This window comes from Nycticebus coucang, chromosome 2 (assembly GCF_027406575.1).
Source record: "Nycticebus coucang isolate mNycCou1 chromosome 2, mNycCou1.pri, whole genome shotgun sequence".
Lineage (NCBI taxonomy): Eukaryota > Metazoa > Chordata > Mammalia > Primates > Lorisidae > Nycticebus > Nycticebus coucang.
Window position 1 is genome coordinate 177,721,179 of NC_069781.1, and position 71,093 is coordinate 177,792,271.

Here is a 71,093-nt window from a genome sequence, read left to right on the forward strand (position 1 = left end):
GGAGAAGAATCTCAGAGCTTGAAGACAAGGCTCTCAAATTAGCCCAGTCATTTAAAGAGCCAGAAAAGAAGAGATTAAAGGAAAGAAGAGAAATCTCTTAGAAAATATACATGTACAAATATAGGAATCCTAGGTATCTCTGAAGGAGAAGAAGAGAGTCCTAATGGCATGGAAGCCCAAGTTGAGGATATTTTAACTGAAAATTTTACAAGCATTGCCAAAGACTCAGATATACACTTACTAGATGGATATAGAACCTGAGTCCATTCCATTCAAACACAGCATCACCTAGACACATTGTAATTAAGCTAGTCCAAGTCAAAATGAAAGAAGAAATTCTGCAAGCAGCCAAGCATGAGCAGCAGGTGACCTACAAAGGCAAACCCATCAGGTTAGCAGCAGACTTTTCAACAGGAGCTTTACAAGCCAAAAGAGAGTGGGTTTCCACTTTAAATGTTCTCGATGAAACAACTGCCAGCCTAGGATCCTGCATCCTGCAAAACAAAGTTTCATATTCAATGGAGAAATCAAATCTTTTACTGACAAAGAAACATTGAGGAAATTGGCCACTACACCACTTGCTCTGCAGAAAGTACCCAGACCAGTACTACATACAGACCAACAAAATGGACCACCAGCAAAATAAAAACATTCAGAAACTAAAGGACAAAGCCTAGTTTCCATAATGGTCCAAGTGATAAAACAAGGTAGCAAACTTCTACACAACAAGATGAACAGAATTCCTCCCTACTTATTAATTCGCTCAATAAATGTGAGTGGCTTGAATTCCCCACTGAAAAGGCACAAGCTGGCAAGCTGGTTAAAAAAGTGTAAGCCATGTATTTGCTATCTTCAGGAAACACGTCTAACACCCAAGGACAAATCAAGACTCAGGGTCAAGGGTTGGAAAACAATATTTCAGGCAAATGGAAAACAAAAGAAAGCAGAAGTTACAATCCTTTTCCTAGACACAATTGTCTCTAAAACAACAAAAGTAAAGACAAGATGGACACTATATACTGGTCAAGAAAACAATATACCAAGAAGACATTTCAATCATAAATATTTATGCACCCAACATTAATGCCCACCCAATTAATAAAACAAAATTAAAAAATAAAATGAACCTACTTGATTTGAACAATATGATAACCTACAACACCATAATAGTTAGGGACTTCCACACCCCACTCTCAGAACTGGAAAGATCCTCCAAGCACAAAGTAAACAAATGATAAACTTAAACGCAACTCTAGAATAAGTAGGCTTAAGAAGCATATACCGAACAATTCCCCCAATACTAGTGAATACATGCTTTTCTCCTCAGTTCATGGATCATTCTCCAAGACTTATCATATCTTAGGGTACAAATCAAACTCAATACATTTGAAAAAATGGAAATTATACCTTGTATCTTTATAAACCACAGAGGGTCACTCTGTCACCCACAGTAACAGGGCTTAGAATGCCATGACCTCAGGCTAGTTCACAGATGACCTCAAACTCCCAGACTCAAGTGATCCTCCTGCCTCAGCCTCCCAAGTAGTTGGGACTACAGATGCCTGCCAAAATGCCCAGCTGGTTTTTCTATTTTTAGTAGAGGCAGGGTCTCACTTTTGCTCAGGCTAGTCTTAAACTACTGAATTCTCATGATCTTTCCCCCTGGGCCAGAGGAGTGCTAGGATTATAGGTGTGAGCCACCATGTCCAGCCAGTGCATTCATTTTTAATTCAATAAAAGATGAAAATTAAAAGATAGGTCATTTTACATTTCCTTTTGTGTACATTATTTCTTTTTTTTTTATTAAATCATAGCTGCGTACATTGATATATTCATGGGTGTTTACATTATTTCTTTTAAATAATGGTAGCAAGATTGCAATAGACATAAAAACTCATACATACCATATGCAATGCAATTTAGCAACACAGTGTAGTTACATTTATGTGGTTTTGAATTAAGTAAATTAAACTGTGGGATATAAACATATTAAGGAAATGTTACTTTATGTGCAAAATTTAAAATAATGCGAAGCTCAGCACTTTTAAAAAGAAAAAACAGCAAAACTATAGAGGTTTCTAGCCAAGTGGATTTTAAGCAGTGGAGAGAGAGCATAGCATGGTATTTAGGAGTTTGGACAACAGGGTTAAACCCTAGGTTTAAATTCTATCTCTGCCATTTGCAAGCTGTGTGACCTTGCATAAGGTCTCTGTGCCTTGGTTTCTTCCACAACTAATAATTACGACCATGCCATATGATGTTACAAATATTAAAAGAGTTAATATATTTAAAGCACTTGGTATATAGCCTGGCATATATAAATATTGCCTAGTGTTTGTTATAATGATGACGACGGTGATGGTAATGATGATGGTATCACATTAGCAGAAAACAAATATACATACAGTCCTTTGTCCCTATCCTAAGACTCATATTGCTGTTAAATCCCAGAACTTCTGCCAATGATTTTGAAATGTGCAGAAAACTATACATTTCAGTGTCTCTGATTTGGGGGGGGGGGGCATTTTTATTTTACTATAGCATGTAGTAAAAATAATAGTTTACAGTAAAAGGTAATTTATAATTTAAAGTACTTATATAGTTATAAGAATTTTTAATAAATAATAATACAATTACTGTTGCTGAAATGATACTCCTAAATCACTAACTTTAAAACAGAACTTAGAAATGATATAAGAAGGTAAAAAGTCGCCATGATATATTATGCCTCTTGAAAAAAAATATCAGAATAATGCTGAAAAATAAAGAATCATTAAAGCAAAAATAAACTATAGTGGTTGAAGATTTATGTACCCCCAGAATACCCTCTCACACATACTTTACATTTATTGCAATGAGAAAATTAGTCTTGAATTTGCAGTCTTCAGAAATACTTTCCTCACATAAAATGCAACTACCTAGTAAAGGCAGATCAATAAACATAACAGTCAAGACCCTTTAGGAACTAACATCAAAATACTTAAAGCAATTACTACAAAAATTTCAAGGAGGAACTGACAAAAAAGTTGAGTAACAAATTTGATTTTTATTTTAAAAATATATGTAGATATCATCTGTTAGTCTACAAAAAAGTCTCAATTTTCTTTTTCTTTTTTAGAGACAGGGTCTCATTCTATCGGCCTCAGTAGAGTGCCCTGGCGTCACAGCTCACAGCAACCTCCAACACCTGGGCCCAGGCAATTGTCTTGCCTCAGCCTCCCGAGTAGCTGGGACTACAGGCTCCCACCACGACACGTGGCTATTTTTTGTTGCAGTTTGGCCAGGCCCGGGTATGAACCTGCCACCCTCAGTATATGGGACTGGCGCTCTACCCACTGAGCCACAGGCGCCTCCCAAGTCTCAAATTTTTTTCAAAAACAAGAATTTGTAAAGACCGTACGTTCTCACCATTCTATCACTCAGTGAAACGATAAATAGCACATTTCAAAGAATAGAGTCAAGGCTATGTTCAGAGGAATAGTCAGACTCTTAAATGTTTTTATTATTAAATAAAAAGTAATAAAAATAAAGATTAAACACAGGAAGCTATAAAACTATAGAAAATGAAGTAATGATTACAAGATAAGAGAAACTAATACAGTAGAAGAAATATTTAACAGTAGAAGTGATGTATCTGAGAACTGTTTCTTTGAAATGCAATTAAGCAAAGAATAAATTTCAGCAAATTTCATAAGAACAGACAGAAATGAGAGAGAAAATACAAACAGAAAACTTTTAAGAATGAAAGCGGAAACCTATATGTTTCTCATAAATCTCACTTTTAAGTATAGCCACAAAAATCCAAATAAAGCAATAAACCCAATTTAAGCAAGCCTAACTAAGCAACATCCTACACGACCCATGGCTACCACAAAACAAAGTTTAAGAATGCAAAGATGGTTATATATTAATAGAACAAAATAGGAAAAACTATACATTGCAGTAAAAGTAGAAAAGCATTTTATAAAATATAGCATCCATCCCTAATTATTAAAAAGGCTCTCCCAAGGGCTGGGTGTGGTGGCTAACCCCTATAATTGCAGCAGTTAGGGAGGTCAAGATGAAAGGATTGCTTGAACCTAGGAGTTTAAGATTAACTTGGGCAACATAGCAAGACCCCATCTTTAAAAAAAAGCTTTGAAAATTAGCTGAGTGGGAGAGATTTAAAAAAAAAAAAAAAACTTTGGGTGTGAAGTCTATAAAAACTCTGTGTTCCCAAAGATCCGTCCTATTTGGTAGCAGCTGCCTCAGCCACAGCTTCTGATATCTAAGAAGACTCTTCTCTCCCAAACAACTTGCCACCATGGCCCACCAATTCCCAGCTCTCACCATAGCTCAGAAGAAGGAGCTCTCTGAGATTGCCCAGCGCATTGTGGCCAATGGAAAGGGGATCCTGGCTGCAGATGAATCTGTAGGCACCATGGGAAACCGCCTGCAGAGGATCAAGGTGGAAAATACGGAGGAGAACCGCCGGCAGTTCCGAGAAATACTCTTCACCGTGGACAATTCCATCAACCAGAGCATTGGGGGCGTGATCCTCTTCCATGAGACCCTCTACCAGAAGGATAGCCAGGGAAAGCTGTTCAGGAACATCCTCAAAGAGAAGGGGATCGTGGTGGGCATCAAGTTAGACCAAGGAGCTGCTCCCCTTGCAGGAACAAACAAAGAAAGCACTATTCAAGGGCTCGATGGCCTCTCAGAGCGCTGTGCTCAGTACAAGAAAGAAGGTGTCGACTTTGGGAAGTGGCATGCTGTGCTGAGGATTGCTGACCAGTGTCCCTCCAGCCTCGCCATCCAGGAAAATGCCAACGCCCTGGCCCGCTACGCCAGCATCTGTCAGCAGAATGGGCTAGTACCCATTGTTGAACCAGAGGTGATTCCGGATGGAGACCATGACCTGGAACACTGCCAGTATGTTACTGAGAAAGTCCTGGCTGCTGTCTATAAGGCCCTGAATGACCATCATGTTTACCTGGAGGGCACCTTGCTAAAGCCCAACATGGTGACTGCTGGACATGCCTGCACCAAGAAGTATACTCCAGAGCAAGTGGCTATGGCCACCGTCACAGCTCTCCACCGCACTGTTCCTGCAGCTGTTCCTGGCATCTGCTTTTTGTCTGGCGGCATGAGTGAAGAAGATGCTACTCTCAACCTCAATGCTATCAACCTTTGCCCCCTGCCAAAGCCCTGGAAACTAAGTTTCTCCTATGGAAGGGCCCTGCAGGCCAGAGCACTGGCAGCCTGGGGTGCAAGGCTGCAAACAAGAAGGCGACCCAGGAGGCTTTTATGAAGCAGGCCCTGGCTAACTGCCAGGCAGCCAAAGGACAGTATGTTCACACAGGCTCTTCCGGGGCCGCGTCCACTCAGTCACTCTTCACTAATCACCGCCAGCCTGGCTCCAGCGCTTCTAGGAGTCTCAGCAGGAGGGCTGAAAAGGAACCACCTTTCCATCCAATACTGGAAATAAGACAAAATTAAATTGGAACTGCTGGAAACACAACTCATGTTAAATCTTACACATAAGGTGAAAAAACCCAAATCGGTTAGGGAAACATAACTATGAACATCAAGGATACAACCATTTGTTTGCACCACTTTCAGCTCCCTGTGCTTCTTCCACCCAAAAAGTTAACAGGCTTTAAGACAAAAATCAGCTCTTCATCTAAATAACAACTACCAAACAAAACACCTCAAAAGCTGAGTGCAGAGAAGTTGAGAAGTGCATCTTAGTGAACAATCTTAGTGGTGGTGGATTGGGAAGGAGAAAGCTGCAACCTAAAGAAGAAATAAAATGTTCTATAACCTTCAAAAAAAAAAAAAAATTAGCTGAGTGAGGTGGCTTTCACCTGTAGTCCTGGCTACTTAGTAGGGTGAGGCAGGAGAATCATTTGAGCTCAGGAGTTGGAGGTTGCAATGAGCTATGATTTTGCCTCTACCCTCCAGCCAGAGTAACAACAGAGGGAGACTCTGCCCTGCCCCCCACCAAAAAAAAAAAAAAAAACTCCCAATAAAATGGGAATTGAAGTACACTTATTTAATTTAGTTAAAAAAGAAATCAATATCAAACAAGCCAGCAAGTAACAACATACTTTTTTTTAATACTGAAAGCATTTTCATTAAAATACGATAGCAAAACAAAAATGCCCGTAACTGCTCTGTTATTTCAGATGATGGGGGAAGTTCTCTGCACCACTGCAATAATGTAAGAAAAGAGAGGCAGCTATTGGAAAACACACTTATCTTTATTCACATACAACACAAGTATATATCCATAAAACACAGAACTCCATTGTAAACTACAGAAATTAGTAGGAGAGTTTTCTAAAGTATTTTATCACACTGATTACTCAAAAGTCAATGGCTTGGGACTGAGTTTCAGTTGGAATAACTAAAAGGTTCCAGAGATGGATAGTAGCGATGGTTTCACAACAATGTGAATGTACTCAATTACACTAAACTGTACACGTAAAAATAGGTAAAAGGGTAAATTTTTAATTATTAAATCATAGCTGTGTACATTAAAGCAATCATGGGGCACCATACACTGGTTTTATAAACAGTTTGACACATTTTCATCACACTGGTTAACATAGCCTTCCTGGCATTTTCTTAGTTATTGCGAAAAAGGGTAAAGTTTATGTTATATTTCACCACAATAAAAAGGTCAATATAGCTGGGCACCTGTAGTCCCAGCTACTCGGGAGGCTGAGGCAAGAGAATCGCCTTAGCCCAAGAGCTGGAGGTTGCTGTGAGCTGTGATGATAAAGTGAGACTCTGTCTCTAAAAAAAAAAAAAAAAGTTGATAACTTGAATTACCTAGAGTAAGACTGGCACTATGTATGTGTTCAATAATTATTTTTTAAGTGAATTTAGTTTTATTTTATTTTTGAGAAAGAATCTCACTCTGTCACCCTGAGTAGAGTGCCTTGGCATCATAGCTCACAGCAACCTCAAACTCCAGGGCTCAAGAGAACCTCCTGCCTCAGCCTCCCAAGTAGCTGGGGCTACAGGTCTCTGCCACAATGCCCAGCTAGCTTTTCTATTTTTTAGTAAAGGTGGGATTTTGCTCCTGCTGGGGCTGGTCTCAAACTCATGAGCTCAGGCAGTCCCACCCATGACGGCCTCTCAGAGTGCTAGGATTATAGGCATGAGCCACCATGCCTAGTCAACAATTATTTTTTAAATGGATGACTGGTTTTGAAAAGTTAGTGGGCAAAAATATTAATTTATAGTAGAGATGAAGAAAGGAAGGAAGAGAGAAAAAGTGGGGAAAGAGAGGGAGGGAAGGGCGTAGAGGCAGGGATGAAAGAGAGACACATGATTTCCAGGAAGCTAAAAATGGTGATTAAGGGACATCGAAGACAATTTGATTTTTTAAAAAAGTCATATCATGTTTCTGGATGAAAATACTCAATATTCCAGAGAACTAAAATTTCCCCCAAATGAATCTTTAAATGTAATTCAATTCTAGTCAAAATATCAGCAGGATTTCTCTTTCAGAATTTGACACAATAATTGTAAGGTTTATCTGGAATAATAAATGACTGAGAACAGCCAAGAAGATTTTTGAAAATTCACAACCAAGAAGGGGGAGCAAGTGCATAATGTGCTATACGACAACTTTTATTTCCTTCCAGAAGACTAGAAGTTTGGATTCTTCCAGCTTATTCACAGTTGTTCAGAGAAAGAAAAGAATATGACTGCAAAGCTGCCATTTATGTCTCTCCATGGCCAACAGGAAAGTTACTTTTTTTTTTTTAATAGAAAGATCTTGCTTTCATAAATTGCACAAGAATACATGAATATCTTTAAAACGCATGTCCCAAATCACAGATGATCAAAATTTTGAGTTCTGTTCACAAGCTTCAGGTAATGTATGCCACAATTTTCATTTCCTATGGTGGTGTTCTGTCTTTAAAAATAAAAATACAGGATATATTAAAAGTATGTTTAAAAACTTTTTTCATTAAAAAAACATGAAAAGGGCAGCATCTGTGGCTCAAAGGAGTGAGGCGTTGGCCCCATATGCCAGAGGTGGCGGGTTCAAGCCCAGCCCCGGCCAAAAAAAATGTCCTGGCCCTGTCCAAAAACTGCAAAAAAAAACACACCAAAAAAACATGAAAAAACATAAATCAAGGACAATTTTTAAAACGGTAGTGTTAATAATTTTTAATCTATTTACAATAGATTGATAAACAGCATAGAAAGTTAAAAAATACCACCAAGTCTGTTGACTCCAGTGGGACTGGGAAAATGTTCTATTATAAATATCAGGTGTCTAATAACAGTGACTCCAAGATTAGGTGGTGTTTTGCTTTCTACCCCACATTGCTTTTATCTGGTGAACCAGAGCCACCAGGTAATGACCTTTGACTTTTTATCTTGCCCTTGGTAATAGTAAACCTTCAATGGTTTCCTGCATTCCTTTAAAAACAATTGGGTGGAAAGGTAATCAAGCAGGAGGATGTTTAAAATCTTAGCTTCTTTGGCATTCGTGGGCAAATTCTGAAGACCAAGACCCAAAAGCTCACAAGAAAGTAGAGGGGAGCTCCCAGAACAAAGGGCAAAGTTAGCGATAACAAGATCATTTATCCTGCCACCCTGATATCATTTTCTCCAATGAGAGGAAAGAAGAGAAATTCAGCTTAAAAATAAATGAAAGCATATATCAATTTCTCTGTGTTTGGACTAGGCTGCTACCTGACAGGTGTGGTGTGAGGTGTGGCAAGTGGCCAATAAAACTGCCTCCAATTCTGTCTCCAATTGTTCCAACCTTAATTGACATGGCAACCGTAACTTAGACATCAAAGGTTGCATTGCACAACCTGTTATTTAATTATAGTACAACCTCTGTAAGTTGACCACCCAAGGGACTGTAACAAACTGGTCAACATATGGAACTAAGCCTACTGTACTGATATGTACATGTGGTGTATGTCTGGTCTATGAAAATTAGGTCAATGTCAGGAAGTGGTCAGTGTAGGGAAGTGGTCAACTACCGGGGTTCTATTATATTATTGTGGTTATGCCAGAGAAGTCCAGAGCCAGGGAATTCATTGAACAGGGGCCTGACCTAACACTAGGGGTCAGATTAGGCTTCTCTGAGGACATTTGAGAGTTCTGAGTAGGGAGCAGGAATTCACTGGCAGAGGGACTCAGGCAGAGGGTGAGAGCATGCTAAAAAGACTTTGTTGCTGGAAGGGACAGGCAGGTTGGGGAATTGGAGCATGGTCAGTGGAGCTGGAGTACGGAGACTGGGTGGGCAAATGGGATTGGGGGACATTGCCAAATGTGGGAGGGCAGTGATTATAAAGGGACTCTAAGGTCATACTAAGAATGTTCATCTTTATCATCACAGCAATGAGAAGACACTGCAAGATGAAGCAAGAGGTCATGGGACTAGACTCACATTTTTTAAAACATCACTCTGGCTGCAGAATGGGAGGGGAAAAAATTTGGAATCAGGGAGACCAGTAAAAAAAGTCCACTGAACCAAGATAAAGAATGGTGGCATAGGAGATTGCACAGGTCAAGAGAGACAGAATGAACACACAAAGAGGTCAAGGATATTTTGGAGGTAGGCCAATAGGACTTGGAAGTCGATCTTTGGTGGGTAGGAGGCAGTGGGCAGTATTAGAGTAGACCTGAGGTCCCTGGTGCAGACTTTCCATATCACAAACATGGGAGAGTGGCCAGCTTTGGTGGAAGCAGGCAAGACCAGAGATGAGGCATGAGTTTATTTTTGGACTCAGGTTTACTTGAAGGTGTTTATGAGATAGCAATGGGGAGATAAAAAGAAAGTAGTTGGGTATTTAGTCTTTAGTTCAAAGAAGAGTCTGGAATGGAAATGTAAACTTGGAAACCATCAGCTCAAAATGGTCATTGAAGCCACAGAAGATGGGGTATCCTAGAGAGAGGATGGAATGAGAAGATTAAAGAAATAAGAACCGAGTCTTGAGAAGCAGCAAAATCTAAAGATTGGGTTAAAGAAAGATGTACATGCAAAGGAGACTAAGATGAAGGAGTATGCCAAAGAGGTAAGAATAACATCTACATGGCATGGAGTCAGAGAAGCCAAGGAAAGAAGCAAAGAAGGTCACCTGTGCTCAGTGCCACAGGTGGCATGACTTAAACAATAAAAATTTATTTTTTCACAGTTCTGGAGACTGAGAAGTCCAAGGTCAAGGTTCTATAGAGTTTGATTTCTTGAAAGGGCTCTCTTCCTGACTTGCACATGGCTGCTTTGTCCTCATGTGCCCTTTCCTCTGGGCAAGAGTGAAAAGACAGAGAAAACTCTGTGGTGCCTCTTCTTGTAAGGGCGCTAATTCAATAGATCAGGGCCCCACCTTTATGATTTCGCCTAACCTCCCTATGGGAGCTAACTCCAAATACAGTCACATTGAGGGTTTGGGATTGAACATATAAATTTTAGGCAAACATAATTCAGTCCATAACAGACGTAAAAGTTCCTTCTAATCATGAGGGGAGGGTAAGAGGTAAAAAATATTAAAAATTAAAATATGTGATCACTTAAAAATGTAAAATGTCTATGTCAACCACCTTAAAACCGAATCACAGTGTGTTCTGGTTATAGTGTTCTACTGTGTAACAAATTATCCCCACAACTCAGTAGCTCTCAACAATTATATTGTGGTCACAGATTCTGTGGGTGAGGATTTTGAACTGGGCACAGAGTACTGGCTCATTTCTGCTCCATTATAGCTAGACCTTCAGGTGAGAAAACTCAAAGGCTGCACATGAAATGATGCTGGCTGTCACTGAGATCTCAGCTGGGTCTGAAAAACTTGAATTCACCAATAAAAAAAAAATAGGAAAAGGATATAAACTAGCAACTCACACATAGAAAAAGAAAATAAATGACCAATTGGATGTTCATTCTGTGAATTTATCCAATGGAAATAATTATTTTCATGAAGACTTAGATACATCCATATTTATTACAACAAGGTAATTAACAGCCAAAAGAATTTTAAGAATAAATTTCCAACAATAATGGATTAAATAAACTTTTCCCATTCCTACAACAGAAATACTCTCCAGCCCTTAAAATAACAGAAAAAAATACTCAATGATATGGAAAAATATTCACAATACACTAAGTGAGGACAAAATCAGAATATAAAATAATATGCATAATATTATTTCATAGAAGCTATGTATAGAAAAATGAGAATGATATAAACCAAAATATATGTGGTGGCATAAGTTGATTTTTATTCTTCTTGTTTGTTTATCTTAACTTCAAATTTTTCCACAGTAAAAGGGTATTGCTTTTATTTTCACAAGAAATAACAAAATTCTTCTAAAACATTTTAACAAAACTGGCCAGGAACGGTGATTCACACCTGTAATCCTAGAACTCTGGGAGGCTGATGTGGTGGACTGACCTGAGCTCACAGGTTTGAGACCAGCCTGAGCAAGAGCAAGACCCCGTCTCTAAAAATAGCCAAGCATTGCAGCAGGCACCTGTAGTCCCAGCTACTCGGGAGGCTGAGGCAAGAGAATTGCCTGAGCCCAAAAGTTTGAGGTTGCTGTGGCATCATAGCCATAGCACTCTACAAAGGGCGACAAAGTAAAACTTTGTCTCAAAAAAAAAAAAAAAATAAATAATTTTTTTTTTTTGGAAATACCAATCTCTTTATTATGGAAAACAATCAACTGGGAGAAGGGGAAATAGATTTTGGGGGGGGGGTTGGTGAAACCCCAATCCAGTCCAGGGGCTTTCTCCTCCAGGTAACGACACACAAATGAACATCTCAAACCTCTACTCCCCTTCCTCTAAATCCCCACAAGATAGGGGGGTTCTCTAATACTAACTTCAATGATGAAACCTCTGTGGTGAAAGGTTTGTCCTTGAGACCTGTGGCAAAGTTAGGGTTATACTTTTAATGAAGGCCATAAACCAACCAAGTAGGGCCTAAGGAAGTAAGGTTCCTTGAAGAAAAATTGTTAGCATTCTATACCTCAGCATCTTACCTTACAGTTCAATCTAGGTCTAACTAGGCTATGTGGGTCCACTATAAAGAATAATGAAACCACAGAGATGTCTCAGTGATTGATAGCAGTTAACACACTGACCCAAACTGGAAGGGAAACCATTTCCTCCTCCATCATCCTCTGGTGAAACAGTTGGCCACAGCAGGGAAGACCTTCCTGTAGGGTGCCTAACAATTCCCTGGAAGCCTCTTTAAAATCAAGCAGTCCCTTGCCTCACCCAGGTACAGCAAAACAGGGGAAAATATAAATAAAAGGCTGAGGCTTCAGGCTTGCTGTTTTACAAGGAGCAGGGCCTCAAAGTAGCCTGGAACTGATAGGAGAGGAAACACTGACGGTCAGGATCCTATTTGTCCTTCTTGTTTTCCCCATCCAGCACTGTGGTAGGAGTTGAAGCCATAGGCTGCTCCTCAGGGATTCCATCTTCAGCCTTCAATAGCTTCTTGGCCCGCTGGTATAGCTCATTCAAGTTGAATTCTCAGATCACATTCTCCTCAGGGAAGGCCCAGGAGACAGCTCGTCCCTTCTTGTCAATCTGTGGTCGCCACATTACTTCTTTGCCACCTTGGAACAGGATCAGGGTAGGGAGTTGTTTGGTGAGGGGTGATGTACTCACTTTGTATGGTATACTAACATCAGTGTAGCGTCCAATGTCCACCTTTCCAAGATTTAGCCCTGTACAGTTGTACTTGAGGGAGAGGTCAGCGTAGATAGGAGCAAATGATTGGCAATCATTAGACCAGTTGGCAAAGAACTCCACAATCCAAGTGACCCTCTTGCCCCGCTCTAGTTCCTCATCAATAGTTTTATCATTGAAGTACTTGATGTATGCAAGGCCCCTATACAGAGGGGGGTTTGCAGGTCATCAGGAACACTACGCAGAGTGTGATGCAAAGCAGGCCCATGCGAATGTCCAGGTGGAAATAAAGAATTGCGTTGGCCACTTTACTAAACATGAAGAAGTTGCCTGTATGTTGCTCCACCGTGATGGATCTGCGATTCTTCGTCATCACAATGGCACTGAGAAACATCAGGATCTCCACTTCTCTCCAAAGTCACAAGGGTTGCCATCCTCGCGTTGGGTGGGAAGACCGTGGCAGAGCGGTGGCAGTTTCCTTACAAGGAGGAAAAGCAGCAGAGAGCAGGGCAGACAGAAGGTAGGAAGGTTGAGCTAACCATCGTGAAAGTCCAAAATATTTTCATAAAACACAATAAAAAGTTTTATCGTAAATAAGCAATCCAAAATATTGTTTAAGACTGCAAAAAGATCATACAATGGTAATTAATACATATTTTAAAATAACACCACCAAAAAGTATTAGTGTGGGTTGCCAGTTTATTAATATGTTATTAGTGTGGTGGGAGCATGGGGATGCAGGAGAGAGGAGGGGGTAGATAAAGCAAGATTGATAAGATGTGCTAATTGTTGAAGATGAATAAAGAATTTATTCATGTGAATTTATTATTTCTTTACCTTTATGGACATATTTTTGAAAAATTCCATAACAATCAAAAGAAAATCTAAGAGACGAGAAAAAATCCAATATAAATATTCAAAGGAAGGAATATTTCCTTTGATAATCAAGTCAACCTTTAAAGAAAATGTTCCTTTACAATTAAAAAAATAAAAATTAAAACTGCTAGGTGCAAAATTACTGGAAGCAAACCATGCATGTTTCAAAACAAGAAAGTCATTAAATACAGAGGGAACAAAAAAAAAAAAAGTATATGCAGTTTAAGAAAGAAAAAAACTGCATTAAAAGTATAATACTCAATATACACCACTAATAAAAGATGAATACAAGTCACATTTGAGCACCTCTTATAATTGCACAAGTCAAATGTGACTTAAGTATTATAACTTTAATTCAGTTTTTCCTTTCTTAAAATGTGTATACTTTTTTAGTACCATCTGTGTATCTTCATATACTGGATAGAATTATTGTCTGTGGGTAAATATTTTGCTTATGAAGAATTTGTCATATGGAAATGTGATTAAAGTGATTAAACTACCCAGATTTTTTTCTCTCACCAATTCCCACAGGTCATACCATGACAGTTAATTTTATGTGTTAATTTGACTGGGCCTTGGGTTACCCAGACGGCTGGTTAAACATTATTTCTGGGCATTATTTATATTTATAATATTTGTATTATATTATATTTATTTGTATTATTTATATTTATAATATTTGTATTATAAGTAATACAAATATTATTTCTGTGAAGGCATTTTTGGAAGAGATGCACATTTAAATCAGTAGACAGAGTAAAGAAGATGGCTTCTCTCCACCCAACATGGGTGGGCATCAACTAATTTATTGAGGGCCTGATGAAAACAAAATATCAGAGAAAGGCTGAATTTGCCTGCCTAATGTTGATGCTTGAGCTGGACATCAATCTTCTCCTGCCCTGCTGCACTCTTTGTTCTCTGGCCTTCAGACCAATGCTGGGATCTACACCATGAGCTTTCTCCTCCTCAAGCCTTTGAATGACACCACCAGTTTTCCTGTTTCTCTTGAGAACCCAACTAATACATATTTCTTAGTTCAGGCTACTAACAACAAAGTACCATAGACTGGGAACAACAGAAATTTTTTCTCACAGTTCTAGAAGCTAGAAGTCTAAGGCAGATCCAGTGTCTGGGAGGGCTCTTTTCCTGTTTCCAGATGGCTATCTTCTGGAGGTGGAGAGTGCTCATCTCTCTCATGTCTTCTTATAAGAGCACTAATCCCATTCCTAGGGGCCCCACCCTCATGACCTAATTACCTCCAAAGCCCCCACCTCCAAATACTATCACATGAGAGTTTGGGCATCAGCATGTGAATTTTGGGAGGACTCAAACATTCAGTCTATGGTACATGCCTAGTATTGTCACCTCACATCCAGTTTCATTTTTTCCCGCCTGCTGAGCAATGTCCTCATGTTTCTCTCTCTTACTTAGATCTTACTTTTAAAAATGTTTTTAAACACTTGAAAAAATAATATTATGTTATCAAAATTAAGAATAGTGATGTGTCCAGAATAAAACACAGCCTTCACTACCCAGGAGAGTTCTACAGAATTCTTCTCTTCTTGACCATAACCACATTCTAACACAAAGCCTGGTATCTAGGGAGACAAAAAAAACCTGATTCATTAATCTCTTTTCAAAAGTCTGTTTAAATTATGCTCAAAATGTCCTATTCTTGTCAATTCAGAAGAAAAAATGCAAATGACTATTAAATATGAAGAAATGTTCAGCACTCAACTAATCAAAGAAATGCAAATTAAAATAAGGTAATACATATTTTTCATCTATCAAACTTGCTTTTTAAATGCCAATACCAGATGTTGGCAAAGGTGAGATACAATTCACATCATAGTGCTCACAGTGGCACAAATGGAAAAAAATGTTCTCAAGAGAGAACAAGAGCCTTAAAAATAGTCACACACTTTGACCCCGTAAATTTTCTGCTTGAAATCTACTGTAAGAAAGTGATGTGATCAAAGATTTACATACAAAAAATTCAAAGCAGTGGCATTATGACAAAAAACTGTCAACAACCTACAGCTGACAGTTGGGTCATAGTTTGCAAGCTCTGATCAGGAGAGCCCTAGATTTAAATGCAGGGGGAATCAGCGGGGCCAGAAAGTAGGCAAGTTCTTAGGATTCTGAGTCAAGTAGTTCTGCTTTTATCTGTTTTACATATTGAGTTCCAGTTAAGATTCACATTGGATTGGTTTTTTTGTTTGTTTTTTGGTAACTGTCGGTCTACCCTGACTAGATTGTAAGACCCATGAAGAGCCTATTTATCAATGATGTACCCCCAAGCTTCTCAAAACCAAGCACAGTGTCTGGCTCATAGTAGGTATTCAATAAATAGGTGATGTTTCTTGTAGATTTAAGGGTATATTCCTGATTAAAACTATGTTTGAACTCCCTTCCCCATCCCTCCCTTCCCCCTAACACCTGGCAATAACTGATTGGGTCTGACCCCCAGAGGTTCTTTCAGGTAGTGAAACTGCTCCATATAATACTATAATGGTAGATATTTGTTCAAACCCATGGAATGTACAACACTGAAACTGAACCCTAAATTACGTTAACCCTAATTATTACACTATGAACTTGGGGGGACAGGGATATATTCATGTAGGTTCACCAACTGTAACAAATGCACCACTCTGGTAGGGGATGTTGATAGTGGGGTGAGCTATACATGTGTGGGACAGGGAGAATATGAGAAGTCCCTGTATCTTCCACTCAATGGAAACTCCTCTACAAATAATAATAATAAAGTCATTTCAAAAAAATGTTTGAAATGTATCATAATTAGGAATTTAAATAAAGACCAGGGGTTGGCAAATTACAGCCTGTGGGTCAAACCTGGCCCACAGCCTGTTTTTATAAATAAAGTTTTATTGGGGCACAGACAGGCCCATTAATCATGTACTACAGTCCATGGCTGCCTTTGCGTTACAATGTCAGAACTGAGTAGTCACAACAGAGAACGTGTGGCTCACAAAGTTGTAAACCAGCAAATCTCTGTCCAACTCCACGTTTAAGGACATCTCATTGGTAACTAGAAATCAGCAATAGGAGTATGTATGTATATATGTATGTATGTATGTATTTTGAGACAGAGTCTCACTCTGTCACCCTGGGTAGAGTGCCATGGCATCATAGTCACAGCAAACTCAAACTCCTGGGCTCAAACAATCGATCTTCTTGCCTCAGAACTCCCAAGCAGCTGGGACTACAGGCATGCACCACCATGCCTGGCTAGTTTTTTCTATTTTTAGTAGAGATGGGGGTCTCACTCTTACTCAGGAACTCTTGAGCTCAAGCAGTCCACCTGCCTTGGCCTCCCAGAGTGCAAGGATTACAGGCAGGGCCACCACGAGCCACCTCAATAGGAGTATTTACACTACAGAAATTGACAAATGCTACTTATCAGAGGTTGATTTCTTGCTTTGTCGGCCATCAGGCTTATGAAAGTGATGGAGAAGAATGTTAATAATGCAGATTAAAATTAAATGTGTCTTGTGTCCACAGTCATAATAGCACAAAAAAAAAAATAAGGAAATACTTACCTAGTGTTCAGAAACTATTATCCAATTCAACAAAGAAGGCACTCCCATTATTGACAAAGTATTCACTTTCATCTTACTAGTTAAAATAAAGGAAAATATCCCCCAACAGTTATGTTGGAATTACATCTGCTGGCTAATTGCAATCACAGGTTGGCTATAGATACAAGAACTGGATAAAAGCATCCTCCGAAAATCAATTGGCCCTATGGAATTTACAGTGAGTAACGCATATTTTATCATTACCTGTAAATTGTGCCTTATACGTCCTTTATATTGGTAATATTGATAATAAGCATACAGGTAAACATATGCAGACATTTTCCCAGAAATTTGGTTGTTTAGCTGGCCCAGGCCAGGTTCAAACCCACCAGCCTGGATGTATGTGGTCAGGGGCCAGCGCCCTCCCCACTGAGCTACAGGTACCACCATCAGAAAGCTGGTTGTCAAACATCTACCATCACGCTGCTGCCTAAAACCATTTTTTTCCTCAGTAGAAAGAGGTTACCAAACTAAACATGATTTGCAAATGTAGCCACAGCTACAGATGTCAAAGAGCTAATGGGGAGGGAGACACGATAAAAAAGTGAAGGTAAAGTGAAAAAGCCCCCCTTTCTAACAAGGGCTAAGAGGGAGCGAACAAGTGATGTTTTTCGCCCTACGTGGAGCAATTCTATGCGGTCAGTTCTTCATCTTTCAGATTCTGCCACAAGTAGAGAAAGAAAGACATTTGAGAGCAAGAAGGTCAAAAGACTCTCTATAATTAGCTTAACAAGTAAATTAAGGTGCATAGGCTTCTAGAGGCTTAAGACAGAAAGGAGTCCCATAGCCGCCACCTGATTCTCTGAACTTGCTGCTATTCACTAATAAATTGCACTTTCTCCCCTAATTAGATTGCAACTTAATGTGGTAAACCTGATTTTCCTTGCATGTAAACTGTGTTTAATAATTTTTGCATACAATTAGATTATTTCCTCACTTGATGCCACAACAATTTTATGTAGCAGGAATGACTATGTTTTTAAAGGGGAAAAAAATTCTCAGGGAAAACTCAGTGCGGGGGAGGGGTGGTGTGTTTAATTTAACCCTGGCTCTCAAAGCGGGCTCAAGAAAAACACTTCTTTCAAATCACCTGGATTTCTTTTGGGTACACTCATCTCTGGTTCCTTCCACATTTCAGTATGGCTTTGTTTTTTGCCCTTTATCCTTCTTCCTGGGAAGGAAGACAAAATCAACTGATAATAATTAACTAAAGGGCAGTCACTAGTTTTTTCAACTTTGGCCTCCACCTTTCTTCTGAAAACTTCTGAGAGGCAGAGAGACAGTCTCTTTTCTGCTCCTTGATCTTAATTTTCTTCCTTGGTACAGAAACTTGCGCACAGTAGGTACTCAAGCAAATTAGGTAAGAATGGTTTTCCCATCTACTTTAGGGTTATATCAGAAATACGACCTTGGAAGAGAAACACTATCTTGCACATTGCTATAAATTCCCCAGTGGTCTAGGGCGGCGCCTGTGGCTCAGTGAGTAGGGCGTCAGCCCCATATATGGAGGGTGGTGGGTTCAAACCTGGCCCCAGCCAAACTGCGACAACAAAAGTAATAGCTGGGCATTGTGGTGGGCGCCTGTGGTCCCAGCTACTCGGGAGGCTGAGGAAGAGAATAGCCTAAGCCCAAGAGCTGGAGGTTGCTGTGAGCTGCGACATCATAGCACTCTATGGAGGGCAACAAAGTGAGACTCTGTCTCTAAAAAAAAAAATCCCCACCGGTCTAACAAAGTAGAGTGATTCTCAGCTACTGACAACACAAAGTTATCTACAGTTCCTTCTTAGAGGAGAAGGATATGGAGAGAGAGAAAGTTCATTGAATCTCTATCCGTGTTTCAGGAACTTTCACAGGCTTTATCTACTGAATCTTCAAACAATCTGACAAGATTGGCATTAGTCCCATTTTACAGATGACAATACAGAGATTCAGAGACGTCAGTTGCTTGATTAATAACTAGCTCAAGATGCACTGTGACCCTTACCTCTGAACCAGTGATTGTCAAAGTGGGGGGTCCCAACAAAGAGCGGCAACATTCCCTGGGAAATGGCTAGTCATATAAATTCTCAGGGTCTACCCCAGACTTTCTGAATCAGAAACTAGAGGGGGAAGGGCCAGCAACTTGGTTTAAAGAGCCCCCCAGGTTATCCTGATAACCATTGCAATGTGAAAATTCCCGCTCTACTGCACAAGTCAACAAATGCTTTCTGTAAAGGGCCAGATAGAAAACATTTTAGCCTTTGTGGGCCACGTGGTCTGTGTTGCAACTACTGAATGCCCTTCTTATGAGAAAACAGCCACAGACGGTACATAAGCAAGTGTTTATGGCTATGTGCCAACATAACTTTGACAATGAAATCTAAATTTCATATTATTTTCATGTATCATGAAATATGACTCTTCTTTGGGGGTTTTGTTCTCCCAAGCACTTAAGAATGTGAAAAAACATTTTTATCCCAAGGGCTCTGCTAAACCAGGCAGCAGGATGAATTTTATCTGTAGGCTAGAATTTGGCAGCTACTGCCCCAGAGCTGGACTATGCTGCCTACTGAATGGGAGTTTGAAGCGTGGCAACGACACAAAGATGGGTGCATCTGATACAAGGTAAAATGTGAGTTCCAAATCTTCCCGTGGTGCAATGGAGGCAGATGGCCCATCTGGTTCTTAGGAAGACTTCCAGGAAGAGGTGCTGATCTGTGTGGGCTTCACCTGATGAGTAGGAGTTGGACAAACAGAGATGATGACTTTGGCAACAGGGTGAAGATGGGTGTGTAAGCAGAGCGCCCACTCCAAAATGCCTGTTTCTGCCCCAAATATTCCAATCTCTTGAGCTAAAAATTCTTTGGAAAATTGTATTATATAAAAAAATGTTCCAATGCTCCTTTGAGTACTAACTAAACTAAAGCATTGGGAAAGGAACAAATTGCAACTACCAAAATAACAGCCTTACCTGTGAAAATCATAATCAGTGATCCAGTCTTCTTTCCCTACCATGACAAGGGTTGGAGGAAGGGTGTCTTATTTCCAACAACAAATTATTTCCGGTTGCAAATTCGACTATATGAACTATGCTCCCAAGTATAATACAAGAAACAGTTCTCTTGAGCTATTTGCTAATTAATACAAATTAGATCCCTTGAGAATTGCTTTGTTTCCCTAATTCTTTACGTACCATCCAATGGAGTTGTTGGTTATTTTCAAACACAAGGAGTCCCTTTACAATCATAAATTACTGCCATGCCAGAGAAATTTTTTTTCAAGTTACACGTTTTCATTAAAGTTGCTTTGATACCAGCTATTAAAAAGGAAATGCAAATAGCCGGGCGTTGTGGCGGGCGCCTGTGGTCCCAGCTACTCGGGAGGCTGAGGCAAGAGAATCGCTTAAGCCCAGGAGTTGGAGGTTGCTGTGAGCTGTGTGAGGCCACAGCACTCTACCGAGGGCCATAAAGTGAGACTCTGTCTCTACAAAAAATAAATAAATAAATAAAATAAAAATAAAATAAAAATAAAAATGAAAAAAAAGGAAATGCAATTCGGTCTGTCAATACAAGTATGTATTCTCTGACTTACACAGCAGAGCTATAAAGAGGTCAAGTTGTAAAGTCAAAGTCACTGGGGTCAAAGCCCTACTCTCCCACTTAACAAACTATTTGACCTTGACGAATTACTCATCTTTCAGAGCTCCTGTTTCCTTTACAACAAAGTGGAGAAATGTAATAGTAGCCACCTCTGGTTGTGTATGTATTTGCAAAAGTAAAGGAAAAGGACTCATTAAGTTTTAGTCATCATTATTTTTTCCCAGCAATATCTTTCCTCCAAAACTAAACAAATCTGCCTCTTGTTTTTAGTTTTGTTGTTTGGTTTTTCTTTTTTGAGCTAAACTATTCCCTTTATGTACTATATGATACAGCAACAAGTTCAGGACATGACCTGACAAATAAGACCCTTCTTTTTCCTCCCTCACCACTTGGGCCCCTGAGGGATCAAAACCTGCTTCCAAAATTGGAGATGACAAAATACAAAGAAACTGTAACCCTAGAAGACAAATCTGCCTCAATTTTTATGTAACAAAGTTGAAAGTTGTTTTTCATTTGCCATGGACCCCTGGATTGAAGGTCATGAAGAAAGGGAACAAAGTGTACAATCCTGGGTGGAACCTAAGTGCTGGGACCAAGGAGTGGGGACTGAATTAAGAGGTGGGTATTTCATGGCAGGATCCATTCAGAGTTAGTTTCCCGGCCTCACCCCATCCCAAGATCCTATCATATCACACCTTATTACCCTCTAGCTCTAAAAACCACCCAACCCTCTTCTTCCGGGATACACTGCTTTGGAAACTATCCCCAATGTGCTACTTATTTGCGCCAAGTAATAAGAGACCCCTTGCTATAACCAACCTGGCTGTGTCTATTGACTTGATAGATCTGCCAAGCAGGTGAACAAAGCAGACCACACAGCAGCAGGCCTGGCTTGGGGGAGCAGGTCAGAAGTTTCACCTTTAGGGAGGTCTACGGTTTGGATTCTTACACAGGGGTGGGACACACCAATGACTAAAATGAGAGTCCTTTAGGACATAAAGTAAACAGGGTATATTGTATTATCTGAGAATGGCTTGAAAAGCTACCTGCCAGGGGCAAGAGAACTTATCCCATGATGTGGGTTGGAGTGGGCAGAGGGGAGAACAAAATACAGTTGATTTGGATCACACTTCACAAGCCTGATTACACAGTTGGTATAGACTGTCCGTGTGTCTGGAGTGGGCGGGAGGTACGGTGGTACTGGCTCAGGCCTTAGAGACATAAAGACCTAAAGCTCCACCACCCAGTAACCTCACTGAGAGGCAGTTTTCTCAACTAAATATGGGGGACAAGGATTAGTGAGGGATGCAGAGTTCTTTGCACCATACCTGCTGTCCAAAAAACAGTTGTTCTTGGCATGACCATGAACACCCATGCCCACTCCCATTCAGTGGTTACTCACAAGGTCACTTTAATATTTACAAGTGGCCATACCAAATTACAGCCAGGGCTTTGATCTGTCAGAGTTCAACCCAGTACAGCCTGCTGGTTGGAGTCCCCTCACCCCAAGTGATGTTGATACTGATGTTATTTTTCTCATCACCATTCTCTCAACTGACTAATTGGTCTGGAATGGCAAGTTCCCAGGGCTTGGGAGAGAGACAGGGAGAGCAGAAACCCCCGTCCCTGCTGGGTCTGATGCTCATTGGTGCTCCCTGTCACCTGGTAGTGCTTTCTTAGAACTATCCCCCGCAATTGCAACTGTCTCTTGAATTAAACACTTTCTCCATTCTCTGTGAATTCCTTCAGAACACAGACTGAATCTTTCATCCCTAGATCTTCACTGTCTAGCTCTCAGATGCCCTAAATGATTTAACGATAATAGTTATTAAGGTATAAGAATAAGCACCTTATCAAAAAAAAGAACACATCAGCGTACACGCTGTGTAAATCAACATCTGTAATTGTAAACTTTCCCACCAGGCCATCCCTCCAACCAAAGGTTTCCTCATTGATCTCTTTCATTCGCCCCAGAAGCATCACAAAAATCCTCTGTGAGTGTCCAGAAAGACTTCAGGAAAGGGAGGAATTGGTTCCATTCTTCAGACAGTAGGAAAAAAGGCGCCAAGAGCAAATTCAGCCAAACAGCGAATTAGTTCTCTCTTCCAGATCTGCCCCCCAAAGAAGGGTTTCACGCCTTCCTTAAGAGAGACCTGCCCTTGCCTGGTTATCCTGGATGGCCAAAGAGAAGGACAAAGGGCCCCAAGGCCTCCACATCCCTGAGAGAATCACAGCCAGGCAGTCATGTCCCAGCCTGCCACACCGCCTTGTCCCCAGCCGCCGCAGGGCAAGCATCCTGTTTCCAAAGCAACTGCCACCCGGTGCTTTCCTGACGCTATGGGCAGAGAGCCCCACGCGCACACACACCAGCACTTAACGGATCTTTTAAAAACATACCGATCTTTTGAAAAGAAAAAAAAAAAGTGCCTTATTTCTTATTCTGGACAGAGAAGTTAGCTTTCCAAGGGAATATGTAGCTGGTCTCATATATGTCATTTAATATTTCTTACAAGGAATATTGGGGAAATTGACAAGCGACGCTCCCTGCAGTTGGCCTGAGTCGAGAGGGTAGAGATTCTATCTGGGCCTAGATGTGCGGCCTCTCTCTCCGAGTTAGAGACCTCCCCCGGGACACCAGCACCCACGCTCTTTCCTCCTCTCTCTGCTTCTCTTTTTTATTCTTCTTCTTTTTTCCCTAATGTTCTGCTCATGTGGAATCCCCTCCCAGCAAAGTGACCCTGGGGTGATGTCCGCCCACGCCTTTAGGATGTGGGGCAAAGAGAGCCATGCCAGTCCCCCAAAGGTCCAAATCTAAAAGGGGCAGCCCCAGAGGCAAAAAAAAAATTCCCCTTTAAGGAATTCCAGAACCCTCTTTTCCTTGTCTTTGAGTGGAAGTGACTACTTTTCTGATTGCCTGGAGCTGGCGGAGGATAGGGCACATAACCCCTCTTCACATACCCCTTAGTGCCCACATCTCATAATTGCCCAGCATCTCATAATAACCAGGCAGGGGCAAGAACTTGGGGCGCCTTGCAGCCATACACACCAGCTGCCTGTCAAAAGTCCTGGCTGTAATTTGGTATGGCCACTTGTAAATATTAAAGTGACCTTGTGAGTGACCACTGAATGGGAATGGGCATGGGTGTCCATGGTCAAGCCAAGAACAACTGTTTTTTGGACGGCAGATATGGGTGGGGGGGCGCTCTGCAGAGCTGGGCCTGGCGGCAGGCAGATCAAAAGCAGAGCAGGCTGCTGCCGCCACGTGCATCGTGGAGCGGCCGGCGGGAAAGGGCGCCCCCTTTGGGCTTGACGTAGGAAGTGCGGCTGGATTTCAGCTTCCACGTTGGGGTGGCCCTGAGAGCGCGCAGAAGCCTCGCCCAGGTGCCGGTTCCCGCGTGGCTCTGTCTCCAAGCTCTTTGCTCCTGCTTAGATCCCACACCCAACGTCCCCTCCACCTGTTGAGTCAACCAGGGCCTTAAAGGGAGTTTCAGCTCAGTTCTGTGTGGGGAAAAGAAGGAAGGGGACTTTTGACAGGCAGCTGGTGTGTATGGCTGGAAGGCGCCCCAAGTTCTTGCCCCTGCCTGGTTATTATGAGATGCTGGGCAAGTCACACACACCCCGAGCCTCCTCTTCTTCATCTGTACAAGGCAAGGCTAAAAGTTCTTGCTCCACAATGTGGCCGCGAGGACAAAACCCCATGGCACACAGCAAGCGCTTAGCACCTGGCACACAGTAAGCACTCAGTGCTCAGTAAGCACCTGCTCTTATGCATCTGAAACAACTCGACATTCAACTAAATTTTCCAAAGTTGTTGGCTGCTTGTGGCTTCCCCCCTGTGCATGTAATTTCAAGGGACTGGTCATATAGAAAGTTTATGGTCAGTGTTCAGGAAGTGGGGCTTATGAGTGAGGCTGACCTTGGGGAGTTCCAGTTGGAGCTTGATGACGTATCCATTAGACACTGAACAAAGGCTTGACTCTACAGAGTCCAAAGTCTTAACTTAGGCCAGGCACAGGGCCTCACACTCGGAATCCCAGCACATTGGGAGGCCAAAACAGGACAATTGCTTAAGGCCAGGAGTTCTCAAGACCAGCCTAGGCAACAGAGTGAGACTCCATCTCAAAAAAAAAAAAAAACAAATTAAACATTAGGAAGGCACAGTGACATACACCTATAGTCCTAACTACTCAGAAGGCCAAAGCAGAAGGATCCCTTGAGCCCAGGTGTTCTGTGCCATAGTGAGCTGTGATCCTGCCACTTTACTCCAGCGTGGGTGCTAGAGTGAGAACCTCTCTCCAACAAATAAATGACAAGTCTTAACGCTACAACATAAAGACTTCTACAAGTGAAAGAGTGATGAGAAATTCACCAACACTCCATTTTTGAAGGCTGCCCATAAAGAGATTTTGTACCAAGAAATGAAAAAAACGCTGTGTCAGTGTCTTCCTGGCTTCCTTATGTCTAGAGCTGTTACTGTGTTTGCCTGCATCCAAGATCAACGCCAACATCAGCCAGCCCTCCCTGCCTAGTGTCAACATTTTGTGGGCTGTGTGCATACAGCATGTCTTCCTGAAACTCTCCCTGAATTTCCAAGTCTGGATTAGGTGTTCCTCTTCCGTGTCCCGCTCCTTCCCTATTGCATCCGTGGCTACATGTTTACATCCCACACTAGACCTCAAGCTCCAAGATGGCAGGGCCCCTGCCTCCTTCTTGGCACTGTACCCTTAGCCAAGTCCCTGGCACACAGTAGATCTCAAGATTCTTGCAATGAATAAATGACAGTAAGAAAGGAGATGAGTCAGGGGGTTGGGGAGGATTTTAGACGGGTGTGGGCACTCAGGGGTATGTGAAGAGGGGTTATGTGCCCTATCCTCCGCCAGCTCCGGGCAATCAGACAAGTAGTCACTTCCACTCAAAGACAAGGAAAAGAGGTTCTGGAATTCCTTAAAGGGGAGGTGCATATGTTAATGGATCAAACAAACCAATGTGCAAAAGAAAAATTAATTTCCAGAGTCCTTCTCCACAAAGCATGTAGTAACACAAATCCCAGCTGCCAGAGCTTAGCTTGAGCCAAGAAACTCTGCGCCTTGGGCAGAGCAGAGACCAGGCTGGACCCACTGCAGGCGGGAGGGAGCCAGTGTGGAGTTAAGCCTGGTGCCAGCAGCTCTGGGCCTGTGTCTGATAGGAGGGGTGGCCGATGTGGCTAGAGGCTGGGTGCAGGCAGGCTGGCCTGCTAGAGCTCCAGAGAAGCACAAGACTCCAGGCGGTGATGGGGGTTGGGTAGAGAAAGGCCAGTAAGTCAGAGGAAGTTTACACAGCATCATTCCCTGGGGCACTGGCAGCTTCTAGGTCAAAGTAAGAACCACGAGCAGAGCAGAAACTTGGCTGCGGAAAATAGTTTTTGAAGCTGCTGAGCGTGAAGCTCGCATCTTTGAGTACAGTTGATTCTTTACTGTGGTATCTGAATGGCAACAGTCAGTTTCTGCGCTGTCTTCAGGGGGGGCATTCTCAAGGCCAGGCCACTGGATGGAACCAAGAGGGGGGTCATCCAGAGACTTCTTATGGGAGAATATTTTGGGAACACTCAGTCAATCAACAATCACTTGCTGAGCCTTCAGTGTGTTGTGGATGCAGCCGTGTGAAGAGGCTTCATAAGCAGTGGGTGAGTCCGGGCTGGAGCAGCTGATGAAGGGCACAGGGAGAGCCCATTTGTCCACTGAGCCTCCTTGGTGTGCGGGTTGTGTCACATCCCGGACACTACAGTTGGGCTGAAAATGTCCACACGCAGCCCCTCCCTCAATTTCTTTTTAAAAACAAAACCCCCTGGCTTATTGTACCCTCAATGAATCCCCAACAATAAAAATAAATAAATAAATAAATAAAAATAAAAACAAAACCCAACAAACTGTACTAAGGGCGGAGCAAAAGCAAAGAACTTAGAATCAAACGTTGGATATCTTATTCTTAAGATTCCTTTGCCTCTCCATCAGGACAATTCTCAGCAATCACTGCTCCCGTGGAACCCCTGGCAGAGACACTTCAGGCTCTCCTGTCCTTCTGCCTTCCTGCCCCTCATTTCCAGGTTCCTCTCCAGAACTTCAAACTCCCTCCAGCCTTGCAAAAATAACTCTCCTCCATTTCCACTCTGAAACTGAGCTTGTGGGAGTCCCCTCTTGAGACCCTCACTTGGCTGAACCTGGCATGTGCCACCACCCTCAGAGTGGGGAAGTAATGACATCATTTCTGCCCCTCACACCAGGGTCAGTGTCCCCCTCCCTGACGTCCCTGCCTACAGGCTCTCACTGCCGTCCTAAACCAGCTTTCCTAAAGCATCACTTTTGTCCACCCAGATTTGCTCACCTCCACATTCTCAGTCTCATGACCAGCCACACAGATGTCCCAGCCAGAGTTCTGGATGTCATCTTCAACGCCCTCTCCCCTACATCCACTCAGTTACCAGCACTGCTAGGGTTTCCTCTTGCAACGTTTCTTGGTCAAGAATAACAGTGCCAGGAGAGAGCGGGATGATCATTTTGATGGAGGGAAGGAGGCTGCTGCAACCGTACTATTAATGGAAACACATGGGCCATGAGAAGAGATGTTTCCCAGAAAAAGAATGATGGGTGAACAAAACCACAAGACTTCAAAGGGCATATAGAACAAAGTTGCAAGGAATCCAGGGGCCATGATAGTCCCAAATCCAGCCATAACCACAGATGGAGCTCATCCACCACCCCTGGAAGGGGGACTGGAAATATCAGGCCGTTCTGGGGTGTAGTCCAAGAGAAAGACAGAGACAGAAGTGGTTTGCTAAGGCTGCCATAATGAATGACCATAGACTGGGGAGCTTAAACAGCAGAAATTTATTTTCCCACAGCGCTGGAGGCTGGAAGTCCAAGATCAAGGTGTCAGCAGGGTTGGTTTCTCCTGCGGCCTCTCTCCTTGACTTGTAGACACCTGCCTTCTTGCTGTGTCCTCACATGGTCCCCACTCTGTGTGTGTCTGGGACCTAATCTCTTCTTCCAAGGATGTCATATTGGATTTGGACTCATCCTAATGACCTCATCTTAATGTAAAAGGCCTACCTCCAAATACAGTCACATTTCTGAGCTCCTGGGATTACAATTTCAACCTATGAATTTTGGCAGGGACATAATTCAGCCTCTAACAAGGTCCCTCAGTCAGGACCAAACTGTCAGCAGCAGAGACAGCCTGGTGATGAATCTCAGAATGCAGAAGCCAGAGCCACTTAGGAGGCTCCTGTGGCCTCCAGCCAGCTGTGTTCCCAAGGCACTTCTCATGTGTGGCTCTTTTATTTTTTATTGACTGATTTCTGAGATGAAGCTGGTTAGGGGCTTCAAAGCATCCATTAAAGCAGAATTAATTTGGACACTCCAAATTGGACTGGAAAACCCTCCCAGGTCATCTATAAAGCAGAAGGCCAGGTTGCTTTTGCCACTGTGGTGAGTGGCCTAGAATTGAAAGCTTTTTTTTTCCTTAATGGCACAAACCTCCAAATTTGGGTAAATTTGGGCAACATATTCCTCCCTATCATACAAAAATTATGACTGAACTATTTCAGTAACTTCTTCAGGCCTGTAATGTTCTATCATACTGATGGAAGTCTGCCGGAAGAAGCAGAAGCTCCGATTCCAGGGGCAGCAGACACAGCTGCCTTTCTCAGAAAGAAACCATTTTTCACCCTGCAGCAGTGGAGCCCAGGGCGCTTAGGGATGACACATGGAAGTGCAGGTCTCTACGACAACCATGATCCCTGGGTCCAGGCCCAAGCATTGGCATCTAGAGAAATTCTGCTCCATTGTCCAGCCATCACTGGCCAACTCTACCTCCCGGTGGCTGGACTGAACGTTTTCTTAGCTTCCCTGCCTCGTGTCCGTCTGCCTGTGATGTCAACCATCTCTGCCTGTCTTCTCTCCTTAATCAGAACCCTTATGGACCTGGATTGCAACCACAGGCCCCTTTCTAGGGCCGTTCTTGTTTATTCTGTGTCCAGCCTATTCCAGGGCATGGAAATAGAGATTGGTGCTCTAGAACATCCTGTTTTTCTCTGCCAGAATGATGGTTGGAAGTCCCGCATCGAACAAGCACAGCTCAGTGGAGAAGACCCTGAACTCCCACCCCAGAACCACCCATGATGTGGATGGCGCATCGGGTGGTGTGTGAGGCCACGCCTCTGGTGCTCCTACAAGGAGCTAATGTAGGAACATGCCCAGCTGACGTGTACAAAAAGAATAAAGAGGATGGTGATGTCATTTAGGTTAGGACATCAAATTAGAGGTGCATGTCCCCTCCTCTACACCCATGGTATTGTCCACCTTGAAAAGACCTGGGAATAGAATTGCCCTGACCCAAACTAAGCCCCAGCTCCAGGTGCAAAAGTCTGCAGGGATGTCTCAGGCTGTCTCTGGTTGTGTTTCTCTCCCATTTTGTTCTTCTAAATAAAGGGGAACCTTTGTCTTTATTTCAGTCAAGGTTCTTGCTTAAAGTGACAAAATCTAATATAAACCAAGTCTGGGTGGGGGTGAAGAGGAGAGGACTTTACTGTATCTCATGGTGGGAGAATTTAGGAAAAAGCAAGCGTCATGGGGGTGTAATGGGTTGAACAATGTCCCGCAAGTTCATGTCTGCCTGGAACCTGGGAAAGTGACCTTACTTAGAAATAGAGTGTGCACAGATGTAATCAAGATAAGCTGAGGTCAAACTGGATTCAGGTGGGCCCTAACCCACCGACTGGTACCCAAGTAAGGAGAGGGATATTTGGACAAAGACCCTCACACTAGTGAGAAGGCAGAGATGGCAGAGGCAGAGACTGGAGGGATCCCTCTAAAGCCGAGGAAGAACCAGGACTGCTGGGGACACCCAGAGCTGGGAGTGAGCCCTGGGAGACAGTGTGGCCCTGCTGATAGCTGATTACTGACTTGCAGCCTCGAGAACTATGAAGAATAATTGCCTGTGTTTTAAGCCACCCGGTTTGTGGTTACTTGGTACGGCAGCCCCAGGACACTGATATAGTGATGCCATATAACCCCCCATTTTAAAGATGAGGAAAACTGAGGCACTGACACACTCAGCAATTTGCTCCAGATTGTGCAACTAATAAGCAGCAGAGCCCAGACGTGTTTTAACAGCTTTACTGAAGTATAATTCACATATCAGACACTCTATCCACTTAGAGTGCACAACTCAATGGCTTTTCAGGGATTCAGAGTTGTTCCTCAGTTCCTACTGGCGTGGAGACTTGACTTCAGACAGCTCAGCTCCCAGGCCATGCACTGGAAGAAAGGAAGAATCCTGAGCAGATGAAAAATAATAGTTGTTCCCAGTGAGCCTTCTACAGAGTGCTTTTTTGTAGGGTCTCTTTACCTTATAAATTCCAGATACCCTTTGGAAGCCAAGTACAGTTAGATCAATGTTTCTCAACCTTTTTTTATCTCACAGCACACTTGAACCTGTAGTTAAACTTCTGCGGCACACTTACATGATATTGACCAAAAAAAGAGTTTCAAAAAAAGAATATACTTACTGTGCTTTGAACTTCTTTCGAAAATAATTTAATTAATGATCTTTAAAATTTTCCCAGCGGGAGGCGCCTGTGGCTCAGTTGGTAAGGCGCCGGCCCCATATAACGAGGGTGGCGGGTTCAAGCCCGGCCCCGGCCGAACTGCAACAAAAAAATAGCCGGGCGTTGTGGCGGGCGCCTGTAGTCCCAGCTACTCGGGAGGCTGAGGCAAGAGAATCGCTTAAGCCCAGGAGTTGGAGGTTGCTGTGAGCTGTGTGAGGCCCCGGCACTCTACCGAGGGCCATAAAGTGAGACTCTGTCTCTACAAAAAAAAAAGAAAAGAAAATTTTCCCAGCATACCTACGATCCTCTCATGGCACAACAGTTGAAAATCACTAACTGAGAAGATTAGATTCAGGCTGAGATTCTTTGCTTTTTCCCTGTTTGTGCAGTACGATTTGCATGCCAGCTCTGTGCACGGGGTCTACTGAGCTTGCATATGGGCAAGGCTGCCTGGGACCCTGGAGAGGGCCCTGGGTAGTGAGACAGTGGGAAGTCCTGGGTTGGTGAGGTGAATATCTCAGGCTGAGAAGCTTTCCAAGAACCTACAGATTGGGAAATTAAAAAGAATGTCCTCCAAAATACCAAGTAAATATACACAAAGTTAAATGTTTACAGATTCTAACCTTTTGGACTGTACTTTGGATAAAAACATAATAGATACTGAATTAAACATCTACAGACTGTCAGCTGCATTCTAGACATCTACAACTCAACATTTATATACGGATTGTATATCCTGAGGGATATGGGGACTGATTATTATGATTGATGTGATGTAAGAAGGGACTTCACAAAGTAAGAGTGCCTAAAGCCGACGGACACCTTAACATGACCTGCCCTGACAGCCCGGAGCCTCCACACCAAGAGAGAATTCCAACCACAATCCCTTAAAGTCCAAAGCATACCTTTGAGGGCTGCCCCAGACTCCAGTGATGGCAGAAACCCCCAGGTACCCTTTCCCTTGGGGGCCTTACACGCTGATCCCCTGAGAATGTGTCCCATTGGAGCACCCCAAGGTGGAGCTGACTCAAGGACAGAGGAGAAAGAGCAATAGCTGGGGACAAATGCCTCTGTCGGGAGCTGCTGGTAGCACTCGGAAGTCACAGTTCTCATCCAGCCCCCTGGAGGGGGAGAACAGAATGGGGCATGCTGTGATCCTACATTACTCTGTCAGTCACGGGGAAGCAATTCTTTAGGTCATCAGTCAAAAGCCTCCTTGGAAATGAGAAATGAGCCTGAACACCAGGCTGCTTAAAAAGATATTTATTGTGAAATGTGGAGGCAGCAGTGCCTTCCCCGAGACAAGACAGGCACTCAGCATGAATTACGCCGGGTAAGTCCAGAGAAGCAGGTGGCGGGAACCTGCCTGTAAATGAGATATGACCTCGAAACATCACTGCCAACAGCAGCCCTGGGAGAAAAGACCACTCAGGTGGAGGGCGCCGGTGCCCAAAGCTGAGAGAGGGCAGATGCCACCCACAGCCCCGGGACTACAGAGAGAACGTTCAGCCCTGCGTCAAGGAGAAGGAGCTAGTCCATTACCTTGCAAACTGAGATGACAGCGGAAGGGGCTTGTTATCTGGAACTTGCCTCAAAATACGCCAGGGGAACAAAAAGTGCTGGGGGTTGGATCAATAAAACAAGATTGGCAAGACATCGACACCTGCGAAAGCTGGTGGCAGAGACTAGGGGACCCCCTTCTACTTTTTTGTATATTTGAAAATTTCAATATTGAAAATTTTTTTAAGGAAAGCAGCCCTTTTCCCAGGTTCATGGGTCTCATCTCTCTGCAGATATATACTCTGGAGCATGAGCTAGCCACATTTTCTAGGTTCTATGATAACCTGCAAACTGCAAAACTGCACTTTGAGTATAACAGTTACAGATGCACATATACGTCCATGTATTATAGCATCGGGGACACACACATACCAATATTATAATTGTGACCTTAACATTTATGCTGTGCGGCATGTCAGTACAAGACATACCATCTGTGTTCATCTTACCATTTAATTTTTATGACCATCACATGAAGCAAGAGACGTTTTAAAGCATCCAAGGTCAAAGAACTAGTCAATGCCAACACCAGGGGTCAAGTCCACCACTGTCTGACTTTGGGCCTGGGATCTTACCTACTCCATGCTACTAATCCCCAATCACTGATGCGACAGAAGTCCTCCCTGTAGGATCACAAGGCCAGCAGAAATGGGTCCCACCTGTCAACAAGTCAAGGTCAATCCTTTGACTTTGTCTGGTTCTATTCTCCCGTTCTCTGTCTCACATCCACACACCATCCCCTTCTTAAGTCCCTTCGGGCAAATCGATAGATACGTGAGACCTTCCAAAGAAAGTCACACAGGACCAGCCTCTGTCCGGCATTATGTGACCGCCCCTTCCTATATCTTCATCTGGCTACGCAGCAGGCCTCTCAAACTGAGTTTAAGGGCCAGAAATGTGGGAGGCGGTAGATTTTCCAATCCATTCTCATCTTTTACATAAAATGGACCACGTTTGATTTTTCTGTTTAAGGAGATAATTGAGTTCCAGTAGAAGCAGGTCTTACGAATTTGTGTGCAAGTGGTTTTAAAAGGAGTAGCTATAGGAAGGCGGAGAAATGAGTCAGGGAATGGCAGGCAGCCAATAAGGGGGTGTGTTATGAAGCAGGCAACCACCATGGGCCATGAGGTAGGATCCCCCTGGGAACATCTGCAAGACAGCAGAGAAAGCATGTCAGAGTCTTCCTACCCAAGAGGAAGGGACGTGGTGGTAGCATCCTCCAACTCCCATTTGCCATCAACGGAATGCAGCTCCTGGTGTTCCTAACTCTTGGACACTCCTAACCTGACCCCTCTGTGAGGGCCAAAGCAGGTCCTTTGGTAATGAGGCACGGACACAGCAGTGGGGAGCCCTTTGCAGGTATCAGAATGCGGAGGCCGAGGGATATGGGCAGGGGATCAACAGCATTTACTTCCCCTGTAGAACCGTCAACACCCTTCACCTAACCACTCTCCAAATTAGCAGCATTCTCCAACCCTCTATAAATCTGACGATGCCCACTGAACCCTTAAATCTACCGTGGTACTTCCTGGGGTGCCCACACACATCTGCCTCCGTTTCAGCTTGCCAACAGTATGTTGCAGTGGTTCTCTGCTTTAATTAATTTTTTAAGTAGCCAACTACTGGCTCAGTACTATCAGATGCTAGGGGTTTAAACGGGTGGGAAACCTGCGGCCTTGGGGGCCCATATGGCCTTCTGGATCCCTGAGTGAGGCCTTTTGACTGAGGCCAAATTTTACAGAACAAATCCTTTTGATGAAGGGATTCGTTCTGTGAAGTCTGGATTTAGTCAAGGGGCTGCATTTGCTGATCTGGAGGGCCACACATTCAATCTGCCAATGACAAAGTCATTAACAGGAGCAATGCCATTAGACTAGACTATAAGCTCTATGACCTTGTGTTGCATACCTCTCCTAGAATACAGCCTGTCACTGTAGGAACACACGATATATACATATTTAATGAATGGATTAATCAATGCCCAGAAAATGCCTTGGTATATAAATCTTTGCCCACAATAATTTCCTTAGGATAGATTTCCTAGAAGGATTTAAATATCCTGTTATATCAATATTAAAACATTCCTTAGACCAGTGGTTCTCAACCTTCCTAATGCCCTGACCCTTTAATACAGTTCCTCATGTGGTGACCCCCACACATGAGGAACGGTGTCTCGGTTCCTAAGACCATCGGAAATATGTGTTTTCCGATGGTCTTAGGTGACCCCTGTAAAAGGGGAAAGGGTCGTTTGACCCTCAAAGGGGTCGCGACCCACAGGTTGAGAACCACTGCCTTAGACCCTCCCTTCCCAAGTAACTGGTGCTGCCACAAAAACTTCCTTTAACCCCTAAAATCATTGTCCCCTGTAAATATGTTCCATGAGTTGCTGTAAGAAAGAGAATTGTACATTGTAGCAGGGATGACACTGAAAAACCCATTCACGTTGCCCTCTCATGAAGGCCCATGTGAGAAATACTCTTATTTCCAGCTGCCCCAGTAGATGTGACATAATTTCCTAAAACCTTTGAGGTTATGCAATTAACAGTGTCTCCCTTTTGCTTTGGCTGGCAGGAAGCTCAACAAGAAATTGGAGGATGATTCCCCATTCTACATACAATTCCTCTGGGTTTGATTTTTTTCTTAGTTCCTATGTACAATTTTCCATGTTTTTCTGCAGGATTTTTTAATGTTTTTGTAAGCTGGTTCACCCTTTGTAGAACACAGCAGGTTTTAAACAAAAATCAGACCAAGAGGTAAAGAGTTTCCTATTCTGCTAGTGGAAAGAATCCCCCAGTGGGTGGTCTTGCAGGAGTCTGAGGAGTCTGCCTGCTTCTTCTACCCAGAGGTCCTCAGCTTTCTGCTCTGAAGGAAAGGTGCATGGAGTAAAAAAAAAAAAAAAAGGAAAAAGTCACAGACTCAGGAGTTCTCAGAACCGCAGGCCTGGCCCTTTTGCTCTGTGACAAGTCATCACTTAACCTGATCTCAAGGCCTTTTCTCAACTGGACAGGAAGGAGGTCTCCATATGACCTCAAAAGAGCACTTCCAGCAGCATGGACATCTGCTCAGGTGGCCTTCACAGAGCATACAGCCAGTTAGCCTTCCACGGCTTGAGTAATTCATGGGGAAGACCGTGCAAATGTGACCAGCAATGTAAACGCTCTCTCTGTCTGGTCAGTATCAGACCCCCCCAGAGCCCTCAGCCCATCAGCGACTCAGCACAGTTTTTCCCAAATGCATGTAACAAAAACGCAGACTCCTAACCTTCTGATCTAGCAGGACTGCAGGGAGTCCAGGAACCTGAGTGTTCACAAGCAGTCCAGGTGAAGTTTAAAATGAAGCAAGGCTGAGAAGCACTGGTCTGCAGAGCCACAGAGTGTGAACGGGACGGTCTAATCACCCACAGCCACCAAGAGCTGCTCAGTTTCCGTCATGGTTTAGGACAGACCAATCCATCTACTGGTTATTCACCAACTCTTCCCACTGTCTACCATTCCTCCTACCAGCTGGAGCAGGGCTTCTCCTTTCTGGCACTATTGACATTTTAGGCTGGAGAATACTTTGTGTACTGTGAGTGTTGACAGCATCCGTGGCCTTGACCCACTAGATCCCAGGAACAGCTCCTCTGCCCCAATTGTGTCAATCGAACATGTTTCCAGATGTTGCCAAATGTTAAGTGGTGGGAGTCGGTGAGCAAAATCAGCCCTCTGTTGACAACCCCGGAACGATGGTTAACCAACTGCTAGAGGTCGGGGGCCACAGTTTCCTGAACCCAGTTGATCTGTTTAATTAATTGGCTGAGCTAGGAAGTTCAACCAACATACAGGGATAACTGAAAGCAAAGTGAGTGGAACCTGAAAATAAAACTGGGATTTGCAGCACAGGCAGTGTGGACAGAGAGCAAAAGTGACCTGCACATGTTTCAGGGTAACAAATAGTGATCTTATTTAGGAAGAACAAAGAGAAAGCTTAGAGCACTTCCAAAGAACGTTGGAATTGGGTCCTTCCCATGGAGAAAAGGTGAGCAAGGCAGAGATGCAAAGCTCTCCAGAGGTAAAAATACCCACTGTGTTTGAAGTTGGCTGCAAGTCTTTAATTGGCCTCTCTGCACCACCAGGCAGTATTGCCCTTTCCTATTGGTCATTAATGGTCTCTTTCTATTGGTCACTTGTTACCTAGGTTACTTCATACCCACAATCTTATGGGTCCTCAGACTTCCTGGTTCAGCAGCCCAGGTTTTCCTCCCACCCCGCTGAATCTGCTTTCTAAGTGTTCCTTCTCAACAACCATCCCAGTCTACCCAGGTGTTAACACTAAAAGTCTACCTCCTCGGAGACTCCTCACTCTCAGGCAACTAAGACAGGTGCTCACCATAAAACACATCCCCTCCGGAGGGGTAAGGGTCACTCATGTACCACCAATAAACCCCAAGTTCCTCCAGACACCCAAGTCCAGGTCAAGGCGGTAGGGGGCCATGAAATGGGGCTGTGGATAAGAAGCTGATAAAGACATGCCACCCGACGTGGGCGCCTGTGGCTCAAAGGAGTAGGGCACCGGCCCCATATGCCGGAGGTGGTAAGTTCAAACCCAGCCCTGGCCAAAAACTGCAGGAAAAAAAAAAAAAAAAAAAGACATCCCACCCAGAGGGCCCATGGTGGTCAGCAGCACTCATCCCACTAGACCATGAGCTCCAGAAGGGCAGAAGACCAAGAGTCTTCTGCCTCGATGATACCCCAGGGCCCAGCACAGAGCATGTGAGACCGGATCAGTAATTGTCGAATAGATAGGAGACGGATGGATGGACAGACAGACCAGTGGACAGATGATGGAAGAATGGATCACCAAGTAGGTATAGGCACAGATGGACAGAGGGACTACTCACTCTCACTAAGGGACTGCAGATCATCCAGTCGCGCTAAGCCACATAGAGTCTCCCCACTCATAGGATGTGTAGATACTAATACTTTCTGTGTAGGGCTGCTGGGAGGATCCAATGAAAAATTGAACTGCTGTGTGTGGCTGCCCAGATTGAAACGCCTGATGCACCGACTAGCACATAGTGAATGCCAGCTCCCATTTTCCTTTTCTGGGGCCCAGAAGAACTAATTAAATTTAATTAAATGATTCTGAAAGACGAGGAAAGGTAGGCGAGGCCTTCACAATGCCCACAACACAGACAAGCAGGGGTGAGAAAGACTGCAAACACGCTTATCTTTTATTTCTATCTCATGGTCATAATTTCAGATTGTTGCTAATTCAGATAATGGATCCCGTAAATGAGATTCCACAGTATCCTGCCAAGTGCACTCTGTTCTGTGTGCCCTGGCATCTGGGAGCCTTTAATAACCAGACCTGTGTGCATTAGGCCTGCTCTGCCTGTGAGCTGTTTGTAACCCCCCACACACACACACACCGGGCTGTATAGCTCACAAACAGTTAATCCCTAGCTACCCTGCAGTTGGGAGGAGGACCAGAGAGCAGAAGGCGCCCTCAGCCTTTACTCAGCATTTTAAACCTGGGGTCTTACCCCTGGGCTCAGCTGAGGGGGTCCCTGGAACAGGGTCCTTATCAAGATCAGTAGATGACCTTGGGCTGGAGACTTCTTTGAAGTCTATTTTCTTTCTTGTTCTCTCTCTCTCTTTTTAGTAACTTGAATTTCTTCCTGATTTTTTTTCCAGTTTTTTGAGGTATAATTGGCACATAAAAATTGCACAGGTTGAAAGTTTACAACGTAATATTTTGATATACATAGGCATCGTGAAATGACTACCATGATCAAGCTAATTAACATTACATCACCTCACATAGTTACATTTGTGTGTGATGAGAGCATTTAAGATCTACTCTCTTAGCAAATTTTAAATATACAATGCAGTATCATTAACTGTACTCACAGGGCCACACATGAGATCTCCAGAACTGAGTCATCCCGCTCAACTGAAAATCCACACCCTCAGACCAAAAGCCCCACCCCCAAGCCTATTTTTTTTTTTTTTTGAGACAGAGTCTCACTCTGTTGCCCAGTCTAGAGAGCCATGCTGTCATAGATCACAGCAACCTCATATACCTGGGCTCAAGTGATCCTCTTGCCTCAGTCTCCAGAGTAGTTAGGACTACAGGTGCCCATCATAACACCCAGCTACCAAGCCTATTTAGAGAAGAGGTAGACAGATGGATTTGCATGAACTGGTCTAACATGGATGGAAAAACAACTTCAGTGACCTTCGAATCTCAAGACTCAAGGAGGGAGGACAAGAGAATGGCCATGTGGAGATGGGGTGCCTCACTGGAATCCTGGGAGAGCCCCCTATACACAGACCTGTAGTGTGCCTGTAGTCCCAGCTACTTGGGAAGCTGAGACAGGAGGATCACTTGAACCCAGGAGTGTGAGCTATGACGACATCACAGCCCTCTCATCAAGCAACAGAGTGAGACTCTGTCTCAAAAAATAAAAAACCTCTGACAATCAGCACCATTTTGGTGAACCATAGGAGCTGTGACCTGCTCCAAAGCAATCTAGTTAGTATTCTGGATTTAGACACTAAATCTTGGGTCTGTTTCTAAGACAGGTATTCCCTATGTCTGCTCCATATGAATATCTTCTAAAAAGGCCAAACTCTGACTGCAGGAAGGTCAGATTTTGGCCCCTCTCCCTCCCCATTCTCTCACTCTGTATTTAAACACAGTTCTCCACCCAGGGAACTCTGAGACTTAGAGTATAGTGGACCCGAAAATGCATCACACAGACCTTACCACTGCAGGAACACAGTTGACTGACATTCACCCTGAGCACAGCACGGTGCCAGCCCCCTCCCATAGAATGTGGGGCTCCTTGAGGGGTGGCGTGGCTTGAGGACCTCATCAGTTTAGGCAAAATGTTCTCAGGCTTGTGCTATGGTCTGAGGCTCTCCCTGCCCAATCCCCTTCCTTCTCACTCTCCTCTCACAGGCATGAGACCTGCATCCAATCTGGAGGCTCATCCTGCTTCTTCCTGCATCTCAGAGACCTGAACTGTCACACGGAGGCTGGCTGTTTGACTAATTTGATCTGCTGTTGATGCCTGCAGTCAGGTGTTCCCAACCACGTGGCTAGAGGGGTTGCCATGGTGACTATCTTCTTGCCCCACATTAGGAGCTAGTTTTCAGCCTTCATGAAAGGAAGGGGAATGGCCAGGAGAGGAAGGAGCCATGTTCAAGAAAAACTGTTTGGGAAACTGGTTACAAGCAGTCCCACATGACCACACTCACAGCTGGCCTCAAACCACAGTACCTCAGCAGAAGTGGCTGTGCCCAGTGGGAAATCATCTTCACTGAGGAGTGTATCAGGCAGCTATTGCTGTGTAACACAAAACCTGAACATCCCACACTTAGTGGCTTAAAACAACAATCACTTGTTATCACTCACATATCTACAGGTCAGCTGGAAGCACCTCTGCTTCACATATCTCTCGCCTTCCTCCTTAGGCCACCTGGCCAGCAGGGGCATATTCCCCTCATGACAATGGCAGACGAGCAAGAGAAAAAGTGGAAACATACCAGTGACCCCTAAGGTCACTTGCACACATATACCATTGGCCAGAGGGAGTCCCATGGTCAAGGATTGGGAAAATGCACTCCAACCACATTAAAGGTATTGCAAAGTGTGGACAAGGGAAAGAGTGAAAAATTTCCCAGCAGGAGTCTTACAATAAAGGTAGACAAGGGACACTTGAGGAGGAGGCTGCCAAAGAGAAAGAATAACAGCAGTCTGTTCCCACACCTATAGAAAATGCTTCCGTCCTATAAACAACCTAAACTAACTTTGAAGCCTTTCAATTGGAGCACTATCTTTAATACCACCTCATTAAGGAGCAAGAATCCCCCTGCCTTGGTTCTCAGCAATGGTCACAGCAATGCCTTCTTCAGTTCTGTCCTAAGGTGAGCTACCTTCATAGTGGCAACATGGCTGCAGGCCAATCAGAAGACACCCCCTCAACCATCCAATAAAGCTCTAAAATTCCCCACTGAAAAGATAAACCTAGTATAGCTTGACAGATGACCTGGGGACTAGCTTAGGGCTGAATTGCTCTCCAGCTGTCAGCACCCCCTCAATCTTATACACGTACTTGTTACACAGCAGGATAGAGTTGATTCCACAAAGGAAGGCATGGGCGCTCTTAGGAAGGGAAAGGGGGTGATAGAAATGGGTAAAGCAGTCAATCGATGTCCACTACAAGCAGCCAACACACACATTCCCTGTCTTCATGGAGCTTACAAAGTCTAGGTGGGAGAGATAAAGGTTAATGACTACACAAACATATCACTAGGAACAGTAAGTGGGAAGGCAGGAAGGGAGGGAGGGAAGGAATGAAGGTAGGGAGGGATGGACGGATGGGTAGATGGGAGGGGGAAGAGAGGGAAGGGGGAGGGAGGGAGGGAAGGAAGGAAGGTAGGGAGGGATGGACGGATGGGTAGATGGGAGGGGGAAGAGAGGGAAGGGGGAGGGAGGGAGGGAAGGAAGGAAGGAAGGTAGGGAGGGATGGACGGATGGGTAGATGGGAGGGGGAAGAGAGGGAAGGGGGAGGGAGGGAGGGAAGGAATGAAGGTAGGGAGGGATGGACGGATGGGTAGATGGGAGGGGGAAGAGAGGGAAGGGGGAGGGAGGGAGGGAAGGAAGGAAGGTAGGGAGGGATGGACGGATGGGTAGATGGGAGGGGGAAGAGAGGGAAGGGGGAGGGAGGGAGGGAAGGAAGGAAGGAAGGTAGGGAGGGATGGACGGATGGGTAGATGGGAGGGGGAAGAGAGGGAAGGGGGAGGGAGGGAGGGAAGGAATGAAGGTAGGGAGGGATGGACGGATGGGTAGATGGGAGGGGGAAGAGAGGGAAGGGGGAGGGAGGGAGGGAAGGAAGGAAGGAAGGTAGGGAGGGATGGACGGATGGGTAGATGGGAGGGGGAAGAGAGGGAAGGGGGAGGGAGGGAGGGAAGGAATGAAGGTAGGGAGGGATGGACGGATGGGTAGATGGGAGGGGGAAGAAAGGGAAGGGGGAGGGAGGGAGGGAAGGAAGGAAGGTAGGGAGGGATGGACGGATGGGTAGATGGGAGGGGGAAGAGAGGGAAGGGGGAGGGAGGGAAGGAATGAAGGAAGGGAGGGATGGACGGATGGGTAGATGGGAGGGGGAAGAGAGGGAAGGGGGAGGGAGGGAGGGAAGGAAGGAAGGTAGGGAGGGATGGACGGATGGGTAGATGGGAGGGGGAAGAGAGGGAAGGGGGAGGGAGGGAGGGAAGGAAGGAAGGTAGGGAGGGATGGACGGATGGGTAGATGGGAGGGGGAAGAGAGGGAAGGGGGAGGGAGGGAGGGAAGGAAGGAAGGTAGGGAGGGATGGACGGATGGGTAGATGGGAGGGGGAAGAGAGGGAAGGAGGAGGGAGGGAGGGAAGGAAGGAAGGTAGGGAGGGATGGACGGATGGGTAGATGGGAGGGGGAAGAGAGGGAAGGGGGAGGGAGGGAGGGAAGGAAGGAAGGAAGGAAAGAAGAAAGGGAGGGAGGGAATAGGGGTTCCCTATCATGGAACACCTCTGGTGAATGGAGAAGGCTGAGATGAAAGGGTAGGCAGGATAAAGTAGGGGACAGAAGGGAGGGATGGTTAGAGCATCCCAGGTGAGGCACCAGGCTTTGAAACTAAAGGGATAATGACACTGAGGGATCTGGGAGAAGGCCAGTATGGCTGGAGCTCAGAGATGAGCAGGTGAGATGTGATTTCTGAGATAGAGAGACCAGAGGGGCAAAACCATGAACACCCCCCAACCATGCACAACCCCAAAAGCTTTGTATCCCAAGAGAAGGTGGGATCATTGAAAGGTCTTGAGTAGAGAAAGGCCATAATCCCACTTATGTTTCTTTCACTCCCATGCACTGTGGAGAATGGGCTGGAGTTGATAAAAGTGAAAACAAAGCTCGGGAGGCTGAGGCAAGAGAATCGCATAAGCCCAAGAGTTAGAGGTTGCTGTGAGCCGTGTGACGCCAGGGCACTCTACCCGAGGGCGGTACAGTGAGACTCTGTCTCTACAGAAAAAAAAAAAGTGAAAACAAAGAGATCTGTGACAGATGCGGCCCAGGCAAACAAGGATGGAAGCTTGGAGATGAAGCAAATTAGGTGACCCACAGAACTGTTTAAGCAGAACCAACAGGACCTGGTGAAAGATGAGGGAGGAAGACCAGGTTGGTAATCTAACTCCTGACACTACTTTCCATTAAGGACAGCATCAATGTTTCTACAGCTCTTATTCAGTGGGCCAAGGAATAAGACCACAATATGGAGATGGCTTCAGCAGCAAAAAGTAAAAGGGTCTCTGAGCCAACAACCAAATAACATTATCACAAACTTCCTCATCCTGCCAGCACGGTGTAATGTGAACTACGTGGGGTTTTGAAATCCTAGAAGCCCAGGATCCAACTCTGACTCTGATCCTCTTTAACTAGAGAACATGGGTGCACCTATTTTAACCTCATGGAGCTTCAATTTCCAAATCCAGAGAATAGGGATTACATTACACGTCTCTTGGGGTGGCTTTAACCTGGGTTGATTTGATCAGAAGACATAGTTGACCCGACCCTTGAATGTCACAGTTATGAACTGCGCAGGTCCACTTACACGTGGATTACCCTCTGCCTCTGCCACTCCTGACTCAGAAAGACCAACCTCTCCTCTTCCTCCTCCTCCTCAGCCTACTCAAGGTGGAGAAGAGTGAGGCTGAAGACCTTTATGATGATTCACTTCCACATAATATAGAGTCAATATATTTTCTTTTCCTTAGGATCTTCTTAGTAACACTTTCTTTTCTCTAGCTTACTTTATTACAGGAATAGAGTATATGTAGTATAATACCCACAACATACAAAATATGTTAATCCACTGTTTATGTTATCAGTAAAGCTTCTGGTCAACCGTAGGCTATTAAGTAGTTAAGTTTTGGGGGAGTCAAAAGTTACATGCAGGTGTTTGACTACCTGGTGGGTGGGTGCCCCAAATCCCATGATGAAAATCTTTGCAAAGGGTAAAAGACTATAAAATGCTAGTTAGTTTGGTATAATTATGAGGAAAATCATTCTCTGATGAGTGGTCATTTGTCAAGCATATTGGCCTCTAGCAATGGCTACTTCTATATTTACTCACCCCTAATAAGGGAATTTGCTTCTTGAGTCTTTGTGAGGATGTTACACCCCCGACAAATGGAGGGGCCTAAACCTCCCTGCATGACTTCTGTAACGCCATTTCAAATGGGAAAGCACAAAGTATCCTATTTTGGGGACGTTTTTTGCTGCTCAGAAAGCCTGGCATCAATGACCTGTCAACCGAGTCTACAGTCTGCTTTAATAAATTACAGAGGTGTTGAAGCCACAGGCAAGCAAATGTTCAATGCACAATGAGATCAAAAGAGACCAAGCAAGGGGCTGGGTTGGTCCCGAGCAAAGGCCTTAACTTAAAATGCATAAGCAAAGAGGGGAAGTAGTAACACAAAACAGAAAAGACAGGGGCTACAGCAGACTGGGGCGTGGCTGTTCTGCTTTATTGGCTAAAGCTCAGACAAGATTTTCTTCTCTCATCCCCCCAGGTTGAAGTCCAGCAGTTAAAAAAAAAAAAAAAGAGGAGAGAGGGAGAGAGAGAGAGAGACAGAGTGACAGAGAGAGAGAACGTCTGGTAGCTCCTCAGCAAGTCCTGAGTTTCGCTCTGATTGGACCAACTCGGGTCACATGCTCATCCTTCAACCAATGGCTTGGCCTGAAAAATAGAGCAAGGCCGATTGGTGCATGCCTAGGTCTCACGCCCCACGTGAAAGGAAGTGAGACGGTGCCACAGCCGACCAATTGGAAGAAAAGGAGCCCCAGCAAAAATCCGGGACTCCTGCAAAGCAATGGTACTGGGAATTCCAGTAGCGAGGGGCATAAGTGGGCCATGCTTTGGAGTTTCATTCCAGTTTCACCCCAACTTTCCCCTCCCCTCTTCTGACTGTGCCAAAATCAAACCCCTCCCCATGATAATCATTTGCACTTTAATTTCCTCACCCACTAGTCCCTGTGCTCTTCACACAAACCACTGGCAGAGGAAACGTGGCTCTCCCGAGAAGTCTTCTGACTTCTTAATGTTGGCATCTGTTTTTATTCCCTTCCACCCCATTCTGTCCTGCCACATGCTCCCAGAAGCCGACTCCGAGGACCACCTCACAGGGCTTTCTTACTGAATTAGTGTCCTGTGACTGCTGTAACAAATGACCACTAACTAAGTGGCTTAAAAGAACACTAATTTATTCTTAGAGTTCTGGAGGTCAAAAGTCCAAGTCTTATGAGTCAGCGTCAGACTTATGAGTTCAAAAATCAAGGTGTTAGCAGAGCTGGCTCCTAGAGGTTCCTGAGGCGATCCCTTCGGGAGAATCCATTCCTTGCCTCTTCCAAATTCTAGACATCACTGACATTCTTCAGCCTTTGGCTACTTCCATTGTCACATCTCCTTCTCTGCCTCGCGCTCTTGTCCCTTCCTCTTTCTCGTAATGTGAGTACCTGGGGCCACCCAGAAAATCCAGTTTAATCTCATCCCAAGATACATCTGCAAAGTTCTTTTTACCATATAAAGTAACATATTCACAGCTTATGGGTAGAAGGTTGTTATTCTTGCCACCAAATTACACTATAGTTGTTAGTTGGGTTCACTCAAGGGGAAGCACTTGCAAGAGACCAGAAGATAGGAGGAGAGAGATTGCCTCCCAAGCTCTCTCCCCACAAGCCAGATTTGGGTGTGGCTGTGTTCCCCTATGACCACACACCTTTTCTCTGTCTGCTCCACAGCCCCAGAGGGGTTCCTCTTACCCTCTCAAACCCATGGACAGCTTCGCGCTGTTACCAGTCTCTGGGTACAGCTCAAGATCCTTCTTGATTCTCTTGACCCTAACCACAATTCTAAGAATAGTCCCTTTATTAAAATGGTTTATCCGTTTGAATTGGATTGTTTCCTGCTAGAACCCTGACTTAAACCATCTCTGAAACACTGTTCCTCAATTACTTTCTCTTGCATCTATCATATCTTCCTCTCCTCTCCCTCTGCCCATAAACCTAAAACAACCTTTTTTCAACTCCCTCAAAATATTATTTCTTCCTTCCTGACCCTGCTGTCCTTAGAAGTGATCTAGGTGCACCAGCATGGTATATCTTTTTGCATCTGATTTCTTCCTGAAAGCTTATGAAGCTTCCCCTTAAAGGTCACTCGTGGTGTTCTGTTTCTCAGTCCCCATGTCTCCGTCTCCCCGTGTGACTCTTTGACCTGGTCTGAGATGTGGAATTTCACCTGCGTCTCCCCTCTTGCTTCATCACCCATCATCATCTGTGAGCTCCAGACTCATGAAGCTCCAGACTCTTATCTCTACCTGCCCATGGGGACATCTCCATCTGGATGATGCACAGGCCTCCTAATCCCCCCCCCCCCCAGACAGGATTCGCATTATTCAGGCTTCTCCAGAGAAACAGAACCAATAGGATATAGGGAGACATGTAAGATTTATTATGGGAATTGGCTCACATGATTATCGAGGCCAAAACCAGTCCCATGATCCGCTGTCAGCAAGCTGGTAAACCAGGAAAGCTGGTGGTGTAATTCAGTCTAAGTCAGAAAAACTGAGAACCAGAGGAGCCAACAGCTTAACTCTCACTCCATGGCTAAAGACCTGAAAACTGGGGAGGCTTATGTGGGGGCTGCTGGTGTAAGTCTGGAATCTGAAAGCCCAAGAACCAGAAGCTCTGATGTCTGAGGGCAGAAGATGGATGTCCCAGCTGAAGAGGAGAGGGAATTTGCCCTTCTTGGTCAAGCCCTCAATGAGCTGGCTGATGTCTACCCCTAGTGGTGAGGGCAGATCTTTGCTAAGTCTACTGATGCAAATGCCAATCTCTTCCAAACATGCCCTCACACATACCGCACCCAGAAATAATGTTTTAGCTAGGTATGGTGGCTCACGCTATAAACCTAACACTCTGGGAGGCCAAGGCAAGTGGATTGCTTGAGCTCACAAGTTCAAGACCGGCCTGAGCCAGAGCAAGACCCTGTCTCTAAAAAATAGCCAGGCATTGTGGTGGGCACCTGTAGTCCCAGCTACTCGGGAGGCTGAGGCAAGAGAATCACTTGAGCCCAAGAGTTTGAGGTTGCTGTGAGTTATGATGCCTTGCCACTCTACCAAAGGTGAGACCTTGTCAAAGGAAGGGAGGGAGGAAGGGAGGGGAGAGAAACACTGATTCACCATCTGGGAATCCCTTAGTTTAGTCACCATCACAGAATCTACTATCGCAGAATTCTTGTCCATTCACCTCTTCCTTTCCCATGTTGCTGGTTTCCATCTGGAACATTCCTGATATTTTATTGATGTGGCTTCTCTCCTGTCTCCTCTTCTTGCAGTGTAGGTGTGCCCTCAGGTGGACATGCCACCTGGATAATAGCCGACAATACAAACCTGGAGTTCCCAAACCTAGTGGTGGCACAGCCAATCCCACTGGGTGAGGGCTTTAAGAACACAGATCACCGGCGGTGCCTGTGGCTCAAAGGGTTAGGGTGCCGGCCCCATATGCCGGAGGTGGTGGGTTCAAACCCAGCCCTGGCCAAAAACAGACAAACAAAAAAAAACAAACACAGATCACTGGGCCTCACCCAGGTGCCACTAAATCAGAATATCCAGGAAGAAAAACCAGGTATCAGAATTTTTATCAAGCTCCCAGGTGACATATATGTAGCACTTGGGAAATCTCTGAAACTACAGAGATCATTTCAGTAGACTTTTACACTAAATTTTCTATTCCATTAACTTTTATTTTACTCCATCAAATAAAAAAGAATAAAGCATCAATGCAAAACAGCCTTCCAACCTTGTGGATTGTAACCACTGCCCTTACTGGAGATGGCATTCACTTGATAAAACCAAATTCCACATACATTAAGTGCAGCTGTGGCCTTCTAAATTGACCCATTTTTGCAACAATAGCAAGATCGCAGGCCATACAAATATGTTGGGCCGAGAGGGAGGGGAAATGAAGGAATGGAAAACTGTCAAAAAGACAGAATACTTGTTGGGGGCCTAACACAGCCACACACAAACACCTTTCCCTATTCCTCCTCCTCCTCTCCTCCTAAGACAAAGGATCTGACTAGCCCACCCCTAAAAAGCTTGGCCAAAAAGACTTTAACTTGACAGGCAAGTGGTGGAATTCACCTACTTACCAAGGCCCCGTATGAGTGGTCTCTAACAGCCCCCGGGGCAAACATCATCTTTGCTCTGCCCAGGCAGGTCATCCCCCCTTTCAATAAACCTGGCCTGAACATGACTGTGGCCTCATGTCTGGGCACCATCATTTAAACCTTTTAATACTAAATCCCTAATTTTTTTTTATCAAAACAAACAAAAAAAAAAGTTCTTACTTGGGTAAACAGAATTTAGGACAAGATTTCAACATATATAAAGATCCATGTCCAAGCTGGCCAGCTACAGGCCAGTTGGCTTATCTTTCTAACTAGAATTTCCTGGCGCTCAGCCTTTTTAGCCTATTTTTTTTGTTTGTTTTGTTTTTGTTCTCCAGAATTTTACTAGACATAATTTCTCCTTGTGAACCACCCAAAAACTTCAGCATGTTGTCAGGCTTACTTACACCATGTTCACTGCCACTGACCATCTCCTGGAGTCCGCTCTCCAGAGTTTTCTCTCTATAAATAACCCAAGTAGACTTTGGCGCCTGCACTCAGCCTCTTGGAAAGAAAACTTTCTACTCTCCTATCTAATTTCAATGATTATTCTTCTCCAGGGTTTAAACCAAAAGGAGGAGGGAAAACTTAATGCAGGTATGTATATGATCTCTAAGACTTGGATACCACACCAACTCCATACTTCAGAAAAGGGAGTTGAGACTGTATGAAGCTATCAGTCAGCCCTTTGCCACCAGGCTCTAGAAAACTAGCAAGGGGATGCCCGCCTCTGATTTGAGAACCTGGAATCCACTGTCCAGCTTGATCTCCTTATCTAAGCAATAACATGAGCCCAAGGCTCTTGGCCACCAGACTGGGCAAATAAAGTTTGGAACGCAGATCTGCATGGAGCTGGGAGCCTGCCTCTCCCCACCCCAGTGTGGATCAGACCAAAAAGGATTCTGGGGAAGCTGGAGCTGCCACCTCTTCTGCAAAGCTTTGGGCAGCCCTGGGCTCCCAGCCAGCGGCATGTCATTCTGTTTGCCTTTTGCATGCAACAGAAAAAAGGCGCTGCTCTGACAGTCTGACCCATCTCTGTCTTTTGTAACAGGTAAGAATGCCTGCAGCACTAGAGAATGGCTGTCCATGAGTAAAAGGACAGTCACTTTTTCTCATGCTGGTCTCTCCCTCTTGAATAGTTTCTCTCCAACACTAGTCAAGCAAAGCTAAAGACTGCTAGAATGCACTAGACGGAGCCTTCCAGAAGGGACAGCGGCAGGACCAGGGCTGCTGACTGTCAGCTCAGTGCTCTTCCCAGGACCAGGTTAGTCAGGGTTCCTCGAAGAAACAGACAACACCTACGATTAACCACCACCAAGGGACACGCTGCCCCCTTCCACTTCGGAGTCAGGAGTTCATTAACCTAAAGCAGGGGAATTGCTATCATTTCAACATTTGTCTCCTTCAAAAGCCATGTTGAATTTAGTTCCAAATGTGGCAGTATTGGAAGGTGGGATGTCAAGGGTTGATGGTTAATGAATGGATGGAGTGAGACCCGGGCCTTTGTGAGAAGAGGAAGACAGAACTGAGATACCACACTCAGCCCGCTCAGCGTCACCGAATGCTTGCTAGAGCTGGCCAAGCTCTCAGAAGGCACATGAAGGAGACACGTGCCCTGTTCTGTCCCCGTTCCAGGAGGGGCATGTGGATTTCCCAGTCATGGAACCCTGCCGAGTACCTACTGAAGGTACCACGTGAACCAGGTGAGGCCAGGGACACGTCATACCGCACGAGGCAGAAGAGCCTTGTCCCAAAGATGCCTGTGTCCGAACCCCCAGTGCCTGTGAATATGTCACCTTCCATGGCAAAGAGGAATTCAGCTTGCAGATGAACCTGCAGAAGGTTTCCAGTCAGTAAGTAGCTTTAATATAGGGAGAGGATCCTATAATGTCTAGTTCAAGTGTTCTTAAAAAATGGAAGAGAGGGGCGGTGTGAGAAAGAGATACATAGACAGTAGCAGGGTTGGTAAGATGTCTTGTTGTTGGCTTTGAGGAGGACAGGCAGCCAGGAGCTCAGGGGTGGGGTGGCCTCCAGAGGGTACAGCAAGCAAAGAAGCAGTGTCCCCATGATTTTACACGTGTCTCTCTAAAATGCACACAACCAAACGTAACCCAACCACATGGGACCATTTGCTCAAAGCTTCTTGAGCGTGGCTTCCCAGGCTGTGGTCACATATATTCAGCCCAGAATAAACCTCTTTAAGTTATTTTACAGAGTCTGGATTCTTTCCATTGATAAGTACCTACTATGTGCCAGGGACTTCACACACATTTAATTTCAATTATTTTTATCCGAGACAGCAGGGATTCTTTAGTCCCATGTTACAGAGAGGGAAACTGGGGCTCAGAGAAATTAACTCCTTTTGTGTTCAAACCCAGATCCGACTCTAAGTCCTACAGCACAGCTGCTGGGATACAAACATTATGGAAGGAACCAGAGGATCACGAGGCCTTATTTTCACATTGATCTATACAGGGGATGGTCAAACTCCAGCACCACCTGAAAGTCTTGTTAAAACACAGATTTCTAGGCCCCAGATTCAGCACTGGGTGCAAGAGGGGAGAATCCATCTCCCACAGGTGTCTGCTGGTCGGAGGGCCTCTCTTTGACAACCACAAATCATCTACACCACTGCTCTCCTCTGCTCAGGCCCTGGGTGCCTGAAGACCCCATTCAGAACTTTAATCTCTCAGTTCAGCTTATTTCTAAGCTACTGGAGGGAACCCCATGACATCAAGCCAAAATCTTTCGGCCTCTTGTTTTGAATCCCTCCCGAGGCCCAGCTCTGGGCAGTCAGACGGTGAGACTTAGTTTACAGCATCTCCTGTGACTCCCCATCTGTCATCATCACGTTTTATGCAATCGTTTACCGTCACTATTGCACATCTGAGATGTGGCAGAGACATGTTTTCTTGGGTAAATCTGATCAGCATAAAACCCAGGGAGAGTCTTCTTCCCTCTTCCCTAGTATGTGGCAGAGCAGACTGCTACATACAAGACTATCCCAAAATTCACGGTCATGACTTTACATCAGTGCTTCACCCAAAACTTCCACAGGGACCCTCTGGCTGCACAGTCTGCACAACCTTGCACTTTCTGCCCAGACTGGCTTTCCTGTCCCTGAAATTGTATTTCGCTCCTCTTTCATCTTGCCTGAATTCACACAGCCATCAAAGAGGCTGGGTCTCTTTGGGGTCTTTGCATCAACAAGAGAGAAAGCAAAACTTCAGGGTACATGGATCTTGATGTCAGACACATTTGAATTCTATGCGACACTCAGTCAGGTAGGAGCTGAGTGCCCCTAGGCAAATTACCTGACCTCTCTGAGCTTCAGCTTCCCCCTCTGTAAGACAGACAACAGGAACTATGTTATAGGCTGCTGGTGTTGATTGTCAAAACTGTTGAAACTGTTTGCTAGATGTCCAGAGTGAAAGACGATTAACAGAGTTGTTTATTCATTTGTGTTACAAGCATTTATTGAGTGCCTACTATGATCCAGGCTCTGTCCTAGGAGCTGGGGTTGCAGCAGTGAAGAAAATAGATACAAGTTCCTGCCCTCCCAGCGTGTGACCTCTGCTGAGAGCAGTCAGACAATTAGTGAAAAATAATAATTATTAACATATTATATTAAAAGGAGCTAAGTCCTTTGGAGGAGGACAGGGCCTACTATGGCAGGAAGATTGCAATTTTAAATAGGTTGGTCAGAGAAGGCCTTGAGGGAAAAAATGAGCAGTGAAAACCTCCAAGGTAAGGGAGTGCTTGGGGTGGGGGAACGGTCAGTACAAAGGCCCTGAGGTGGGGCATCCACATGCCTTTGAAGAATGGCAGAGGCCAAGGGGCCACAGCAGAGGGAGTGAAGGAAAGATAATTAGCAGTGAGATCAGAGCTTAATGATATAGATTTTATTAATGGAAGTTATAAGCCAAAGATAAGTCACAGTTGCTCTAAGTCAATTTGCCTGGTGACAGCTGCCCAAAAGTCATATTTTTAACATTTGCATCATTTTCTATATGACACAACATTTCTTTGTAAGTAGTACATTTGTGTAAAGGGGTCTTCCCCTTTCTTGCCAACTGTAATAAAAACCATCCTTCCTTAATACTGACTGATAAAACCCAGATTTTCTGTGGGTAAAAATGCAAAACAAATCTCAGTGAATCTCCAGATAGGAATGGGCAGTTAAGTCCCTAAACTCTTGTTCCCAGATGTGTCTTTTCTTTTGGGATCCATCACGGCCACCAGCATGTTACCTACAAAAGGGCACTGCTTCCCACCAAACGCCCTCCTAGGGGATTCCTGAGGACTCTCCTCTCTCCTGTAACATCCCCTGGCATGGCTCAGTCAAGGCTGAAGCATGAGATCAAAGTTTATAGATCCTAGGGGACGCAGAAGGGAATCGAGAATGTGGAGACTCGCAGCAGCTCTTAGCCAGCCTCTCCGAGCTGTACGCCTGCAGCATGGTTTGTTACTTAACATCTCTGTTGGGTGATCTGACCAGGCAGGGTGTGATGGACCAGGCATGGTGGGGTGGACCAGGTGAAGTGTGATGGACCAGGCAGGGCCTCACAAGGACCCAGGAAGGGTGGAATGGTCCCAAGCAGAGTCAATGGTCCCAAGAAGAGTCAATGGTCCCAAGCAGAGTCAATGGTGCCAAGCAGAGTCAATGGTCCCAGGCAGGGAGGGATAGACCAGGGAGGATGACATAGTATCAGGCCAGCTGTAGCTAAGAAAGAGAGGGCTATTGCTGGCCTTCAAGGAACAGCCATCAGAGGTGGTAGACCAGGAGAGGAAAGTAGGCTGGAGGCGCTTCTCAGTGGGCAAAGGGAAGGAGGCTGGGCTATCTGGCATGGTGCTTGGATGTTACCTCAATATAGAATGGAATGCCCTTGGGGACCTTAGAGCAGGGAATCTCCTAAATGATCACAAGACCTCCCAACCAACATGCTCTTACGATATGCACACTTGTTCTCACCCCCCTCGAGTCAGGGCAAAAGCTATGACAGCTCTCTACAGCAGCAGTGGTCTCCTGTGACTCCCAAGACAGGTCATCAAAGCGGTTCTCTTGCCTCAACCTCCCAAGCACCTGGGACCACAGACACCCACCACAATGCCCGGCTATTTTTTGGTTGTTATTCTGTCTACTTTTACAGTTCTGCTGTCTGGCACAGGGGCTGACCCCTGTAACCCTAGCACTCTGGGAGGCTGAGGCAGGTGGATTGCTTGAGCTTACGGGTTTGAGGCCAGTCTGAGCAAGAGCAAGACCCAGTCTCTACTAAATATTGAAAAGGAAAAAAAACTAGCCAGCTGTGACAGTGCACACCTCCAGTCTCAGCTACTCGGGAAGCTGAGAAAGATTTCTCAAGGCTCAAAATTTGAGGTTGCTGTGAGCCATGATGCCAAGGCACTCTCTCTACCAGGCCAACAGTGTGAGACTCTGTCTCAAAAAAAAAAAAAAAAAAAAAGTCCTTTTGGGGATATTTTCCTTGGAGAAGCCAAACCACGGTGCTCTGAGGAAGCCCAAATGAACCCAGGCTGAGGGACCATGTGGAAAGAACCAATGGCCAACAGAACTGCCAGAGAAATCAGCAAATGAGCCTTCAGACGAATCAAACCCCAGCATCATGGAAACATCTCAGTTGAGCCCCCACCCCCCCCACTAAGAGAGACAAACAAGCCCTCCCTACTGTGTCCTGCTAGAATTCCTCCCCCACCCCCAAATCCATGAATTTAAAACATGCTTGTTTGACACCACTATGTTGGAGAATATGGTAACCAGAAAAACAGCTGTGTGGAGAAGGAACTGGCCAGGGGTGGAAGCAGTTTCCTAGACATTTCAATTCCTGGAAGTCCAGACCCAGAAGAATAAGACCCAGAGATAAAACAGGCTGCTTTTTTCTTTTCTACCAGACATAAAACTTCCAGCAAGTTCTTTCTGTCTGTGGACCCACCTCACATGCAACTATGCCCAGTCTGGGGAAGAACATTTTCCTTCAGGCAGGGGACATCTGTCCACAGATGGGGTGGGGGACTCACGCTTAAGGACCAGAATGAAAGGGACACACAGCACAGCCACCCCAATGACCACACATGGGAGGCCTCCCCCCTTCTACACTGAGCACTTTCAGCTGCTGCGTTCAAGGACATGTCCACCTTAATTTCATATTTGTAACAGGTATGTGTCAAAATTCATTCATTTTTCCATGATACTTAGCATTCAGTCCATTCAGAGTGTTTTTGCTTCCTTTTAAATGTCATGTGTTATTCTGTCTACTTTTACAGACTTACATTTTAGCCATTTTGTTCACATGCATCCGTCTTAATTGGCTAAAAATCCTTGAAATGCTGAAACATAGCCAAAGAAAAACACTCGAGTTCAATGTCTCATCTTTACAATGAAAATGCAAAATTTATTCTTTATAGCAATAAAATGAATGGGTCATTTTTTTCTTGCATTATTGTAAAATAAATATATGTTGATTGCATAAGTTTTAGAAAATATGTAAGTGGAGAGGAGGAGAAGCTTGGAAGGGAGAAAATAAAATCACCCACTACCTCATTAGCCAGAAAGCCGTTAAGTTCTCTTTAACACATCCTGGGATCCTATATGTACGACCTCTCTCTTTCTCTCTCTCTCTCTCTCTCTCTCTTTGAGACAGAGTCTGACTCTGTTGCTCTGGGTAGAGTGCCTCATCATACCTCACAGCAACCTCAAACTCTGGGGCTCAAGAGATCCTCTTGCCTCAGCCTCCCAATTAGCTGAAACTATAGGCATGCACCACCACGTCCAGCCAGTTTTTCTATTGTTAATAGAGATGGGGTCTCGCTCTTGCTAAGGCTGGTCTCAAACTTGTCAGCCTAAGCAATCCACCTGCCTTGGCATTTCCAGAGTGCTAGGATTATAGGCGTGAGCCACTGCGCCTGGGCCTTATAGGTCTTTTTAATTTTTTTGAGACAGAGTCTTACTATGTCACCCTCAGTAGAGTGCTATGGCATCACAGCTCATAGCAACCTCAAATTCTTGGGATTAAGCGGTTCTCTTGCTTCAGCCTCCCAAGCATCTGGGACCTCAGGCGCCTGCCATAATGCCGGGCTATTTTTTTGGTTGTAGTTGTCATTGTTGTTTGGCAGGCCTGGGCCAGGTTCGAACCCGCCAGCTCCAGTGTATGTGGCTGGCACCCTAGCCACCGAGCTACAGGCGCCAAGCCTCCTATAGGTCTTAATACACCCATTTTGTGTCAAGCCAATTTCTCTCTTGCTTTTGTTCAGTCATTCATTACATAAGCATTTGTTGTTTTTTTTTTTTTTTTTTTTTTTTTTGCAGTTTTTGGCCGGGGCTGGGTTTGAACCTGCCACCTCCGGCATATGGGGCCAGCGCCCTACTCCTTTGAGCCACAGGCGCCACCCTTGTTTTTTTTTGTAGAGACAGAGTTTCACTTTATTGCCCTGGGTAGAGTGCCGTGGCCTCACACAGCTCACAGCAACCTCCAACTCCTGGTCTTAGGCGATTCTCCTGCCTCAGCCTCCCAAGCAGCTGGGACTACAGGCGCCCGCCACAACGCCCGGCTATTTTTTTGTTGCAGTTTGGCCGGGGCTGGGTTTGAACCCACCACCCTCGGCATATGGGGCCGGCGCCCTACTCACTGAGCCACAGGCACCACCCTACATAAGCATTTGTTAAGCACCTACTGTGTGCCAGTATACAAGGCAATGACACTGCAACAATGAAGAGGCAAATCCAATCCAATCTGACACTGCCTCGAAGGCACTCTGGTCCCCTAGCCTGCCAGCTTTGGGGACCAAGAAGTGATGATGTCTACTGAGACTTAGGGGATGAGTGGAAATTAGCTAGGTGATAGGAATAGGTTGGGGGTCCAACAGAATGGCCCACATGTTGAAATAACTCAAGGGAATTCCTTCTAACTGAAGCCTAGAGAGACAGGAGAAGAAGCCAGCATTAACTCACAGAGGTGAGATCAAAAAAGGCCTTTATCCAAGGAGGATGCCCACTGTGCCACCAAGTGTGAGGAGTGGTGATGATCAAGTCAGAGAGACCACGGAGGAGGACTCTGCACTCACTGTGCCTGGCTGAGAGCGGGAGGGTGGTGGACAGGAGAGGATGAGAAAGGACAGCTTGGGGAGCCCAGCAGGAGGCAGGGTCAGCAAGATAACCAGGGTCACCTGGTCACTGAAAACAGGTGAATGTGAGGGGGAGCCGAAGTCAAAGTTGACTCATGATTTTGCAACACAAACACGTGGATATATTAGTGGTATTAGTCATGAAGAGAGGGGACCCCGGGGAACGTTAACAAGTTCAGTTTTTGACATATTGAGATCCGGGTTTCTACGAGGTGTCCAGCTGCAGCTGACCAGCGGGGAGGTGAATGCACGCTATGCTTTGTCATTGGTGTTAAAAAATGCTACCAGGGCTCAAGAAGTACATTCAGGAAATTTGACGGTGTTTTGCTCAAATAATAACCCAATTAGCAGCACCTTCTTGTGCCAGATGTTCCTCTGAGTCTCCCAGGCCCTCCTGTGGTTGCCATCTTGGGCGAGGCCTCCCATCAGTCTGTGCCGTGACTGTCTGTGGGAATCACAGGCACGCCCTCCTCAACCTGCTGGATTAACTCCATGGGTGCGCATATCTGGACATTTCTGAACCCCCGCAGCTCGTTTGTTTGTGTTCACTTTTCCTCCAGATCTTCGGCATCTTCAATGCTGTGGCCAAAAGCTTTTCAGGTGGCTCCACTGTTCCCAGCACAAGGGCTGCCTGACACATCTCCCCCTGCCCCAGGAGGGGAACTTGGTCTGTTTCCTGAATGTATGATATTTTTGGTGCCACATGCCTTTGTAGCTTCAAAAAACGAGCCAAAACATTTTCAGTTCATTAATCTATCCATCCATCTATTCATTCATCCATCCAACCATCCATCCATCCATTTATTAAGTATTTATCAAGCACTACCTCATGTCTGAGGCTACTGTGTTAAAAAAACAGACATGGCCCTTGCTCTTGAGATTACAGCCTAGTGGTGGTGGCAGGCATTAACACCCTCCCTAAAAGAACATAGAAAGAATGTATAAGTACAAACTGAGATGGAAGAAAGAAAATTTGTTCTATGAGAGGCAGGAAATAAAAAGATCATGGCATAGACTAGGAGCTCGGGGAACAAGGCCAAAGCAGTGTCTGATTGAAGAAGGCTAAGACAGACGGCCCTTGGAGCCCAGTCTTCCATCCAGGATGGTCCTCTACAGAGGGAACCCAGGGTGCAGAGCCCCAGCGCAGAAGGTCTGCAGCTGAATGGGAATTAAACCGAGAAACAGTCTCCAGTCTTCACAGGCAAGTGATGAGGGTAACAGGTGTCTTCCCTACCAAGACGTGCACAGTAAAGCAGGTTAGCACCACCTTTCCCTGGTGGCTAACTCTGCGCAGGATCAAGAGAGGGTCCAGAGGCACCCACTTCTCCCTGAGGACCTATGTTTTCCCAAAGATGAACAATTTAGGCATGCAGGGGCCTGAGGACCCTAATATTAATAAGAAAGAAGTCTATTATTCAAGCAGCACTGGAAGGAGCTCAAGTGAAGAAAACCTTGCCACCTTCTCCCTTCTCTACTAGCTGTCTAAGCTACTCTCAAGGAAGAGAATTGCAAATGGCCCTGCATTTACATAAAGACTTTTCAAAGGGGAACAGCTAATTTCGTTAGGATACCTTTGCTAATCTTAGAGCTCCCATCCCTCGAATTAGAAACCTAATCTAACGGATCTGGGAAAGTGAGGTACTGTGGATCACCACACCGAAGTTCACGCCTAAGCTTTTTAGGTAAGATTTCAAATCTTGTCGATCATTTATTCATTAAATAAATATTTATGAGTGCTAACTAGGTGCCAGGCACTGTTCTAAGCACTAGGGCTACAAGCAATATAAGCAGGTAAATAACGCCAGGGATAACAAGCAATATAAGCAGGTAAATAACTGAGTGCTATGAAGAAAAACCAAAGCTGATAAGGAGGAGAGTGGATAGAGATGAAACAAGATCATGTCTTGTCCTGACGGTCTCACTTTAAGTGTCACTTTCTTGGACAGGTCTTCCCTGATCCTCTTTAACTCTATCACAGCAACACTGTTTAAATTCTCCACGTGTCATTTCTTATTATCTGATATCTTATTTGCTTGTTGTGGGGTTTTATTGTGTCTCCATCAGGAGACTATAAACTTGGAGCACAGACCTTGGCTATCCCACTGAAATCATGGCATATATTATACTGTGCCTCTCACATGGTTGATACTCAAGAAATTCTATCTGAACAAATCTATCGTCAAAGGCTAAGACCAAGGCCCCCCATGAGAACTGAACCTGATTCCTTTCCTGCTGTGTCTTTCCTTAAATGGGTCATCAAGGTGGTGTGATAGCAAGGGAGGGTCCTGGGGAAAAGCTAGCGTAACTATTATAACATGGGGACTTACAAAACCTCAGTGTGTGGGTTCCGAAGCGTATTGGAGGCCGCTTATGCTCAGTCAGCTAACAAGAACTGATTGCCCTTGTCTCTTTCCAACTCCGGTTTGCTGGTATCATGCTAGTAGCTTGAAATTGGCCATGGTAAAAGAATTTACACCATGGAAATAGGCAAATACTCAAAACTATGCAGAGTCCCTTTGCAAATCAGGTGCCAGGAGCACTCTACTTCTCCCACGTATCCCCAAGGAAGCTTTGTCAGCTCAATCCTAATCACAGGCTGGACCAGGAATTGGAACGCATCTATCAGCTGCTTTAAGAAGCTTCCGAGGAAAATGTGTGGTTACTTGGGTATTCAACTAATACGAAAACAAACCACTTCTGTGAATTTAAAACAATGTTTTATTCTGAGCATGTCACCATGTCTCAACCAGGGGAATAATGGGAAATATGTTTATGTATTCATAACTGAACGTTGGTGTTATAAACCTGGAAAATTAAAATAATCCTAATATAACTTAAAAATCAGAAACAAAAGGAAAAATGAGGAAATGTATAAATGTTATTGATATCATTTTTCTTAGCAGGGATTAATTATATGAGCTAAAACTGAACCATGTAGCTTTTAAAAATCTCCAACTACTTATTCTTTCTCTCTCCCTTTAACTCTTTCCCCCTTCTTTCCTCTCTTCTTAAAGGAATATTTTATTATATCTCTTGCAGTAAAAACACATACATTTAAAATTCAACAATTCTTTCCATTTCACTGAACTGTAGTTTGTTTTTGTATTGAATTCAAATAAAATTATAAAATGAATGCTTTTTAAATTAACAGACATCTGTATTATAGACTCATTTTATAAAATATTTATATCTCTCCTCTAACCATACATGCACATAAAAATATATCTGCATAGTGTCCGACCTGGTGTTAATAACTAGGGCTACTTCTGAGAGGTAGGACTCTTTTTTCCCATGAGTTAACGTCTCTGCATCTTTTGATTCCTTTAAAACAAGCACGTTACCTTTTAAAAGCCACAACAGACCGGTTGGGTTTTTACTGATACCAGAAGTGAAGGTGCCTTGATGTTAAAGATAGAGGAAATGGGAGGAAGGTGAGGAGCGGGTCAGGTAGACAGACTGATAGGGCAAGAGTGGAGGAGGGAGAGACGGCCGCAGGAGGGGAGGGGAGGGGAGGGGAGGGGAGTGGAGGGCTGAGCAGGGGAGGACCCGAGGGAGGGGGGAGGAGGAGGGGGAGGAGGAGAGTGGAGGAGGAGGGGAGGGGAGGGGAGGGCTGTGGAGGAGGAGGGGGAGGGGAGGGGAGGGCAGTGGAGGAGGAGGGGAGAGGGAGGGGAGGAGAGGGCAGGGGAGGGCAGGGGAGGACCCAAGGGAGAGGAAAAGAGGAGAGGGGAGGCCGGAGGGAAAGGAAGGGAGAGGAGGGGAAGAGAAGGGAGAAGAGGGTAGGGGAGAAGAGGGAAGGAGAGAGGAGGGTAAGAGAAGGGAGATGAGGGGAGGGGAGTGGAGGGGAGGAAAGCGGAGGAGAAGGGAGAATAGAAGAGGGGAGGGCAGGCTCCAAGGAAGGGAGGGAAAAGGAGAAGAGGGGAAGGGAGGGGAGGCCCCAAGGAAGGGGACGCCCCAAGGAAGGGAACAGGAGGAGAGGGGAGGCCCGAGGGAAAGGAGGGGAGAGAAAGGGGGGAGAAGAGAGGAGGGGAGGGGAGCAGAGGGGAGGCCCGAGGGAGCTGGGAGAAGCTGGTAGCGCCGCCTAGGAGGGACAGACGCCACTGACCTTCTTTTCCTCGCCCACCCTTGGCAACCAGGGTGCAGGTGGAGCCAGGCCGGTGGCGGGTGAGCAGCGAGCGTCCCCGGAGGAGGGGCAGTCCCTGCGCGGACAGACGCCCGGAGGGCTCGGCCAGGGACTCCGCCGAGGGCGGGGCCCTGGCGCAGTGGCTGGTGCAGAGCCGCCTCCGGGACCCGCGCCTCTTCCGAAGGCTTTCCCCCGCGGGTTCCCACGTGGCGACGCCCTGCACGGGCCCGGCCCCCTCCTCCGCCTTCTGGGCAAGGTGGGAAGAGCCTGTGCCACTTTCCCATCCTGTGTCCTTGGGCAAGTCGCCTGTCGCCTCAGAACCACATTTTTCTCATTTTTAAGATGAAGAAAATGCCACCTGCATCTCCAAGTTGGGGTGTCGAGGGCCCAGCCTAACAGCCGCACAGGTGGTAACAACATGAGTTTATCCACTTAGGAGAAGCGGCTCTGTAGGGATCTGGGTGCCGCCACTGCGATCGCGACTGACCCAGGATCGTGCGTGACCCCTGGTCATGAGTAATTTGTGTCATCATAGTCCCTGAAGCCAGGGAGACAACGCTTAAGGAAAAGTCCCTTCTGTGAAATACTACCCGTAGAACAGTTTGGCCCCATGCCCACTATCTAAAGTAGTACCCTGTAGATTGTTGGTATAAATAAAAGCACACACTTTAAAAGCTAATCGCTATGATACACCCGGAGTGTGCAGGAGCTGTAGCTGAAGTCAACTTCTCAGCCTCTCAGCCGGCCTATGGGCTGGTGTACTCACCACAGGGCCAGCTGAAGCTGAAATCAACCAACGGTAGAGTAACAGGTGGTCTCTTGGCAGGCCTGCCCTGTGTATGGGGTTAGTAGCTCCATTTCTTGTGGGGAAATTCCTTGCCTGTACTGTGCCACCTTGAGTGGCTGAAAATTGGAATCTCTTGCTCTTCTCAGGCCAGGAGTGGACCCATGACTCACTGGCCAACTGGACTTCTCTTTCTCCTGGAATTAAGGGTTTTGAGGGACACCATGGCAAGGAGAGAGGAAAACAGTAACAGACTCTGGACGTGGTAGCTCATGCCTATAAACCAGACACCCTGGGAGGCCGAGGTCAGTGGACAGCCTGAGCTCAGGAGTTGGAGACTTGAGTAAGAGCAAGACCCCATCTCTACCAAAAACAGACAAGCTAGACAGGGGTGGTGGCACTGGCCTATAGTCCCAGCTACTTGGGAGGCTGAGGCAAGGGGATCACTTCAGCAAAAGAGCTTGAGGTTGCTGTGAGCTATGATGACGTCATGCCATTCTACCCAGGACACAGCATAAGACTCTGCATCCAAAAAAAAAGAAATGGAGGCCTGGTGTGGTAGGTCACGCCTGTAATCCTGTAGCACTCTGAGAGGCTGAGGAGAGTGGATTGCCTGAGCTCACAAGTTCAAAACCAGTCTGAGCCAGAGAGAGACCACATTTCTAAAAATAGCGGGCATTGCAGTGGGTGCCTATAGTCCCAGCTACTTGGGAGGCTCAGGCAAAAGGATCGCTTGAGCCCAAGAAGTTTGAGGTTGCTATGAGCTATACTGCCACAGCATTCTACCAAGGGTGACAAAGTGAGACTCTGTCTCAAAAAAAAAGGGAAATTGTGTGTGTGGATGTGCACCTTTCTGCGCAGAGAGCGGCTGCCACCTTTGCTTCTTACACCAAGTAGGTTAAGAATTGCTCAGGCAGCAAGTGGGGGGTGTTCCAGGCATCCTTCTTAAAGCCACCCAGATCCTTTTGTACACCCCAGTCTCGTTGGCAAGGCACTACACATGACCATCTGGTCTCCTTGCTACCAGGAAGAGGGTGAGCTACTGAGGGGGCCCTTGAGGCCACTTGAGGGCTGCCGTTGGTCTTTGCAAAGCAAGAAACGTGGACGTCAGGGTAAGGGGGGGACACAGGATGCACAGGCAGGCCCAGGTACAACAGGACTTGGGAAATAATACCTAGTACTTGTTAGCCATATGGTTCCTGGTGTTTTCCTGTTCCCTCACCTCATCTCAGCATTACGAACTAGGGAGGGAGAAATTATCATCTCCATTTCCTCCAATTTCTATGAGGAAATTAAGGTTTATTTAGATGCAGAAACTGCCTGCCTTCCCAGATCACATGTTCTTCATGCTGCCACCAATGACCACAGTCACAGCTAAACTACAGTAATCACACACTGGTCTTCGTGGTAACTCTGAGTATTATGCTGCTGTCCTGATACCCTCTCCACAGGTTTCTAGGCTCCATCCCAGGCTACAGGGTGTGTGAAGCCAGGTGTGGGTGTCTGGGATGCCCCCCTGAACAGCGAGGTTGATCCAGGAACAGAGACATGGCCCACATCAGGCCTGTCAAAGTTCTCCCCTGATGACTGGCCATGGAGACAGCATAAAAGACCCTTTGCCTCGGGCTGCAGAGAAAGCTCATCTATAGGGAGAGAGAATAAAGCCCATCGGAAACCAGAAGAGGAGAGAGCTGAGCAGCAGGACACCCAGCAGCGCCAGGCCTCCAGGTCCAGCTCTAGAAGTTCTACCCATCACTTTGTGAACTTCCCCATAACATCCCAGATAGAATCCATTGATACATGGGAGTGGCATGACAATAAATGTCATAATACCTTCCATTGCATTTATTCCTCGTATCAAAATTCTGAGGTTAAGTTCCATTCTTTGCCAAAAGGAGAGACATGAGAGGGTTACATGGTACAGTAAATCCCTAAAGGTCACAAAGAGATGAGTGGCAGAGAATTTAGGAAGCAGGACTCCAACTCAATGGCCAAGTTATACTGCTGTCCATCAACAGGATGAAAACGCATGCCAATATTTGGATTGCATTTGGTAAAAGCAGGGTGAGGTTATATCTCAGTTTGGGAAGGGGGCTGGAGGAGTTTAGGTGCTTCCATGGAGGTGTGTTTGCCCCCGAAGTCAAGGCTCCTCCTGGCTTACCTGGGGAATTGATGTATTTTCAGTACTCTGCTGTAACAAACAGCCCCCCAAATCTCCCTGTCCTACAACAACAAAGGCTTTTCTTTTTTTTTTTTTTTTTGGCCGGGGCTGCGTTTGAACCCTTCATCTACCCCTTTGAGCTACAGGCACCACCCCAAAGGCTTATTTTTTGCACTCACGTCATCTCTACTCAGCTCTGCTCCACATGTCAGAGCTTCTGCTCAGCATAAATCAGGTCCACTGACGTCCCTCTGGCCCAAGCAAGTCACATAGCCAAAGCTGCCAGTACCTCCACTATCTTACTAGAATCCCTCCTGGAAGTCACACGGCAGAGGGGGTTAATGGGGTAAGAGATAGTTCAAACTGTAACATAATAGATCATGCCAAGAAACAAACAAGGGCTAGTACAATGGAACTTGTATCCACTTTTCGAGGCAGGGAGCCCTCCAGCAGGGCTGATGGGAGAACATAAATCTCCCAGAGGTCTGAATTGAGCAAAGACAGGGGCTCAGCTGCAGCCAGGCCAGATTCCAGCAGCAAAAACGGAAGATGCTGAGAGCCAGAGCTTCTAACATCTGGAGCCCAAACGAGGACTTAACAAAAGGTCAGAATACCATTACCCCAAGGGATGCCTGCTGAGTCTATCTCAAGAATCTTCATTGTCTCAGGGCACTGGGTTATGAGTAATTTCCCCTTCTGTTTTCTATTTGCATTATTGTGCCACTTTCGTAATTAGAAAAATAAGCATTTAAAAAAATGTAAAAAAAAAATGTTCTCTTCCTAAAGTCCAAAACAGCATGGGGCAGCAGAAGTGACTGCTTTTCAATGCCAAACCTCGCAATGCCCATGAGAGTTTGTGTGTCCAGCCAGGCGTCAAAGGTGTGTGATTTCAATCCCCGGAGGCAAATGGCCCTGCCACCTACTGTAAGGACTAATAAATGGGCAGGCAACAGGATAATCTTTTTTCCATTTTTCTTTCTTTTTTTCTTTTTCTTTTCTTTTCTTTTTTTTTTTTGTGTGCGTGTGTATTTTGAGGTTTGGTTTGTTTTGTTTTTGTTAGCAAATTGGACTTCGCTTCTAAAGTCTAGACATTCCTGGACTTTTCCACTATCAGATTCTGTCTGAAGATCGAGAAAAAAAAAAGAAAGGCCCACATGAGTATGGTATCCAGGAGATCTTGGGATTTTCTTTCTGGCCCAAGAAGGGAGATTAGGCAACATGGGCTTAAAAGTATCTATGAATTCAGCCCAGTTGTGGTTCTGTAATACTGGTTAAAAATGAGTTTTAGCCCACTGGCATCCAATTTGATGCAATACACATAAGGACTTAAGCCCCTTGATGTTAACACAGGCCTTTGAACCTGGGCCCTGATGCTTGATAGTTTGCAACTGTGGATGAGTAATTCATTCAGCTTCTCTGTGCCTTGATTTTCTCCTTGAAAAACTAGGTAACGATAGCATCTACTCATTGGGATGTATTTTTAGGATTAAATACACACCACTGAGACTCCTACAGTACTTGGCACACAGTGAGCAAACTTTGGTTATAAACACTAATGGAATAGGAACCAAAATGGTGTAATCTGTAGCTTTTCTCCTTCCTCTCCTAGTAAAGAAAAGCCAGTACTCCTTGGTCAGCACATCCTTCCTCTGCTCCCTCTCCCACGCTGTCCTCCACTTTGGGATCTTTCTGGGAAAATCCACCTAATCCATAGGAGAAGAACCAGAGAAACGGAAATTGGGATTTGTGGTAAAAAATGCTAAACAGAAGCATAACAAGAACCGATAAACAATAAGCAAGAGAGAAAGTAGCAGAAGGAACGGGGAAAGTGGGGGTACTTGAGAAAGTTTTGAAGAACGGAGAGTAAGAAAGAGAATGATTTTGGAGCTGTTTGCCTAGTGTGAGATGGCGAGAAAAATTGGGGAAGGAGATTGGAAGTTATCTATTATGCATAATAAATTACCCCCAAAACACAGCAGCTTAAAACAAACATTCATTATTTCACTGTTTCTGTGAGTCAGGAATTTGGAAGAGGCTACCCTGGCTTCAGGTCTCTTAAGAGATGTCAGGGATGCAGTCATCCAAAAGCTTGAAAGACTGGAAGATGGCTCACTTGTGTGTCTGCAGCGAGCTGAGCTGCCTAGTTCCTCACTGCAGGTGCATTGCACAGGGCTGTGTGTCTTCAAGGACATGGCAGATGGCTCCCCCAGAGTGAGTGATCCAAGAGAGATCAAGGAGGAAGCCGCAAGGCCTTTTACAGCCTAGTCTTGGAAATCATATATTTTCACTTCTACCACATTTTATTCATTAGAAGAGAGATATTAAGTCCATCCCCTGTCTGAAGGAGACAAGAAATAGCCTCCATCTTTGAAAGGGGGACTGTCAAAGAATTTATGGACATATTTGAAAACCAACATGGAGATTTTAGAGAATGTTGCTGTGGATTATGAATTTGATTCCCTGAAATATAATTGAGGGATTGCATGTGAGACTTGGAATTATTTTTGCTTTTGGTTACATTATTGTTGTTCATATTGTTTTAATATGACATTGTCCCTACATTCCTCTGTATCATGCCCGTGGATTTATCTGGATAACAACAATAATACATTTAAGTATTATTATAAATTGATGTATGGAAGGAAAGATTTCAGATAGTTTACTGTCACCAATAATTGCTGGGAAATTAGAACAAGGAAGAAAATGTCTCGATCTTTTTACTTGCAAGCAAAGGCTTCCAAGATTTCTGGACATGCTCATCTGAGAATAAGTCCTCACTTAACAAATGCTGTAACAGGTCCTTGGAAACATGGACTTTACACAAAATGACATGTAATAAGACCAATTTTACCATGTTCTAACTGATATTCCTATGGCAAATTTTGGATCACAAAGACATCATCAAGCTTCTAAATAAAGACCCCAAACACTTCTAATAGTAAACATTGAAATAAATGTGAGCTATATGAGTACATACATTGAAGAAAGGTTAATAAAAACAAGATAGTGACTTACTCAATTTTTTGGTGAATCAGTGAGTGACAGCAGTTGTATTAGTAATTTAAATCAAGAAATAAATGTTTTCTGGCTAGGCACCTATATCTCAGCAGCTAAGGCACCAGTCACATACACCAGAGCTGGCGGGTTCAAACCCAGCCCGGGCCTGCCAAACAACAATGACAATTACAACAACAAAAAAAAATAACTGGGCATTGTGGCAGGCATCTGTAGTCTCAGCTACTTGGAAGGCTGAGGCAAGAGAATTGCTTAAGCCCAAGAGTTTGAGGTTGCTGTGAGCTGTGACACCACGGCACTCTACCGAGGGCAACTCTGTCTCAAAAAAAAAAAAAAAGAAGGAAAGAAAGAAATGTTTTCAAAGTGAAATTGTAAGGAGCACCTTCTACCACCATGCAGTTCAAAAACAAACAACAAATTTCATGGGTTCACTGAGTATCATTTATGGTTGGGCATTTGTATGATGTTGTATGCTTGTTTATTTATGCTTGCCTTTTTCATTTTTTTAGTGTCAACCTATCTGTGTTTTAATAAAATATATCTCTTGTATATACTTGGGGCAGACAATAATCTTTGTTTTATATAGTATTTAGTCCATTTACGTTTAATGTAATTACTCATATGACCAGGTTTAAGTATTACTACTTGATATCTATTTTCCATTTGATTATTCTGTTTCCTTCACTCTGTTGCTCCTTACCTGACTTTTTTTTTAATGTTCCTTAATTTTTTTTAAGTGTTTCATTTTATTTTCTCTTTTTGTTCCTTATCTATACCTCTTTGGGGTTTGTTTTTTAGTGACTAATCTAGGGCTAATAATATGAACTTTAACTTACCAAAGGCTATGTATAATTAATGCTGTGCCGCTTCCCAAATATACAGTCCATATAATGCAATTTGCCCATTCTCTTCCATCTTTCATATAACTCTTGTCATATTACTTATTTCAACATACAGTATAAACTCCCATCTCTGCAGTGTTGTTATTTTAAGTCAATTGTCTTTTAGAAAATTCACCAAAAAAAGGAAAACATAATTTTTTATTTGCCATTTTAGTTTCTTTTCATTCCTTCCTATCTAAATTTCTATCTAGTATCATTTCCCTTACACCTGAGTGATATCCTTTAGCATTCTTTGTATTTCAGATTGACTAGTGCCAAATTTTCAGGATCCTTTTAGAAGGATATTCTCACTGAATCAAACATTCTGAGTTGAGAGTTGTGACAAACTTTAAAGATATGATTTTGTTGTCTTTTAATTTCATGGTATCTGATGAAAATCCAGCAGTAATTCTCATGCTTATTTCAAATCTACAGTATGTAATCTATCTTTTTGCTCTGGATGCTATCAAGGTTTTTCTCTTTATCTTTGATTTTCAGCAGTTTGACTATGGATGAGCCTGGGTGTAGGTCTCTTCATATTTATCCTGCCTGCCTAGGGTTCACTGCTTCTTTCACCTGTCAGTTAATATGCTTTTTATCATATTAGGGAAGTTTTAGGCTATTACTTATTCAAATTTTTTATTTGCCCCAATCTCACTCATTTATCCTTTAGGGACCCTATATACATATATTTATGTTCCATATTTATACTTTTACATATTACATATATATATATATAAGATTATTTTATATTTTCCCAAATGTCCCTGTTCATTTTAAAAATCTTTTTTGTTTTGGGGGGTTTTGTTTCTTCTTTTTGTAGTTTTTGGCCAGGACCGGGTTTGAACCCACCACCCCTGGCATATGGGGCTGGCGTCCTACTCCTTGAGCCACAGGTGCCACCTCTTTTCTGTTTTTTAGAATCTTTTTTTTTTTTTTTTTTTTGAGACAGAGTCTCACCATGTCACCCTCAGTAGAATGCTATGGCATCACAGCTCACAACAATCTCAAACTCTCGAGCTTAAGCGATTCTCTTGCCTCAGCCTCCCAAGTAGCTGGGACTACAGGCACCCACCACAATGCCCAGCTATTTTTTTGTTGCAGTTGTCATTGCTATTTAGCTGGCCCGGGCCGGGTTCCAACCGCCTGCCTCAGTGTATGTGGCCAGTGCCCTTACCACTGAGCTATGGGCACCGAGCTAGATTAAGTCATTTTTATTGTTCTGCCCTCACGTTCCCTGATCTTGTCTTCCATCTCAAATCTGTTGTCAATTACCTTCAGGTGTTCTTTATTTCAGTTTTTACTTTTCATTTCTAGAATTTGCATTTGTTCTTGTGTGTAAACGTGTAGTCTCCATATCTTTGCCAAGATTACCTATCTGCTTCTTTAATTTCTTTAATTTATTACATATGTTATAATAGCTGCACAAACACTTTTGTTTATTTTTGTTTTGCTTTGTTTTTGAGACAAACAAGGTCTTGCTCTGTCACCTAGGCTGGAGAGTAATGGTGTCATAGCTCACTGTAACATTGAATTCCTAAGCTCAAGCAATCCTCCTGATCCTCCTGCATCAGCCTCCCAAGTAGCTGGGATTACAGGTGTAGGGCACTGTGCCCACCTAATTTTAAAATTATTTTGTAGAGGTGAGCTCTCTCTGTTGCCCAGGCAGATCTGGAACTCCTACCTTCACGCAATCCTCCCATGTTGGCCTCCCAAAATGTTGGGATTACAGGTATGAACCATGGCGCCTGGCCTGCTTTTTTCTTGACAGATAACATTTTTCTTTTCCTTCATATGTCTACTTTTTCCTGACTGAAAAAGGAGCATTGTGATTAATACATAGTAGGGTATGTATTGTATGTATTACACATGGATTTTGCTATCTTGTGTAGATTTAGTTTTATGATTTGTTAGGATGAATCTCTGGAAATCCCTAAGGGTTTTTCAAGCCCCTCAATTCTTGGGAGGACTCAACTTCCAAACTCTGCCCACACTGCAAGTCTCATTGAGAGTTTATTTTGGGTTGTGTTAGGTAAGACACAAAGTAGGTCTCACTCTAGGGCAGTTATTCTCAATTGAAGACATTTCTGTACCTAGGGGACACCTGGCAATGCTGGAGACATTTTTTGGTTGTCACACATGGGTGGTGACCACTGGCATCTAATGGCCTGGGATGCTGCCAAATATCCCACAATGCAAAGGACAGCCCCCAGAACAAAGAACTCTCCTGCCCAAAAGGTCACCAGCACCAATACTGAGAACCCTGCTTGAGGGCACAGCCCTTACTGCTGTGGCCTTTCTCCAATCTCAGCTGAATGCCAGGGTATTAACCGGCCATTAGTGATCTCTCTCCACTCTGGCAGGGCCGAAAACCCAGTGCACCCCTGCACTGCTCTTCCCCAGCATTGTCCACCTTCTAGCAGCTATATTGCACTCTGGCCCTAAAGAGTAGTTCTGATGAGCCTCAGAGGGGATTTCCACACAAGCTCTCTCTGTGTAGCTCCCTCCTTTCTGACATCCTGCCTCACAGATTCTAACTTCCTCTGTTGCTGTGAACTCTGACCTCTTCCTCCTTCAGACAGTGTGTGGGACCTTGGTGCTCTGCTCCAATTCCAGTTCTTTATGTGACAGCTGCAATATTTTCCCCAGACAAGGAAACTCACGTCATCCTATGAGCTTCCCTTCTCTCAAGGATCAAAGTCTTGCTATATCTGCTGTCTACCATCTGGGACAAAACAAAACAAAACAAAACAAAACACTTTCCCTATATAGGGTATTTTGTCCAGGCTGGTAGTCGTTTACAATGGGAGGGCCAGTCCATGTCAGTGACTGCATCATGGCTAGAAATGAAGTCCAGTCTGTTTACTGTGACCTATTTCAAGTCACAGCCTTGTAGAAACTAGTAAATAAAGTAGTGTGATAATATACCCATTCAGCACACCTGTCACTCAGCAAAGACATTTCTGGTTCAGATTCTCATTCAACAGAAATGTCCTGAGCCCCTGCCATGGGGCAATCCGCATAAATCAGTTTATCCTTGTACCAACCCTGGGAGGTATGCATCATCAGCCCTATTTTTGTGACATAAACTGTGTGAAGAAGCACTACTTTCCTAAAAATTAGGGGACGTAAAACTGATTCAGGGAGAGCATATTACTTCCCTCGAGACCATGTGGAAATATGTTAGAAAGCTTGTTTGGGGTCTGATTCCAAGTCCAGTGTCCTTTCTTTCCTTTCCCATGTCCACAGCTGTCCTTCTGAGATCTATCTACCACCTCTCAAGAGGAGATGAAGGGCCTCAGAACGTGACTAGTTTTTCCTTTCTCGCATCCATCTGTTCTCTGGGAATTTTAGCCATATACTCCTTTTCTGGTACCTCTGAATCTGAGGCTGTCCACATCTATCCTGGGACATGTCTGAGGTTGAACATAGCCCTTCTTCTAGGGAGCCAGGAACTTGTACAGGCAAGAACATGTTGTCCAGCATTTACATCACACAATCTTATTTCCTCTACCCAAATATTTTTTTAAATCTTCTCTGAAGTCATAACTAAGCAGTTATCCAACGTGGATAACAGAAAACTTAATGCTTTCTGTGGAGTACCAGTAAATACTCATCTGTTTATTCCTATTTGTAGGAATCAAAAACCACTTTTTAGATCGTAAATAGGACCATGTTATGTTTGTGCTATAAAATCACAACAAAGAACAACTATGCCGAAGTTGGTTGAATGGAGGGGCCCTATGAAGATGTGTCTACACCCTAATCCCCAGAACCTGCAAACGTGACTTTATTTGGGAAACTGGTCTTGGGAAATTAAGCTAAGGACTTTTTTTTTTTTTTTTGGAGACAAGGTCTCATTCTGTCATCCAGGCTGGAATATGGTGGTGTCATCATAGCTCGCTACAACCTCACACTCCTTGGCTCAAGCAATGTTCCTGCCTCAGCCTCGTCAGCAATGACTACAAGTGCCCGCCACCACATCTGGCTGATTTTTCTATTATTTGTAGAGATGGAAGTCCTGCTTTGTTGTCCAGGCTGGTCTCAAACTCCTCCCACCTGGGCCTCTCAAAGTGCTCAGATTACAGGCATAAACCACTGTACTTGGCCAAGTTAAAGATCTTAAGACGAGATCATCCTGGATTACTACGTGGCACTATATCCAAGGACAAATGTCCTTGTAAGAGACAGAAGTAGAGAGACTCAATGACACAAGACCACGTGAAGGTGAGGCAGGGAGTGCAGTGATGCCAACAGCCACCAGAAGCTAGAGAAGTCAAGGAATGGAAAAAAAAGAGAGTGAGAGATAATGGGCGGCACCTGTGGCTCAAAGGAGTAGGGCGCTGACCCCATATGCCGGAGGTGGCAGGTTCAAACCGAGCCCCAGCCAAAAAAAAAAAGTCAAGGAATGGTAACACCCCCTGCCTCACCCTGAGCTTTCAGAGGGAACACAGCCCTGACACCCCCTTGATTTCTGACCCCCAGAACTGTGAGAAAATGTTTCTGTTGTTTTAAGCTACCTCGTTTATGGTAATTTATTAGGGTTTACACAAATAAAATGGAAACTAACACACATACTCTTAGAAAAGGGAAGTAGCCACACTGGACTTTTCATGATTTTTTCCCATGAAGATTTGGTTGCCTTTTGTGTCCATGGGTTTCCTCAAAGGCTAGTACTGATGGTCAGTCCTCAGAGCAGGTTCAAATGGTTAAGTATAAGAAAAACTTAAAATTGAATAAATTAAGAAACAGTTTCCCTGCTAATTAGTTAATGTTGTATGATTCCATAGCAACCTCCCAGGTACGGTTTGAATGCTTTCAACTGCCAGGCAATGGAAAGCCCAGAAGAAGCAGCTTCCAGCTCAAGGACGTTCCCAGTGCACCTGGAAGAGCCCAGGTGGG

The 71,093-nt window shown here is 44.7% G+C and overlaps 1 protein-coding gene and 1 pseudogene across 1 annotated transcript; one reads left to right on the forward strand and one right to left on the reverse strand.

The window, feature by feature from the left end:
- The first annotated feature begins 4,231 nt into the window (after positions 1-4,231).
- LOC128598548 (fructose-bisphosphate aldolase B-like) lies at positions 4,232-5,636 on the forward strand. Its single transcript, XM_053609062.1, is given in 2 exon segments — positions 4,232-5,246; positions 5,249-5,636. Coding segments are annotated over 2 exon segments (1,173 nt in total). The 5' UTR covers positions 4,232-4,303; the 3' UTR covers positions 5,479-5,636.
- Positions 5,637-11,081: 5,445 nt separating this feature from the next.
- LOC128598567 (thioredoxin-related transmembrane protein 2-like) lies at positions 11,082-35,381 on the reverse strand (annotated as a pseudogene).
- Between the last annotated feature and the right edge of the window lie 35,712 nt (positions 35,382-71,093).